This window comes from Mixophyes fleayi, chromosome 2 (assembly GCF_038048845.1).
Source record: "Mixophyes fleayi isolate aMixFle1 chromosome 2, aMixFle1.hap1, whole genome shotgun sequence".
NCBI lineage: Eukaryota > Metazoa > Chordata > Amphibia > Anura > Limnodynastidae > Mixophyes > Mixophyes fleayi.
In genome coordinates, this window is record NC_134403.1 from 290093213 (window position 1) to 290165301 (window position 72089).

General features: G+C 41.5%; 2 protein-coding genes across 7 annotated transcripts in view; one reads left to right on the forward strand and one right to left on the reverse strand.

Moving 5' to 3' along the window:
* BLZF1 (basic leucine zipper nuclear factor 1) overlaps nt 1-10700 on the forward strand; it is a 10999-nt gene extending 299 nt beyond the window's left edge. For both annotated transcript variants that reach the window (XM_075196364.1, XM_075196365.1), the window contains exons 2-7: nt 857-921; nt 1995-2422; nt 4147-4346; nt 4455-4583; nt 5637-5856; nt 10091-10700. In XM_075196364.1, coding sequence (XP_075052465.1) covers nt 915-921; nt 1995-2422; nt 4147-4346; nt 4455-4583; nt 5637-5856; nt 10091-10273 — 1167 coding nt within the window. In that variant the 5' untranslated portion in view covers nt 857-914 and the 3' untranslated portion in view covers nt 10274-10700. The remainder of the gene's footprint in view (nt 1-856; nt 922-1994; nt 2423-4146; nt 4347-4454; nt 4584-5636; nt 5857-10090) is intronic.
* Nucleotides 10701-24253: 13553 nt separating this feature from the next.
* Nucleotides 24254-40352, reverse strand: CCDC181 (coiled-coil domain containing 181). 5 transcript variants are annotated; one of them, XM_075196371.1, is made up of 6 exons: nt 40040-40176; nt 37628-37767; nt 36139-36981; nt 34561-34707; nt 32651-32802; nt 24254-24420 (listed from the first exon to the last, which is right to left on the reverse strand). In XM_075196371.1, exons 1-6 carry the CDS (start codon nt 40050-40052, stop codon nt 24345-24347), a joined length of 1371 nt encoding a protein of 456 aa, XP_075052472.1. In that variant the 5' UTR covers nt 40053-40176; the 3' UTR covers nt 24254-24344. The 5 variants fall into 5 exon arrangements, with proteins under 5 accessions (XP_075052472.1, XP_075052473.1, XP_075052470.1 ...); XM_075196372.1 differs by lacking the exons at nt 24254-24420; nt 40040-40176 and adding exons at nt 24707-25355; nt 40184-40352; XM_075196369.1 differs by lacking the exons at nt 24254-24420; nt 40040-40176 and adding exons at nt 24707-25355; nt 40199-40279.
* Between the last annotated feature and the right edge of the window lie 31737 nt (nt 40353-72089).

Sequence of the window (72089 nt, forward strand, 5' to 3'; positions counted from 1 at the left end):
CACACAGCCCAGATCACTTTATTCAGTGATTTCACTCAGAGTAAATAGCAATCTCCGTTTTATAGACAGCTGTTGGATCCTCTCTGTTTATTTTTAAGATATTTGTCATTGATGCTTATTTCGTGATCAACGTGCATTTATTTAATCATACAGTTTTGATATTTTAATCTGATGTTAAATTATAAATATATCTGGGTTTCTAGATTACTAGTGTTGAAAACCTTATGTTATAAAGCGTTTGAATAAACAACGATGATCATTTTATTAAGGGCTTCATCCTATGTTTGAGGTATCATTTTGGCGTCCTTTTGTTTGTTTTTTTGTAAAACGAAAATTTATATTTCATGTATAGTGCTATTGAGAAGGCAACTTCTGCTTATACTTCCATCAGGGTATTGTGTAGTGTCTGCCTTTGTGATGCAATAGATGTCTTCTGTCAAGTAGCAAGAATACAGGAATACTTTGAGGGTAATCGTGTAGTTTAGTGTCATAAATGATTTTAACACTGTGGGCACAGTGGTTAATGTCATCTTCATCTCCCTTGGTATTAGTCATTTATACAGCGAAACTGCAAGATTATCACTCTGTATCTCTAAAGGGTTAGTTTCATTACATATTTTTTTAAGTATTCTGGGATATTCATATAAATGTGGTTCTTTTAACTAAGGAGTTGACAGTATCGTCTCACAATCATGGACTGGGTACACTAACACACTAGCACTACATCTATATACATTTACACACTGCAACTTTAAGTATCAGGTGATTGCTTTAAAAATACATTCTTGAGGTTTTTGATTCAGTGGCAACAATGAATATAACTTGTAATATGTTATGTGAATCACATATATTACAGATATAAATCACACTTTACCTGAACCTGTTAATCAGACGTTACATCACTTGGAGACACCATGACAAGTGAGTATCACTGTTTGTTATGTTTAGTATACTCCTATAAGTGGGGATGTATTAAGTGTTTTGTCACAAGACATAGCAAAATGCCTGAAAAAAAAAATCTGCTTAATTTCTGGACATGCCTTAATATTACATCATCTGATAGGAGATGCCTGTCATCATCTGCTGACAACACAGACTACTGGGTTTCTCCAATTTGACCACAATATGTGGTGAAATTACAAACAGATTGTGTTGTATCAAAACTTATGCTTCAAAACTCACTGATGCCCCTTTGTTGCCCCACATGGATATAGATTAAATTAATGGCCCCTGACCACCATGTCCCCATCATGGCCTCCATATCTTTCTGACATCTGCACCATAACGAATCCCATTATGCCTAATGTTGACATTTGCTCCTTCTGTCTTTCATTATCCCCCTCCCTTAAGAATGTAAGCTCTCATAGACAGGGTTCTCTACCCTGTGTCTCTTGTCTGCCTATTCTCTATCCTTTTTTGCACCTAATACTATGCTGATTTCTTTTCTGTATGCCATACGATTTGTTCTGTTGTACTTATGTAAATTTATTATATTGTAACCTCCTTTGTACGGCACTGTAGAAGCCTTATAAATAAAACGAGAATAAATGTTGATAAAGCTTTCCTTTCACTCTTACCAGTCCAATTGTTAATTGGTCCTAGATTTATTATTTAATCGAAGTGACTCAAAACCAGAATTTCTTTACACAATAAGCAAATCATTGCCATAGCAATTCCTCTACATTTATATCACTGTTCTATGGTTTACATAGATTAGAAATCCATGTTTTTAGGATTTCTGTCTGTAGAAACAGGTGGGATAATTACTGACCCAGCCAAATAGATTAACTCAGCTGTACATGATTAAAGAAATCCTAAAAACATGAACTGGATATGGCCCTTGAGGACAGGTTTACCCACCCCTGGTTTACATTGTTTATATTTTGATATTATGCAAACTTTCCTTTGTTATTTGTTTATTTTTTTTAAAAAACAGCAATGCACATTTAAAATTCAGCTGTTGGCATTAACTAAATTCCTGTATTTTATTTTAGCAATGTCGACTTCTCCACCTTTACGTGGTACTGGTGATGGCATGGAAACAGAAGTGCATTTGAAATCAGTAGAAGTAACAACATCACACACCAAGGTGACTCACAGCCCAAGAAGGAAAACGACTCCAGTACTGTCCCTGAGTCCTGGTGTCCTTCAGTTGGGAAAAATTAACAGTGATAAATCGGTTGAAATTGAAGCGTTTAGGATCATCGTCCCTAAAGCTGCAATAACACACACAGTTCTTGCTAAGCAGGCTAAAACACAGGAGTTGAATGGACACAGTAAAGTAGATGCAGCTGATTGTGCAATTGAGCCATGGAAGCAACTCTCTGAAATGAAGAGCACTCTGGAAAAACTAAAGAATTCAGAGAAACGACTGTTGCAAGATAAGGAAGGTCTTTATAACCAGCTCAAAGTTCAAACAGAGGTAAGACCAATAAGGGTCTCATTTTTAATAGTGTGAAGGAGGACTGATGAGCACTCACACAGGGTGCATTCATAGTGGTTCAGAAATCTGTCTCATTTCTGTCTTCTCCTTTGTATGCAGTTTCAGGCCACCCTCCACACATCTGCTGAATTATTAGAAGTTGTTCCCAATGATTACAGCTCAAATGCATCATGTGTTTTCATATGGGGGTGCGGAGGGGCAACGTGTGTTGCCCGGGGATAGGGGTTAGGCTGGCAATGTGTGTTGATGTTGTATAGCACCAGCAAATTCCATAGCGCTTTACGATGTGTGTTGGGTGGGGGGGCAGGTTGGCAATGTGTGTTGAATTGGGTGGGGGGGGGGGGGGGGGCTGCGCAGGCCGCCAATGTGTGTTGATGAAAAGTGGTTGATCACAGGCCGTCAATGTGTTACAATACGGAACGCGTGTTGGTTGGGGAGGGTGCAGGCTGATAAAATGTGTAATGCATAATGTTGGGTGTTGGCCGGTTTTATAAGTGTTTACTAAAGATTGCTTGCTTCTAAGTTTATAGGAAATTTGTCCAGACAAGCACTCAGGAATGTCTGTTTCATTAGTGAGTTCACCATAAAAAAAAAGCCATCCAACACTGCTAATAATAGTTTTAGAAGGTCATTGTAAAACATATTGTGCTTCTATAAAATCAATAATGTTCAATTTACAATTTAATAACTTCTCCCATTTAACTATCCTAATCTTAGCAAGCAAATGTTGTTACTCAGAAACAATACAAAGCAATGTGCTACAAATTTTTCAAACACATGGGGTTGCTATTAGTGTGTGGTGATAAATATATGGCAGTAATTGGAACATAATTAGAGACAACCTTACTCTAGATCAAAAGAATAGTCATTTGTTAGCTTTAAGAGTTGTGCTTTACAAGCATCTGTGTTTGAGTAGGGTGATGGGGAAGGGCTTCTATAGGGATCAGTGCAGTTTTACCAAGCTTCGGAATTCATTATTATTTACTTTTGTTTGATTTGGAATGATTCTTCAGGATGTCTAATACTTGTAGGATTATGGTATTTAAGCTATGGATTAAAGTGGGATAGTACAATGTGTCTGAGTTTGATACTAGTGAAGAGTACACACACTGAACATATGCTTACTATGGTGACAGATAAGGAGAGAGCTTGTGTGTAAAGAAAAACAAACAAGAATTGTGTTTTCAGTCAATTACACCAGTCATATAGGAAATATGTGGAAGTACTGTTTATAGGTACCACAGACCATTGTGCTAGCTGAGCTAATGTGACAGGGCAGCAGAGATATATTCATTGTTGGCCTGGTACTCAATGGTCTGAACTAAATAGTATTTTTATCAAACATTTTGATAGAACAAGATTTTGGCATTCCAGGAGTATTTAAATTTCTCCAGTTGGAACAGTTCCCTGCACATCCATTGTTTTGTAATAAAACCCACTATTGATGCAAAAAGTACTACAAATAACCAACCAAAATGTTTTAATTGAAATGGGTATTTTGCTGAAATATTTAAATACACGTAGTAGAGACTCAATAAAACAAGTCTGGCCAAATGTCTGAGATGTTTCCTTTTAAAAGGTATCACCTTAGGAGCAGCTATTCTATAATTTGGCCACTATGGCTATTTAATACTTGTAGTATTGCTCATAATGTGTCAGTGTTGTTTCTTAAGGTCTCTTTAACAGTCTATCTGCCTTTTAAGGTTAATCGAGAGTTAAAGAAATTGCTGGTAGCATCTGTTGGTGATGACTTACAGTATCACTTTGAGCGCACAGCTCGAGAGAAGAACCAGCTTATATTAGAGAATGAGGCTCTGGCTCGGAACACAGCCCAACTCTCAGAACAGTTAGAGCGCATGTCCATTCAGTGTGATGTGTGGAGAAGCAAGTTCCTTGCCAGCCGGTAAGTCCGCACATAAATACGTTTTCTCCTCTGTCCTCTATCATTTGTTATGGTTTAACTTATGATGTTTGGTACAAAGACATTTGCATTACTCTTTTTCTATTTCAGAGTTATGGCAGATGAATTAACCAACATAAGGACAAATTTGCAACGACAAAACAGAGAGGCCCAAAGTGCACTTCAGGATTTGTTAAGTGAAAGGGAGCAGTTTCGTCAAGAAACATCTGAAACGCAAAAGTAAGACTTTCTGTAAAGGGAAAATGTGCACTACCTAGTCCTAGTAATGCTGATTAAACATCAACCCTTTCTACGTACAGCTTGATAATGTGTCCCTGCAACATGACGCCAGTTGGGAAGCCTATGTTTTTACAGATTCATTTCTCACCTTTTTGGATTTTTTTCTTAAAAATGCAAGTGGTGGGATTATCCATCGGCAATCTTTTCCAAAATAAGTAATCTGCACGCGTGGCAAAGTCTAGAAGTGTTAAACTCCAGAGCTGTGTTGTTCAGAATATCTTATCATTCTCTTCCAAAGCATTGATTAGATGTGTTAACTTATATTGCGTCAGAATACTTTGCAGCACTTAGTTTTCTATCAAACACAGTAATAAAACAAGACTAGTGGCTAGATTTACTAAGCTGCGGGTTTGAGAAAGTGGGGATGTTGCCTATAGCAACCAATCAGATTCTAGCTGTCATTTTGTAGAAGGTACTAAATAAATGAAAGCTAGAATCTGATTGGTTGCTATAGGCAACATCCCCACTTTTTCAAACCCGCAGCTTAGTAAATCTAGCCATTGGTATTACCAGATTAAGCGGTAAGAGGGCACTACTTACAATTCATATCCCGTTATCCTCCTAAATCTATGTGGGGACAGCTCCTTGTTTAGCATAAATGGTCTACTTGCATCATATTACATTCATTCCTGTATGGCAGGGGATGGGTTACCTTCAGTGAACTAACTAACTGGCTGGCAATGTTGGAAAGTGTAATGCTATAACTAGGGTGCTGCATGTATGTGTTGTGTTTTTGTTTTTCATTTAAGGAAAGAAACCTTTAATGATGCTTTTATATATTGTATAGCAAGCCATACAGATACATGTATCAAGTCATTATGTATTGGCCAAGTTAAGTTATGTTTTAGGCATCAAAAGAATGTGGTGCTGTGAAACCAGGACATAGAATTCTGGTTATGAAGACTGTGAATTAAAACTTTTTCTGTTAGGTAACCATAAACTATTGTATTCGTTTTAGAGTGTTGTTAAAGTGACTGTACTTTGTTCTTGCAGAGTGTTAGAGGAGCTTCTGGTCTCTCTGCAATGGGGAAGACAACAGACATATTACCCCACAGCTCAGCCGTATAACACTACAGAGCTGGTGGCAGCAATCCATAGACTGGCAGTGGCCGTGAAGTCTCACCTTATCGGAGATACCGGATCTGAATGCCCCAAACACACCTCACACACAACTGAATTTTGCAGCACTCCTGCAGAGAAAATGGCAGACATGGTAAATAGTTGTTACTGTTTTCTCTCTTGAGTTTCAGAAATGTTATATTTTTCTTTTGGTTCAAACATTTTTACTTATCTATATAATTGTAACTTATGCTGCATGAGTCACTGTGAAAATGATGTAAAGTCTTTTTGAGGGTTTATTTTTCTGAACATGTCATGTTTATAAAAACTTTTTGCTTTACTACTTTTAAATGGAAATCATTACTAAATTAACATTAATGTAATGTTACCTCCTATTTTTTTTACCTATCTGTGCAGTATTATTTTGTGAGGTACATCTTTATTCATGGTCCCAGGACATTAGGAGCAAAAAGTAGAGAGATCCTTTCTTGGATTCCTATTGATAAGCAGAACAAATAATAAACAGGTTAAATGTACAAAGGTAGACAGGAATAAAATATGTCCTATTGAGGATGACGATTGTACAGGTTCCTCAAATATATTCAGCCTGTAGGAGTCAGTAATAGAACCTATGATAAAATTAGAGTTTGGCAATCTCAAAAATTTCTGTACGATAACTGTATCAATAAATTTATCCCAGTAACAATACATAACACAATAAATATCCAATTGGTCTCTACAATAAAAAGAGCAATTTAGTATCCTTACAGTAGAGTGGGGGAGCCTTCCAGCGTCCCCTGCACAGTAAGTGGGGGGTGGCCTTCCAGCGTCTCCTGCACAGTAAGTGGGGGGTGGCCTTCCAGCGTCTCCTGCACAGTAAGTGGGGGGTGGCCTTCCAGCGTCCCCTGCACAGTAAGTGGGGGGTGGCCTTCCAGCGTCCCCTGCACAGTAAGTGGGGGGTTGCCTTCAAGCGTCCCCTGCACAGTAAGTGGGGTGTGGCCTTCCAGCGTCCCCTGCACAGTAAGTGGGGGGTGGCCTTCCAGCATCCCCTGCACAGTAAGTGGGGGGTGGCCTTCCAGCGTCCCCTGCACAGTAAGTGGGGGGTGGCCTTCCAGCGTCCCCTGCACAGTAAGTGGGGGGTGGCCTTCCAGCGTCCCCTGCACAGTAAGTGGGGGGTGGCCTTCCAGCGTCCCCTGCACAGTAAGTGGGGGGTGGCCTTCCAGCGTCCCCTGCACAGTAAGTGGGGGGTGGCCTTCCAGCGTCCCCTGCACAGTAAGTGGGGGGTGGCCTTCCAGCGTCCCCTGCACAGTAAGTGGGGGGTGGCCTTCCAGCGTCCCCTGCACAGTAAGTGGGGGGTGGCCTTCCAGCGTCCCCTGCACAGTAAGTGGGGGGTGGCCTTCCAGCGTCCCCTGCACAGTAAGTGGGGGTGGCCTTCCAGCGTCCCCTGCACAGTAAGTGGGGGTGGCCTTCCAGCGTCCCCTGCACAGTAAGTGGGGGGTGGCCTTCCAGCGTCCCCTGCACAGTAAGTGGGTGGGGGGGCCCTTCCAGCGTCCCCTGCACAGTAAGTGGGTGGGGGGGCCCTTCCAGCGTCCCCTGCACAGTAAGTGGGTGGGGGGGCCCTTCCAGCGTCCCCTGCACAGTAAGTGGGTGGGGGGGCCCTTCCAGCGTCCCCTGCACAGTAAGTGGGTGGGGGGGCCCTTCCAGCGTCCCCTGCACAGTAAGTGGGTGGGGGGGCCCTTCCAGCGTCCCCTGCACAGTAAGTGGGTGGGGGGGCCCTTCCAGCGTCCCCTGCACAGTAAGTGGGTGGGGGGGCCCTTCCAGCGTCCCCTGCACAGTAAGTGGGTGGGGGGGCCCTTCCAGCGTCCCCTGCACAGTAAGTGGGTGGGGGGGCCCTTCCAGCGTCCCCTGCACAGTAAGTGGGTGGGGGGGCCCTTCCAGCGTCCCCTGCACAGTAAGTGGGTGGGGGGGCCCTTCCAGCGTCCCCTGCACAGTAAGTGGGTGGGGGGGCCCTTCCAGCGTCCCCTGCACAGTAAGTGGGTGGGGGGGCCCTTCCAGCGTCCCCTGCACAGTAAGTGGGTGGGGGGGCCCTTCCAGCGTCCCCTGCACAGTAAGTGGGTGGGGGGGCCCTTCCAGCGTCCCCTGCACAGTAAGTGGGTGGGGGGGCCCTTCCAGCGTCCCCTGCACAGTAAGTGGGTGGGGGGGGCCCTTCCAGCGTCCCCTGCACAGTAAGTGGGTGGGGGGGGCCCTTCCAGCGTCCCCTGCACAGTAAGTGGGTGGGGGGGGCCCTTCCAGCGTCCCCTGCACAGTAAGTGGGTGGGGGGGGCCCTTCCAGCGTCCCCTGCACAGTAAGTGGGTGGGGGGGGCCCTTCCAGCGTCCCCTGCACAGTAAGTGGGTGGGGGGGGCCCTTCCAGCGTCCCCTGCACAGTAAGTGGGGGGTGGCCTTCCAGCGTCCCCTGCACAGTAAGTGGGGGGTGGCCTTCCAGCGTCCCCTGCACAGTAAGTGGGGGGTGGCCTTCCAGCGTCCCCTGCACAGTAAGTGGGGGGTGGCCTTCCAGCGAACCCTGCACAGAAAGGGTGAGTGGAGGGGGACCTTCCAGCCTCCTCTGCACAATGAACAGGTGGTCATAGTACTGTATCAATAAAGCATTTGTCTGCTGAAATTCAGACAAGCATTGTGCTTTGAGAGAGACTGACTTTAGGTCTTTATAACATACCTAGAATAAAGGTATAGTAGACTAGAATCTACTACTTAGGAAGCTGAAATTTCACAGCACAATAATGGCCTACAAGTAGCAAAAATGTCAACATCTAAAAATAAGTAACTTTTCTATGACATTCCCCAAGAAATAATATATATATATATATATATATATATATATAATATAGATAATATGTACAGCAATGTTCTAATGCCAGCTTTAAATCTAAAAGACACCATCCACATTGCTTTTTAACACTTATGAAATGACTATCCTAGTTATATGATTATTAACCAGTTGTGTTTAACATTGCCAATTGCCATGACCTGCTTACATACTAGTGTTCACAGAACTATACCAAATATACAATATTTACATTTTCAGGGACACTGCAACATTGAGCAGATTACTGTACATCTGTGATGTTATGGGACCATAAGACATTAACTAGCCAACAAAGACATTGTATTGTACAGTTATATTCTATACAGACAGAACACTGCACCTAACAGCCAATAGACGTGATACAATTCTATTGTACCCTACAGACCTAGGACACCATACATGCCTATGAGTCTGTTGGACAATAATAAAAATCAAGGCAACTGACAGGTACAGACATTTCTTGAGACTTGTCTTAAGAAACTGTGCTGTTACTAGAGATCAGAAACGGTTAGTATGGTTTATCTCTGTACAAATACCCACCAGATATGACATTGAGGAAACTCTCTGCCTAGTTTCCTCCATAGATAAGAAGGGACAATTGGGCCCACAGACTCTCCATCCTTATGTGAGCTTCAGACACTGCTCACTGATCCTGCCCTCAGCAGTCATCAACCCCAAAAATCCTTGAGTTCTACTACTCGCCCAGAGACTGCAGTGTTACTCTGTACAGTCCACTTAGCAGTAAGTAGCAATGTGGGGGACACATCTGCCACAGTATGTCATGTCTCTGCTCACGTACTACTGATCTGAGCAGAGAAAACAGTCCTTGAGGTGTCTATCAACTGTACATTACCGCTTATATGCCAGCCAAAACAGGGGAGAGTAATCTGCCCCTCTCAAGTGGTGCTGGACTGTGACTCCATTCTTCACAGGGTAACAAAGCACTGTTGTGGAGAAGGGGAGTGACACCTGCAATAGTACGGTAATCGAAAGTCTTACCACCTTCGGGTCCTTTTCTATTACTGCAGTATTACTCTGCAGACAGTATATTGCACATCCATAATTAGATGGCAATGAAGTCTTAAGACATCAAAGTCAGACTCCATTTTGTTTTTGAAGTTCGGTTATACAATGCAGATAAGTCTGCCTGTTTAGCAGCACAATTGTCATAAAGGGAAATTTATGCCCTACTAAGTAGATAGATAAGACCAATGGAGCAATATTGTATTGGTAGCCAAATTATAATTACAACTGATAGAATGCTTACTTAAAATACTGTGTTTGAATAACATTAGTTAAACGTAAACATTTTTATTAAAAATACATAAACTGTGGTAATTTTCTTTAATTTTGTCATCATGTTAGTCCAAGTTTACACTTTCTATAGTCCCCAGAGAGTTGTCTACTTACCTGTCGAAGAAGACTTAACACTTCTTTTTTGTTGTGCCTATTGCCTTCTCCTAACATGCTACATGTAGTGAGAAACATTACTAGAAATCTTACAGTCTCGTGTCACGTTTCAGGTGCTGAAAGCTCAGGTTCCTATTGCCTGTACTGAGACCTTGGGAGATATTTCCTTCTCGGAGTCCTCATCTTCCTTCTTAGCTGCAAAGAAAAGTATTGGACGTTTTCACCCGTACACCAGATATGAGAACATCACTTTCAATTGCTGCAATCAATGCCATGGAGAACTGATAGCCCTATAAGAAGACTGGTTTTACCTTGCCCCTTTGTGATATCAGTATTTGCTATGGTGTAATTCATGTCAAAGAGCAATAATTTTTATCCTCAAATACGGATTCATGAATTACCAGTATTTGTGTTCCTCTGTTTCTTTTGGCACCTAACCTCCTACAGTATAACCTTTTTTTAAAAGGAACATTTATAGAAGAACTTTCAAGTTAAATACTTTTGGCATCCAAAGTGTTTGCTATAATATTGACAATTTAAGAAATTATTTCAAGTTATATAAGACCATTCCCAAAGGCAATCTTTATAAAGCTGCTGTGGTGTAATATTTGACAACTTTTTTTTATCATTCTGATTTGACGGACTGTTACAGTATTTTTAGAGATCACTGTATTAATTTAAATTGACACATTTTGTAATAAAAGAAAAAAAAAATGAACTTCAGACTAGCTACTGATTGGTATAAGGTAAATGGAAATGTTTTGATCCACTAAACATAAAATATTTAAAGCTAAAATGACCACAACATTAGTTATGTGAATACCAGAGTGGCTTAATAAGGGTACAGGGTCACCATTCCGTGTTTTGCTCTTCTAGATTTCTATTGGTGATCTCTCTATAGACTCCATACTGTAGGCAAAACGGCATGTATAAAACTGACATAGAAGGTACACAAAATACACTATATGGACATAAGTATTCGGACACTTGACCATTACACCAACAGCTTCCACTTTTCTTGAAAGGCTTTTCCACAAGATGTTGGAATGTTTCTGTGGAAATTTGTGCCCATTCATTCTGTAGAGCATTTATGAGATCAGGCACTGATGTTGGACGAGAAGACCTGGCTCGCAATCTCTGTTCTAGTTCATCCTAAAGGTGTTCGATGGGGTTGAGGTCAGGGCTCTGTGCGGGCCAGTCAAGTTCTTCCACACGAAACCATTTTTTTGTAGTCCTTGCTTTGTACACTGGGGCACAGTCATGTTGGAATAGAATAGGGCTTCACCAAACTGTTGTCACAAAGTTGGAAGCATAGCATTGTCCAAAATGACTTGGTATGCTGAAGCATTAAGATTGCCCTTCACTGGAGATAAGGGGCCTAGCCCAAACCATGATAAACGGCCCCATACCATTATCCGTATGCCACCAAAATTACAGTTGGCATAATGTCAGGCAGCTAATGTTCTCCTGGAATCTGCTAAACCAGTCTCGCCCATCTGACTGCCAAACAGAGCAGCGTTATTCCTCACTCCACAGAACACGTTTCCATAGTCCAGTGTCTGCTTTACACCACTCCATCCGACGTTTGGTGATGTGAGGCTTGCATGCAGCTGCTCAGCCATGGAAACCCGTTCCATCAAGCTCCCGTCAAACAGTTTTTGTGCTTACATTAATGCCAATGAAAGTTCGGAACTCTTTAGCTGTGGAATCACAGAGCGTTGGTGAACCATGCGTCTTGGCATTCGTTAAACCCACTCTGATTTTACGCTTCGTGGGTGAGTTTCTGTTGTTCCTAAACACTTCCACTTTCTAATAATATCACTTACAGTTAACTGTAGATTATCCAGCAGGGATGAAATTTCACAAACCGTCTTCTTGCAAAGGTGGCATCCCATCACAGTACCCTGTTTGAAGGCACTAAGCTCTTAAGAATGACCCATGCAGCACAGTGGCCTAGTGGTTAGCACTTCTGCCTCACAGCACTGGGGTCATGAGTTCGATTCCCGACCATGGCCTTATCTGTGTGGAGTTTGTATGTTCTCCCTGTGTTTGCGTGGGTGCTCCGGTTTTCTCCCACACTCCAAAAACATACTAATAGGTTAATTAGCTGCTATCAAATTGACCCTAGTCTCTCTCTGTGTCTATGTTAGGGAAGTTAGACTGTAAGCTCCAATGGGGCAGGGACTGATGTGAATGAGTTCTCTGTACAGCGCTGCAGAATTAGTGGCGCTATATAAATAACTGATGATGATGATGATGTTGTACCATAAATGTTTACACATGGAGACTGCATTGCTAGGTGCTTGATTTTATACACCTCTGGCAACGGGTCTGATTGAAACACCTCAATTCAATAATTAACAGGTGTGGCCAAATACTTTTGTTTATATAGTGTATATGCAGACCTGAAAACAGTCACTGGTCATACTCATGAGAGCTTACAATCCAATGGAAAAGGCACAGCTGAGACAAGAGGACCGTTTGTGTTTATTGTGTAAATTATGGTTTATCAATATTTATATAGCGTCAGCAAATTCTGTAGTGCTTTACAGTTTGGAACAAGAACAGTAATAAAACAATACTGGGTAATACAGACTGTTCTGGTGGCCAGGTCTAAGGGGATTGGGCACACTGAACATTGGAGAGGGCTGCATTTCTGGGAAGAATGGAGAGGGTCCTAGTTAGAGATGAGCGGGCTCGGATATCTGAAATCCGAGCCCACCCGAACGTTGCCGATCCGAGCCGGATCCGAGACAGATCCGGGTATTCCCGCCAATTGCAAAACTGAAACCGAGGCTCTGAGTCATAATCCCGCTGTCAGATCTCGGGATACTCGTATTCTATATATTCCCCGCTAGCCGCCGCCATCTTCACTCGGGCATTGATCAGGGTAAAGGGAGGTTGTGTTAGGTGGTCCTCTGTCCTGCTATATCTCGTGCTGTGCTGTGCTCAGTCCAGTGGTGCTGTGTCCTGTGCTCTGTCCTTCTAAGGGCATTGTTATTTCCCCATTATTCCCAAGTTATAAAAAAAAAAAAAAATAGTAATTATAAAAAAAAATATCCAAAAACAATCCTGCAGTAAAAAAGTCCATTGGTACTGCTATATTACAAAGTTCACTGATTCTGCAGTATAAGTCCATTGGTACTGCTATATTACAAAGTTAACTGATTCAGCAGTATAAGTCCAGTTGGACTAAAAACAATATTGTGAGGTGTTCAGAATAGACTGGGAATTAGTGGAAATGATTGTTATTGAATGTTATTGAGGTTAATAATAGCGTAGGAGTGAAAATAAACCCAAAAAATTGATTTTAACACTTTTTTTGTTTTTTTTCAAAATAAATCCGAATCCAAAACCTTAAATCCGAACCAAAACCTTTCGTTAGGTGTTTTGCGAAACAAATCCGAACCCAAAACCTCAAGCAAATCCGAATACAAAACACGAGACACCAAAAGTGGCCAGTGCACATCCCTAATGTTAACCCACTATAAGTTGGTGTTTGAAGTGGGATCAAGCCAGGTTCTGCATGAAAACTTCGTAGCCAGCATGGAGTCGGTAATGCAGCAGTTCTTGGCACAATCAAGGAGGAGGATTGGAAATCTAAGAGATGGAGTAGAAGCAGCTCCCACTCACCCTTTAATGGTTCCTATAATTCCTAAAATGAGGTCTGGCAATGATGTAGGTCTTTTCCTGACCTTTGAGACAGTGGCTACCACTCAGATTTGGTCCAAACACTGTTGGTCTATACGAGTTTACTTCTGCTATCAGGGGAGGCAAAAGCAGCCTATGCAGCACTCAGGTGATGCTAGTGATTATGGAAAAATGAAAGCAACCATCTGTGACCGGATTGTTCTTAATCCAGAGGCCTTCCAAAAGCTGTTCCGGACAGAGCACTGTGATCTATCCACTTGGCACAAAAATTGGCTGACTTTGCAATCAAGTGGCTTCTCTTAGAACTTCAAACGTTCAACCAGCTGGTTAATAAAGTCCAGGACCAAGATAATGCCCCAATCCCTTGTACAAAAAAACAATTGCGCTTCTTTTTAGGACTGGTGGGCTACTACAGTAGATTTGGTCTCCAGTTCTTTACACTGGCGGCCTCTTTAATAGACATTCTGAAAAATTCAGCTTTATTTATTACTATCTAGCGGATCCTTTGTGATGGAACTATTTTGCAGTTTCTGGACTATACGAAACAATTTGTGCTACAGATGGATGCCTTGAAAATAAACACACTTACCTTCAATCCGACGCTGGACATCTCCGATGAAATCACCATGCTGACAGCAGCTGATTCTGATTGAACAAGTGTTCGGCACTGCAGGCTGACGTCATCGCAACATCTGTCAATAGAAATTTAAAGCAGCAATTTCTACTGACAGACGTCGCAATGACGTCAGCCTGCAGTGCCGAACACTTGGTCAATCGGAATCATCTGCTGTCATCATGGTGATTTCATCGGAGATGTCCAGCGCCGGGTTGAAGGTAAGTCTGTTTATTTTCAAGTTTTCATAATTTCGGGGTTTTTTTTGTATGTCGGAATAGTGGTAATCGGAAAAATGATTACCACCAAATATGAAATATAAGATCATGGTGAAAGTAGGGGTAAGTAGTATATAAACATATGTAATAAAAACATACATGAAAACTGTAAAAAAAATTAAGAAAATTAAATGAAGAATTAAACTTAATAAAACTAAAAAATACACCGTAGAAAAAAATGCAATAGATAAATATATCAAATGAATATAAATAAATATGAATACACAAAGTGCTTTAATGACACCTACTGTAAATACTCTGAGGGATTAATTTGATCTCTAATGAAGTGTTGCTGCTATAGTGTCTTGAAAAAAGTTCCAAAGTGAATCATCACTTACAAGAGCCATTTTGTCGTATCCAGACTGTTGTCCTAAGCTTATGAGAGATATGGTTTTCTACTGTAAATATTTCAAAAGGTAGAAGCCGGACAGGTTTGTAACGTCTCTTGCTACTGGAACGCAAGAGCACTTTCTTCTACGTTTGTCTGAGATGATCAGAAATCAGGCAAGTTTGCAGAATGAATATAGAGGCTCTAATGTGCAAATGTCAATGTCAAACATTCAATCTCCTGCCAAATCCTGCCGCTTCCACTTACGCAACATTGCTCGCCTTCGGCCCTTCCTCTCCCAGGATGCCACCAAATGTTTCATCCACTCTCTGATCATCTCTCATTTGGAATACTGTAAACTTTTCCCTACTGGCCTCCCCCACTCGCATCTCGCTCCTCTTCGATCTATACTCAGTGCCGCTGCTAGACTTATCTTCCTTTCTCATAGATTTAAATACCGCACCAAGATAAATCATTAATCCCTGATTAATTAGAATAAACTGAAACCAGCATGCCTAATTCTTCTATATACAGGGAGGTGCACCCACACATATATTGAGTTCCAAGACAAAGCAAAAAAGAAAGCAATGTGTATATATAGGCACTCAATGATAGAAACAGGTTGTGTTATTAAATATAATGTGCATTACGCTTTATTGGTATACATAAAAAATGGGAAATATCTTATCCCCATATTAATCAAAAACAGCGAAATATTTAAAGAGGTAAAATTGGAAAATTCTATGCGATAATTAATTAATTCTGTTAAAAATGGTAGAATTACCACCTCGCTGCTCGCCTCGCTGCTCATTAATATAAACATTAATATTTGTATTAATCAACATTACATCCTATAATAAAATGATTCACGTGCTGTGTGTGTGTGTGTGTTTTAACAATAAGGAATATGTGAGTTCTGATATCCATATACATATGGTTGGTCTCAGAGTTGAAATAATATTCAGCCCTTATTTCTTTATATTGAGCAGTTTGATCGATAATAAATTTCGTACAGCCCTATGTATCAAAGTTTTAATACTCTAACATTATGACTTGTTTGATGGTAGCAGACCTATGATTTAATGTTGTTATTATAGGTTAGGTCTCAGCCACCTCCATATTCCGGGTAGATATTCACCTTAAGCTGTCCCAACAATTATTCAAAGCCGCAGGTGTTAATTTCAAGCCTATTCCAGTAACTACAGAGTGCAGCTGTCAAGGACCATTATATAAGGATTGAAGTTAGAGACTGAATAACGTTAAACTTTAAGAGACACTCACACGCGCCCACTACATTCATTCATTCTTTATTCTAGAGACTCTCCCAAAAAAGCCGATATAATAGTCAGCTAATTAGAGGGTAAGTATAATAGCTAATGAGTCAGCGAACGTGGCTTCTCGCCAACGCGCGTTTCGCTGATTTTCTCATAGATAAATCTTCATCCAAGAGCAGGACATTCCAGTGTTTCTGAAAAATTCCTATAATATCCTGCCACTTTGCACAAAAAGTGCCCACTATCCGTACTTTAGTCTCTCAACTCAGACTTTGGTTGAGGATAAATGAGTGATTCTCTGCTTTTTTTGTTTACAACCATTTCAGCATTTTTTATGACTTTTTTGTTGTAACCTTTGTCTTAATCGATCTTTAATTTCTTTGGCTCTCTTCAGATAGGTCTCATCCTCAGAGCAATTACTTTGCATACGTAACAGTTCATCTTTTGGAATTCCCTTAACGACAGGTGGGAAATGTGAGCTTATAATGTTATCTTCCTTTCTCGCCTCTTCACATCTGTCTACCCCTCTACCAAGCCCTACATTGGCCCCCCTCCCCTACAGAATACTTTTTAAGCTCCTCACCCTCACCTACAAGGCCCTTGCCACCTCCACTGCTCCCTACATCTCCAACCTCATCTCTATTCACAACCCATTGTGATTGGCCAATGATCATCACTGCTCCTCCCCTCTGATAACCTCATCTCACTCACGTATTCAAAACTTCTCCCACACAGCCCCCCTCCATTGGAATGTTCTCCCTCATTCTATCAGAACATCCCCCACTCTGTGCAGCTTCAAACGGGCATTAAAAACCCACCTATTCTTAAAAGCCTATCAGTCATCCGCTTAAGTACCCACCTTGTTGATTACCTCTCCCTCTGATCCCTTCACTCCTTGTGACCCTGTCCTCGTTTCACCCCTTGTGTCTTTGGTATGTCTACCCTTCTCTTTAGATTGTAAGCTCTTTTGAGCAGGGCCCTCTCTGCTCCTGTTTCCATCACGTTTAACTTTGCTCTCTAGCTACTCTGCCCACCTCCTTGTTGGGCCTTCTGCCCACTGACACCACTCTTGCCTTTCTCTGCACCTTTTTAGTGGCTCTTAACCTGTAAGCTGCACCCATACTCTTGCGCACAGGTTTCCAGCTGGTGCTGAATATCCCTCACCATTTCTTATTAGCTGTGCTTTGAGTAACCTGAGTTAGACTGTTAATTGTTTATTGTACCATACTGTTCTACCTTGTACTGTCCTACTGTTTGTAACCTGTGCGGCGCTGCAGACATTTTGTGGCACTCTATAAATAAAAATGAATAATAATATCAATAATGATAGTGTGTAGCATAAAGGTTGAGAGTTTGTCTATCCAAAGCATTTCATCTTACCTTAGAAATTGGTCAGTTTTGGGGTCTCCGACCCAGCGTTATAGAGGCCATTGGCCAATATCGGCTGCAATATCTTTGTGAGATGGTCTAATTTACCATGTACAAATATATTCAAGACTGGTCTAATAAGCCAAGAGCTATAGAAAGGGTTTTTTCATGGTAAGGGTGGTGAATATCAAAGCTTTGAGTTGGTTATGAGGATTTGTTACTTGGATCTAAAAATGGATTGAATGTCACTCTTACTTAAATGGTATCTGTAGCTATAATTAGCAGAAGGTTGAACGATCCAGTGTTTTAATCTGATTAAAAAGAGGATTTATATACTCACGTTAAATCTGTTTCTCCGATTCCGTCTGGGGGACACTGCTTACCATAGGTTGTGGAGGGGAGCACGGGAGTTGGCACCTAGCTAGTTAATCTTTAGCACTGCTGACAGACCCCTCCCCTCTACAATCCCCCCGCCTCTTCCTCCTCAGTTAATTCAAAAAGCCCCAAGGAAATAGGTCAATCAACCAAGAGCATACAGAGGAAAGGCAGAAGGGAGGGATCGCAGTGTCCCCCAGACGGAATCAGAGAAACGGATTTAACGTGAGTATATAAATCCTCTTTTCTCTTTGATCCAGTCTGGGGGACACTGCTAACCATGGGGACATTCTAAAGCAGCCCCCTAAGGGTGGGACCGCTCTGAAAGCCCCGCTCGTAGAGCACTACGAGCGAAATTTGCATCCGCGGAAGCGAATACATTAAATTGATAGAATTTTGTAAATGTGTGGACAGAAGACCAGGTGGCTGCCCTGCAAAGCTGGTTAGCAAAAGCCCCATTTCTTGCTGCCCATGACGCCCCTACCGATCTGGTGGAATGGGCCATAAGTCTCTCTGGCACAGGCAGGTTAGCTCTTATGTAAGCCTGCTTAATAGTTGCCGTAATCCATCTTGCAATGGACTGTTTAGAGGCTGGCCAGCCTCTTTTGTTAGAATCATATAGGACAAACAGAGAATCAGTTCGCATAATTTGAGATGTTCTTTTGACATAAATACGGAGAGCCCTAACCACATCTAACTTTTCCATAAATTGCCGATCAGACTGAGAAGTTGATGAAAAAACCGGAACTACAATTTCCTGGTTCAAATGAAAGGAGGACACCACTTTTGGAACAAAAGATGGGAGTGTTCTCAAAACCACTCTGTCCTTGTGAAAAACCAGATATGGTTCCCGGCAAGACAGAGCTCCCAATTCCGACACCCTACGTGCCGATGCAATTGCCAAAAGAAAAACAACCTTCCAGGTCAGACACCTAAAGTCTGCCTCAAGTAAAGGCTCAAAGGGAGGCCCTTTAAGCATGTCCAGTACCAGGTTAAGATCCCATGGTGCTGTCGGCGAAACATAGGGAGGTTGAATATGTAAGACTCCCTGAAGAAAAGTCCTGATATCTGGCAAATCCGCTAATTTCAGTTGAAAAAAAACAACCCAAAAAAAACAACTGAAAGTGCCGATACCTGAACCTTTAGGGAACCTAAACGAAGCCCTGCCTCCAGCCCATCTTGAAGAAAAGCCAATAAGCGAGGGAGACGAAGGGAAGACGTGTGACGTGTCCTATTTTCGCACCATCTGATATAGGCTCGCCAAATCCTGTGATAGATGCGAGCTGAAACTGGCTTGCGAGCTAGCATCATAGTGTTCACCACACTGGAGGAAAAACCCCTAGACCTCCAGAGGCTGGCTTCAACAGCCATGCCGTTAAACTGAGCTGAGGTAAATTCTGGTGACGAAAGGGACCTTGAAGAAGAAGGTCGTCTCGAGACGGAAGACGAAATCCTTGTCCAACCGCCATTGAGATTATGTCCGTGTACCACACTCGGCGTGCCCACGAGGGAGCTATTAGAATTATCGGCTGACCGCCTTGCCTTACTCGTCTGAGCACTCGAGGAAGCATGGGAATCGGCGGAAACAGGTATCCCAACCTGAATTTCCATGACATCGTCATTACGTCCACTGCCACCGCTAAGGGGTCTCTTGCCCTTGCGCAAAACCTGGGAACTTTTCTTGTGTCTGGAGGCCATGAGATCTATGTCTGGAAGACCCCATCTCTGAACCAGAACCTGAAAAACTTCCGGATGGAGTGACCACTCCCCCGGCACCATTTGGTTTCGACTTAGGTAGTCGGCCTCCCAATTTTTTATTTACGGAATGAATACAGCTGAGATTGCTGGAACGTACTGTTCTGCCCAAACAAAAATCTGAGCTGCAATTTTCATTGCGGCTGCACTCCTGGTTCCTCCCTGCCTGTTGACATATGCTACAGCCGTGGCATTGTCAGACTGAACTCTGACAGGGTGGCCCCGAAGGAGGGACTGTGCCCCCCGAAGGGCTAAAAGAATTGCCTTCAACTCCAACACGTTTATTGACAAGGCTGATTCCTGAACAGACCAAAGACCCTGGAGCCGGAGGTGCAGAATTACCGCCCCCCCAACCTCTCAGGCTGGCATCTGATTCAGCCACCACTGGAGCGATTCTCTCACCCCCGGAGACAGCGAGATCCTCTGGAGATCCAAGCGTAGGTGGGACCCTGACCATTTGCGTAACAGATCCCATTGGAAGCTTCTGGAATGAGCCCGACCGAAAGGGATCGTTTCAAAGGAGGCCACCATCTTCCCAAACAGCCGCATGCACAAATGAATTGAGGGCTTGGGAGAGGACAAGACCAGAGTTGTTGTAGCCCGGATTGAACTGATCTTCTCCGTAGGCAGGAACACCTTCTGCCGACTGGTATCCATGATAAGCCCCAGGAAGACCATGCGTTGACACAGGACCAACTTGGATTTCTTTAAGTTTATCAGCTACCCATGGCTCTCGAGAATCGCTATGGTGAGTGATAAGTGTTGACGTAAGCAAATCTCTGAGGAGGATTTGATGAGTAGATTGTCTAAATAAGGGATGACCTGAAGTCCCTGTAGGTGAAGATACGCTGCCATCACCGACATGATCTTCATGAAGACCCTTGGAGCTGTGGAGAGGCCAAAAGGAAGAGCCCGGAACTGATAGTGGGAGTTCCCTACTGTGAACCTCAGGAGGGACTGATGATTGCTCCAAATAGGAATGTGGAGGTATGCATCTTTTATGTCTATGGATGCCATAAACTGATTCTTCTCTAGGCCGTTTATCACCGACCTTAGGGACTCCATTCGAAATTTGTCCACTCGTAAGTGCACATTGTGGCTCTTTAGGTTTAGAATGGGTCGAAATGACTCGTCCGGCTTCTTGACCATAAAAAGATTTGAATAAAAACCTTTTCTTTTCTGGTTGTCTGGGACCCTGCAGATAACTTTTTGTGAAAGAAGAGAGGCGACACAGGCCTGCATTGCCTGTCTTCTTTGGGGATCTCGGGGTAGAGAGGTTACAAAGAAACGCTGCGGTATTGGTCCCATCAGGTCTATCATGTACCCTCTTGAAATAATGCCCAGAATCCAAGGTTCTTGGGATGACGCTGCCCACTGTTCCTGAAAAAGAGACAGACGTCCCTCCACCAGTGCCACCTCCTGGGGAATAGGGGGCAGTCAGGACGCAGGCTTCTCCTGAGTCTTGGAGGCCTGGCACCTAGCTGCAAACGAGGACCTGCCTCTGACAGACGAGCCTCAGGAATTCGGTTGTCTACCCTTAAATGACTGCCCTCTGGGCAAGGATGTACCCCGAAAGGACTGACGAAAGGAACTAAACCGTGAGGTCCGACTTCTACCAGAGAAAACCGGCAAAGAGGTGCTCTTGCCCCCCGTTGCCTGGGAAATCATGTTATCTAACTCCGGGCCGAACAGACTTGCTGCCGAAAAAGGAATGAATTCCATAGATTTCTTTGACTCAGAATCCCCTTCCCAGGATTTCAGCCATAATGTTCTTCTAGCTGAAACAGACGCAGCCTGAATAGAGGACACAGAAGCTGAGCTCTGAGCCACCTCATAAATATACCCTGACACCTCCTTTAAATGTAATGCCAGGGTAATTAACTCTGGGTCCTGTAAGGACTGTGCCAGTTGCTCTGCCCATGCTTCCATGGCTTTGGCAACCCAAGCTGAAGCAAACGTGGGTCTAAAGGAAGAACCTGCTGCTACAAATATAGATTTTAACTGGGATTCCACTCTGCGGTCAGTGGTATCTTGCAGAGTTGCTGAGCCCGGGGCCGGAAGAGAGTATGACGGGCCAAACAGGCTACAGGAGTATCTACTTTCGGAATTTCCTCCCAGCGAGCCACGTCCTCTTCCTGTAACGGATAATGGGAAGAGAACCTCTTTAGAACAGAAAACTTTTTAATCAGGCTGTTTCCAGGCTCCCTCAGCAATATCTCTGAGTGCTGTAGAAGGGGGAAAACGAATAACCTTCCTTTTGGCCTTTTTAAAGAGACTTCTGTCTCTAGGACTAGGATCCTCCATTTCTGGGAGGTCCAACGCTTGCCTCCCGGCTAAAACCAAATCGTCAATAAATTGATATTTAGTGACTTCTTCCTGTTCCGAGGATGGAACCTAGTCAGAATCCATATTTGATTTTGTTTCCTCTTCTGAAAGTCCCTCTGAATCAGAAAGGGCCATGAAAGGATTAGCGGATCTGAGGCGCTTTCTTTTAGCTGGGGGCAGGTTTGGGGATTCAAGTAACTGGTTAAGTTTATCCAAACCCTTAATAAATGCTGAGGACCATGCCGGTTCTGTAGGTACAAGCGGATGGTCCATAAGCAAAGAGGAAGGTCCTGCTATAGCCGTTTCTGTAGAAACGGTGGCAGCAGGGAGCCCCACAGGGGTAATAGCATTATTAGTCACAGACGCTGTCACACTAGACCACAATTGATTAGATTGGGAGACCATCTGTGCCAAAGAGGAAACCGACTGTGTCCGGGAAGCTACCCAGGCCGGTTCCTCCGTCAGTGGGGCTGGGTTTGCGCAGAGGGGACCTCTCCTTCACAGGCTGAGCAGAGCGCCAACGGGTCTTTCTGCCCATTAGGTAATTTAACTTTACATCTAGAACATGTAAAATATTTTTCCATAGGGCCTTTTCCCTTTTCTGTCATTTTAAAAAGGAAAAGCACACCAAACACACTTAGATAAGAGAGATATTTTGAGAGAGACTATTGTGTAATAAAAGCTGTACTTGTATGTGTGTAACAATGAAAAGATATATGTGCAAGCAATAAGATTTTAACAATCCTACTAGCCTCCCTCCTGTAACTACATAAACAGTCAGTAAATGGTTAAAGAAAGGGTTTTTGATACTTAGCCAAAAGGGCCACTCAGGGGAGTCCAACAGCAGTGTCCTGGTGTCTGCTCCCTTGGAGATAAGTTCCTTCCCGGGCTTCTGTTTGGCGCCAGAGTCCGGACTGTACCATCTGTGCTGAGAGCAGGGGAGCTCTTGTAATAGTTCCCCCTCTGCAGCTTTCTGTCTCTCCTTTTATTTTTTTTAAAAAGGAACTTTATCGATGTATCTGGCAGAGTTATGGAGGCCTCTTAGAGGTCTCCTGCAGCGTTAGTACCCCGATGCCCCCTCCTATTCACCTGAGGGGGGATCTTGGTATGGCCCCGTTTTCCTCCTCCTTCTTTCTGTACCTCCGCGATCCGTAGAAACAAATCATGGCCGCCGGCGAGGTGATGCGATAGGCGGCGCTCTATGCCTAATGGCAGCGCCGGTTATCGTGGAGCCTCTTAGAGTGACAGCGGTCTGGTGAGACCGCTTGTCACTCTATCCTGTGACCGTTAATGCTCTGCCATTGAGAGCAGTCTGCTCTCTCTGACAGAGTCCTGTCACCGCTGCCCAGTTTCTGTGAGTGTGTTCTCTATATGTAGAACACACTCCCAGCTCTGCCCTAAACTAACTGAACTGTAAAAATTAAAGAAAAAATTAAAGTTATATATAAAAATAAATCAAATAAATGACTAGCTATTTCTAATAAGCCCAACACCTTTGGGCACCTAGAAAAAACTGAGGAGGAAGAGGCAGGGAAATTGTAGAGGGGAGGGGTTTGTCAGCAGTGCTAAAGATTAACTAGCTAGGTGCCAACTCCCATGCTCCCCTCCACAACCTATGGTAAGCAGTGTCCCCCAGACTGGATGAAAGAGAAATAGCATTTTATTCACTTTCAATTGATATACGATATTATCTAGTGTCGTCAGCATTGACACTAAAAAGTTACCTTTATTTAAAAGACCACTAAACCTAATATACAAATTGTCTTGTATAAAATAGTCACTGATCACATTCCTCTATATATGAAAAAGTCCAGATACCTTGACAATACTTTAAATATTTCACATTTGCAGCACAGCCGAAGGACACTATTGTTCTCTGTTATCAGGCACTTCTGCAAAGGGAATATAAGAGAGGCTGGGGTACTTATTAACTCTAGAGACGCCTCTGTAACTCACCTGCAGCTTGCTGCTTCCACTTTTTCATTTCTCAGAGCAGGAGATTTTTCAGGAACCTTCTTGAATACCCTAACCTGTATTTTCTAACACTAACATCACAAAGGGTATTTTTAAGGGGACTTTCAGTTGAAAAGTGGTGTTTTTATGGTGCTAAATACAAAACACATTGACAAGCGACATTTCTTTGTATTGGTTATGAGACATGCGTTCTCCTCTTGTGACTTTTGTGTTTGATTAATGTGCACCAATTGCTGTACATTTCTGAAATACACTTTTCAAAAAAATTAGGGTATCATACAAGGAGACTCCATTATCACATTGTACTGTACGATAGTGAACCATTACAACACCAGAACAAACTACAGCTTTTATTTAATGAAGCTTTCAAGCCTCAAATATATTGTCTGTTTTCATGTTTTTTCTTTTTTTTTTATCACAAAGTCTTCACACTGACTTGCAAAAAAACATAAATAGTAAGCACACGTGCAGCTTCGTCAGAATGCTGTAAAAACTAGATGATCTGAAATAAAAAACAAACAAACAAAAAAAACACAAAATGAAAATTAAACTATACTAAACATAGGCTATAAAATATTATTAGCAATATATTTGTTTTAGATGCTTTTTTTTTTATATTGGCAATAATGCAGAATGAAAAACCTTAAAAGTAGAATGTATTTATGTTAGTTGTTTTCTGTTTTTTTTTCTAGACTTGAGTTCTATAGGTAAAAGACCAAACTGTGTGAAATTAGTCTCCTAATATTATAACACACAGCCACTTATGGACCCTACATGTGATAATGTAATAATGACCCATGGTCATGTGCCAAAATTACCTGTGCAGCTTAGGCCATATAGTGGCACTGATATTATTGCACTGTATGGACAAATGCAGTCTGTGTATCTTTAAATAACAATAAACTCACATAATTTTTTTTTAAATATAATACAATAACTCATCAACTTTTAAAATTTGAATTTCTACTTGTAGTCTGAAAATTAAGATAACATTGCCGTTTTTGTTAAGATAAAGTAGGATGTTAGATGTCATTAAAGCTGCTTAAGAACAAGTCATTTTTCTGGCTACAACATAACTTGTGAATCTTACTCGATTAGCCAGTATAGCACAGTGTTCATTGTTATTTTCATCAGTTGTGAGTCACAGAAAAAAATATAATATTATAAAAGAAAAAACGGAAGAGTATAGCTTTTTTTTTGTAAATCATTTTGATGTCATTTATATACGTATTAAGCATTGTTGCTGTCTGACGATGACAACTATTTAAAGACAATTTATTTTAACGGTCCATGTAGCAGAATGGCTTGGATTCCGATATATTGTACAGCAAATTGTGTATTTGCTTCCTTCTTCTTGCTTCTAGCAAAAGTTTTCTAGCTCTCTCCATAGCAGCTTGATGTTCGGCACGTTTTTGTTTTCTCTTCAGTGTTAACCACCTACAAAAAGATTGTCAAACGTATAGTAACATGGTATCGTTTCTGTAGGTCCCACAACACAAAGCAATTTGATTGTTATTGTGATGCTGACTGGAAGGAGGTGTACTGCACCCAAAAACACACAGAGCAAGGCGGATGAAACATTTCTTTTTCTTTTTTTTCCAAAACTTTTTATTTTTAACAAACATGAATCATAATATTAACATTACATTTTAATTTTAAGGAACGTGTCTTTGAATGCATGTGTGTATTGCCCAACGGGGACTGGAATCTGATAAAATATAGGAAGTGAATGTATGAACTTAGGGGTTCAATAAATCAAGCTGCGAGTTTCCAGTGGGTTTGAAAAGTGGAGGTGTTGCCTGTAGCAACCAATTAGATTCTAGCTATCATTTGTAGAATGTACTAAATAAATGATAACTAGAATCTGATTGGTTGCTATAGGCAACACCTCCGCTTTTCAATCCCGCTGGAAACTCGCAGCTTGATACATTTACCCTATAGAGTTGCGTTTGACACAACAATCTTAATGATTTATTGAATTCTGAATTATTTTGATAGAAGCCCACTACTCTGTTGTGCTAGAGGACCCTGCAGATCTGCCAGCTGCTCTTCCATGTCTGTGGTGCTGGACTATAATTTCACAGTCTGAGGAGCAGAAGTTGTCTTCCCCACCTCCCAACTGGTAACTTAAGAAGCAGCACGGGTGTCACTTCCGAGGTGCCACCTATTGCACCCACAGAGCTTCCAACCACCCCTGACAATAAGCTACTCTGAACCTAGTCAAACATACATTGAAAATGGGCACAACCCGACAAGAAGGATTGAAGTATAAATGCAAGAGATGCTTAATTCTCAATTAAACACACATGATTGTAGCCATGTAAAATGTACTGTACCCAGAAAACAAATAAGTTCAATATATATATATATATATATATATATATATATATATATATATATATATATATATATATATATATATATATATATATATAGATTTGCTGACTTACATCACTTTTTTTTTAATACTTTTTTAACTCAAAAAATGAAAATGTATTTTAAATCTCTATGTATATGGTGTTGAGTATATTGTAAAGTGGTCAGTACCAGGTTGTATATTGTGAGAGTAAAAAATTCCAGCGATGCTCATTTTTTTTAAATATGCTTTATGTAAACAGGTAATATGTCATTGTGAATAATTTATTTAAGTAAAGTGAGGTGTTCTACCATTTCAGGAAAGAAGAAACAGTAACGTTCACCCTATTCTACTAGGCTGAACAGTAATAAAAAAGAGGATTTATGTACTTACGTTAAATCCGTTTCTCTGATTCCGTCTGGGGGACACTGCTTTACCATGGGTTGTGGAGAGGAGCTGGGAGTTGGCACCTAACTAGTTAACTTTAGTGCTGCTGATAGACCCCTCCCCTCTACAATCCCCCTGCCTCTTCCTGTACAATCCAGTTAGTTTTAAAAAGCCCCAGGAGAAAAAAGGGCAGTCAAACAAGAGCACACAGAAGAATAACAGAAGGGAGGGATCGCAGTGTCCCCCAGACGGAATCAGAGAAACGGATTTAACGTAAGTACATAAATCCTCTTTTCTCTTTCATCCAGTCTGGGGGACACTGCTTTACCATGGGGACGTTCTAAAGCAGCCCCTAAAGGGTGGGACTACTCTGAAAATCCCGCTCGTAAAGCATTACGAGCGAAATCTGCATCTGCTGATGCAAACACATTAAATTGATAAAATTTAGTAAACGTATGGACAGAGGACCAAGTGGCTGCCCTGCAAAGCTGGTCCGCAGAAACACCATTCCTTGCTGCCCAAGACGCCCCAACCGATCTGGTGGAATGGGCTGTGATTCTCTCCGGCACAGGACGGCTAGCCTTTATATAAGCTTGTCTGATGGTAGACGTAATCCATCTTGCAATGGACTGTTTTGAGGCTGGCCAGCCTCTCTTATTAGCGTCATAAAGGACAAATAGAGAGTCTGTACGTCTAATCTGGGAAGTTCTCTTAACATAAATGCGGAGAGCCCTAACCACATCTAACTTTTCCATCGATTGCTGATCCGTATGGGAAGAAGATGAGAAAACCAGGAACTACGATTTCCTGGTTGAGATGAAAAGCCGACACTACTTTTGGTACGAAAGAAGGGAGAGTTCTTAACACCGCTCTGTCCTCGTGGAAAAACAAATATGGTTCCCTACAGGACAGAGCTCCTAATTCGGAAACTCCAAGAGCAGAAGCGATAGCCAAAAGAAAGAGGACCTTCCAGGTCAACCACTTTAAGTCTGCCTTACTCAAAGGTTCAAAGGGGGGGCCCTTGAGCATCTCTAGGACCATGTTGAGATCCCATGGAGCAGTAGGAGGGACATAGGGAGGTTGGATATGTAAGACTCCCTGGAAAAAAGTCCTAATGTCTGGCAATTCGGCTAATTTCTTATGAAAAAATACAGAAAGTGCCGAAACCTGGACCTTTAGGGAACCTAGCCTAAGGCCTGCTTCCAGGCCATTTTGAATGAAGGCTAATAGACAGGAAAGCTGAAAAGAGGACGAGTGTAACATCCTATTTTCGCACCATCTAATGTAGGCCTTCCAAATCCGGTGATAGATTCGAGAAGAAACAGGCTTCCTGGCTCGCATCAGAGTCTGAATTACACTGGGCGAAAAACCTCTAGCCTTCCAGAGGCTGGCTTCAACAGCCATGCCGTTAAATTGAGCTGAGGTACATTCTGGAAATGGAATGGACCTTGCAGAAGCAGGTCGATTCGATACGGAAGGCGGAACCCCGGCCCTTCCGCCATAGATATGATGTCTGCGTACCACACTCGGCGCGGCCAAGAGGGAGCGACTAGAATTACTGGCAGAAGGCCCTGCCGAACTCGTCTGAGTACTCGAGGAAGCATGGGAATTGGGGGAAACAGGTATCCCAACCTGAATTCCCATGACATCGTCAAAACGTTCACTGCCGCCGCTAAGGGATCCCTTGACCTTGCGCAAAACTTGTGGACCTTCCGGTTGTGTCTGGAGGCCATGAGGTCTATGTCCGGAAGACCCCACCTGAGAACCAGAGACTGGAAGACATCCGGGTGTAGAGACCACTCCCCCGGCATCAGCTGGTTTCGACTTAAATAGTCCGCCTCCCAGTTTTATATTCCTGGAATGAAAACCGCCGATATTGCTGGGACATATTGCTCTGCCCAAACAAATATTTGGGCTGCAATCTCCATAGCCGCTGCACTCCTGGTTCCTCCTTGTCTGTTGACATATGCCACGGCCGTGGCATTGTCGGACTGAATTCTGACCGGTTGGCCCTGAAGAAAAGACTGGGCTCCCCGGAGAGCCAAGAGAATGGCCTTCAATTCCAAAACATTTATCGGTAGAGTTGATTCCTGAGGCGACAAAATTCCCTGGAGTCGGAGGTGAAGGATTACCGCCCCCCAACCCTTCAGGCTGGCGTCTGTCGTGGCTATGATCCATGACCATTGTGCGAAGGATTTTCCCACGCTCATGTTGTGCGGACACATCCACCACTGAAGAGATTCTCTCGCTTTCTGAGATAGAGAGATCTTTTGACTTTTCAGGTGTAGGTGTGACCCTGACCACTTCGATAGCAGATCCCATTGGAAACATCGAGAATGGGCTCGTCCGAAGGGAATGGTCTCGAAAGAGGCCACCATCTTTCCGAGTAGCCTCATGCACAAGTGCATTGAGGGGCTGGGGTAAGACAAAACCTGGGAGGTTACCGACTGAATAGAGGAGATTTTCTCTGCTGGGAGAAACACTCTTTGCCTCCTGGTGTCCATGATGAGTCCCAGGAATACCATGCGCTGACACGGGATCAACTGGGATTTCTTTGAATTTATTAGCCAACCGTGGCCCTCGAGAACTGCCTGGGTGAGGGACAGGTGATAACGCAGGCAACCTTCTGAGGAAGCCTTGACGAGTAGGTCGTCCAAGTAAGGAACGACCTGAACTCCCTGCAGGTGAAGACATGCTGCCATAACTGACATAATCTTCGTGAAGACCCTTGGCGCAGTTGAGAGGCCAAAGGGGAGGGCCCGAAACTGATAGTGAGCAGATCCTACCGAGAATCTGAGGAGAGACTGGTGGTGGATCCAGATGGGAATGTGGAGATAAGCGTCCTTTATATCTATGGACGCCATGAACTGATTTATCTCTAGGCCGTTTATTACTGACCTCAGAGATTCCATCCGAAATTTGTCCACCCTTAAGTGAACATTGAGGCCCTTTAAGTTTAGGATGGGCCGAAAGGAGCCGTCCGGCTTCTTGACTAGGAACAGGTTTGAATAAAAACCCCTTCCTTTCTGCCCATCTGGCACTCTGCACATGACCTGCTGGAGTAAAAAAGAAGCAACACAATCCTGTATAGCCCGTCTTTTTAAAAGATCCTGAGGTAGCGGGGTCTGGAAGAAACGCTGTGGAGCCGGGCCCAATAGGTCTATTCTGTACCCCTCTGAAATGATTTTCCGAATCCAAGGATCTTGGGAAGACGCTGTCCACTGTTTCTGAAACAGGGACAGACGTCCTCCCACTGGCGCCCCCTGTAGAACAGGTTGGTTGTCAGGACGCAGGCTTTTCCTGGGTCTTAGCGGCCTGGCGCTTGGAAGTAAACGAGGATCTTCCCCTAGAGGAGGAGCCTCGGGAATTAGATTGCCTTCCTCTGAAGGACTGACCCCTTTGGAAGGAGGTCCCTCGAAAGGGCTGTCGAAAGGAGCTATTCCTCTGAGCGCGGCTTCCGTTAGCGTATACTGGCAAAGAAGTGCTTTTGCCCCCCCGTAGCCTGGGAAATGAGGGTATCCAATTCCGGGCCGAATAAGCCCGCTGCAGAAAAGGGGATGGTTTCAACGGACCGCTTTGACTCTGCATCACCTTCCCAGGATTTCAGCCATAGTGTTCTCCTTGCTGAAATGGAGGCCGCCTGAATGGCAGAGGAAACCGCCGCTGAATTCTGGGCCGCCTCATAGAGATACCCCGAAGCTTCCTTTAAATGCAAAGCAAGGGGAAGGAGCTCGGAGTCCTGTAAAGCTTGTGCCAGCTGGTCTGCCCATGCTTCCATGGCTTTTGCTACCCAGGCTGAAGCAAATGCGGGTCTAAAGCCAGAACCCGCAGCCGCAAATATTGATTTGAGCTGGGATTCTACCTTACGGTCATTGGCGTCTGGAAGAGACGCTGAACCCGGGGCTGGGAGTAGAGTATGTTTAGCCAGGCGAGCAATAGGAATGTCTACCTTGGGAATACTCTCCCAGCGAGTCGCCTCTTCCTCCAGAAGAGGATACAAAGAGGTGAACCTTTTGGGAATGAAAAACCTTTTCTCAGGTTGTTTCCAAGCCCCTTCAGCAATCTCTCTGAGTTTTGCAGAAGGAGGGAAACGGTTGTTTTTTCTTTTGGCCTTTTTAAACAGACTTCTGTCCCTGGGGGAAACCTCCTCCGGCTCTGGGAAGTCCAGCGCCTGTCTAACCGCTAAAACCAAATCATTAACAAATTGGTTTCTAGGGTACACTCCTGCTCTGAGGAATGACTATGGTCAGCATCCGAATAGATTTCCCCTTCTTCCTCAGACTCTTCCTCCGAATCTGAAAGGACCACAAGGGGATTTACCTCTCTAAGCCTCCTTCTCTTAGCAGGCGGGGCATTAGAGGAATCTAGCAACTGGTTAAGCTTGTTTAATCCCTTAAAAAAGGCTGTAGACCACGCCGGGTCTGTATTAGCAGGGGCTGGGTCAGCCTGTGATGTGGAAGTTCCCGGCAAACTCGATCCACTAAGAAAGCCTGGGGGACTGACTACGTATTAGTATTGCTAGGCACCGAAGTTGCCACAGTTGATAGCAACTGATTTGATTGAAAAACCATTTGTGCTAGGGAGGTAACCGACTGTGTTAGGGAGGTTACCCAGGCCGGTTCCTCAGACGAAGGGGCTGTAATCTGCTGGCTTTGCACAGAGGGGGCCCCTGCTTCGCATGCAGCGCAGAGCGCCAAAGGGTCCTTCTGCCCACACGGTAATTTAACATGACATTTAAAACAAGTGAAATATTTTGCCATAGGGCCCTTTCCCTTATCTGTCATTTTATATAAAGGAAGGCACACCAATCACGCAAAATCAATCTAGCTGAATATACAGATAGAGATAAAGGAAGAGAGAGAGAGAGAGAGAGAGAGAGTAAAATATTAAAAGAACAGAGTAAATTACAAGTAATCAACTAATGTCTTTGAAAAAGTTGTACTTGAATATTTTAAACACCATAAATATTTTAGGCTAGCAGGAGACTATAATGTAAACATGCTAAGCCAGTAATAAAACAACAAATATGTGTTTAAATAAGCTTGTACTTAGCCCAAGGGCCACCAAGACAGGGAGAAGTCCAACAGCAGTCTGTGCTCTCTTTCAGCTCTGTTCCTGTTCCCGGGCTTCTGCTTTGGCGCCAGAACCCTGGGACAGTCCATCTCTCTCTTTCTCTGTAGGAAGGGGGGGGAACTCTATGTTTTAGCTCCCCCCTCTTCCCTGATGCCGATGTTCCTGCTTGAAAATCCATAGGAAAAAACGGCTTTTGGTGGCAGATTTGTGGAGACCTCTATTAGTTCCTCTTCCCAGGACAGAGGTCTCCGCAGCGGTACTTTCCGACGCCCCCCTCCTATGTCTGAGGGGGGAATCTTGGTTTAGCCCCCTTCTCCTCGGCGCTGCTGCCGAAATCCAAGATGGCCGCCGCCATTTTCATTATCTGATAACCGGCGCTCTATGCCTGTAATGGCAGCGCCGGTTAACGGGGAGGCTATGGGAGTGCAGCGGTCCATGAGACCGCTTGTCACTCCCTTCAATCAGGCACTTTGTACTTCAGTCCCTGTCAGTGAGAACCGCTGGCTCTCTGCTGACAGGGGAATGCCTGCGCTGCCAAGCTGTGAGTGTGTTCTCTATATTAGAACACACTCCAGCGCTGCCACCTGAAAAAAAGTAAAAAGCAAAAGAAAAAAATAAAATTTCTTAACATTAAACTAAGCACTAATCAAAAAGGCTGCCCAACTCCAGGGCACCTAAAAAAAACCTGGATTGTACAGGAAGAGGCAGGGGGATTGTAGAGGGGAGGGGTCTATCAGCAGCACTAAAGTTAACTAGTTAGGTGCCAACTCCCAGCTCCCCTCCACAACCCATGGTAAAGCAGTGTCCCCCAGACTGGATGAAAGAGAAAAAGTGACTTGTCTATCACAAGGACCACACTTTACCACATGTTCATTGCCTTATACACGTCCCTGTATGTGCACTGACTAGTACTTACTGTGCAAAAGCGTTTTCTCTCTCTTGTTTGTCAAAGAGAAGAGTATTACACTCCTGTTTTCTCAGTTCCTCCATCTTCTTTTCTGTCATGTGCTCCTTATGTTTTCTCTGTAGCCAACAAGCAAAAGCTTTTTGTGGCTCTCTCTCCTCACCCTATCAAAGCAACACAGAAATATATTTTTGAAATAACACATTGGTACACAGTACTACCTTACTATGGTCACCTCTTATGGTTTACCACTTCCATCACGTCAAACATGGTTGTAACTGTCATATTAGATGTTATGTGGTTGATGAAACAATCTTGAAGCCCTTTCTGAGTTATTGTAAATGGGAGCACCTTGTGTGTATGTTTGTGGAGACGCTGTTTATTGGCAAACAAATGGACATCATTACGCATGCACCAATGTGTGAAATGTGGTCATGTGTGTGATGACATCATTATGCACACAGCTGCACTGCATGCTGGTAATGCTGACACCTTTAAAAGCCTGAGCCCAGCGATCACACTATCTCTCTGCTCACTTACTCACTGCCAGAAGGATCTCACTCCTCACTCCCACCAGAGATACTAAAGCAACTATATACAAAATATACATATGCTCTGTCTTACTACAGCACATATAAAACAGACACACAAGTCAGAGCAACCCTGAGACAAAGATCTGACCTGATGGACTGGTCCAATCAAAGAGTAAACACAAGATTAAGAGCGTACAGCAAACAGTTGTGTAGTAATTCAGGGAAGTATATTTATATTAGTCTATTGAGATATAGTGATGTATACTGTCCTCTATCAGCAGCTATTTATATAGCGCCACTAATTCTGCAGTGCTGTACAGAGAACGCACTCACATCAGTCCCTGCTCCACTGGAGCTTACAGTCTAAATTCCCTAACATACTGTACATACACAGAGAGAGACTATGATCAATTTGTTAGCAACCATTTAACCTACCAGTATGGTGTGGAGTGTGGGAGGAAACTGGAGCACCCGGAGGAAAACCTACACAAACATGGGGAGAACATACAAACTCCACACAGATAAGGCCATGGTTGGGAATTGAACTCATGACCCCAGTGCTGTGAGGCAGAAGTGCTGACCACTAAGCCACCGTGCTGCTCTATATAATCAGTCTCCATAATTGCTGAAGAGGAAAATCATAAACTTCATAAATCAACAAAAATGCAGTTTGGGTCTACTAGGAACTGTAGTGCTTCATTTAAAGACCTCTTTCCAAGTTTCTCTTGCCTCCCTTCTTTTCCTCTTTACTTGCATCCCCTACTTTATCTTCCATCCCTATCTCTGGCTCCCTTTATCTTTTATTCTTGGTCCATTCCAATCCTTTTTCCTAAGGGTTTTGCCTATTACCCTTGGCTCCTACAAGATTTAGTTTTTACTTTCCCTTTCTCTCTCCAGGTATTACTTCACTTTTTAATGCAAGATAATTTATGTTAATCAGATTGGCTCATATGCTGCAATTGTGCAGGTAATTGGTTTTGTGTTATGCTATAAACACCATATCCACAAAGCATCTAAGTTGTTCTGACTTGTACCCAGATGCTGACAACTATATGGATATGTCAAGATTAGTTATGAAATACTATATATACATAGTAAATGCTAAATAGGCTCTATTATATCTGTTAAAACATAAATACACTTACACATTTTTTATAAGTAGTCATAAGAACATTGTATGTTTTATTCTTTACAGAGAGCTGCATTTCTCTGCATGTCCATTTACTAACATTAGTGAAAGCTGCTGCATCCTGATTCCTCAGCTAAAACAAAATATCAGCTTCAAATTAAACAGTGCCCCTAGTGGCCAGACTATAGATTGAAAATAGTATAACCAGTTTGTCATTAACAACCAATGTGTAAATAATGCTGATGAGATGGACAACTTACAAGCGTGCTGGTTTCCTCTAGCCCCTTTGCCAGCTTGATTCTCTTTTCTTGGATAAGTTGTTCATTTTTCTTTTGTAACCAAATTTTAAATGCCAGCTCATTTTCTCTCTTTTTCTGTTCTTCTTCCTCTTTTTTACGCTCTTCTTCCTTTTTGCAGGACATATTAGTTATGACCACATTGTACATTTTTTAATACATATTTACAGCTACACTTCTAGGAATGGATCAAACAAATTTAAAATGTGTCAGGCACACCTAACATGTGTTATCTGGTCTCCTACTAGACTCCTTACCAAAATAACGAAGGACTAATAATACACTTATCAACAGCTCTATTCAATTCCCTTATATCTAGGTTACGTTCATTTAAAAAAGGGAGACTCATTAAACTAACAAGGATCTCCAGTGGCTAAAAAAAATAATAACAATACAGTTGGTAGCAAGAAACGAACTATGACAAAAAGACAAATCACCATACTGTTCCTCCTGCGGGAACTGTATGAGACGCTGCATGGGTGACATTGGGAACAGAGGGAAGTATCTTTCCTCCCCTGTACTTCCCCTTCTCCCTTTGTGTCACTGTCAGCTTTAGATCATGCAGAGAGCAGGAGTTCATGTACTGGGGAGGGAAATATATATGTATTACCCCTGAAATACAAAATGCTAATTGAATGCAAAGATCTATGTAATAAATACAGTGTAACCTGGAGTAGACGGAGATTTGAGGAGGCCAATTGCATTATTCGAAAAGCAGAAAAGTAATTACCATCTTGCAACTGAGTAAGAGCTATAAAGTCCCATCCTTTTACTTGACTACTCTGCAGCATAGAATGCCAGCAATAAGGAGCTATATCTAGCTAAATAGGTATTTTTGAATCCAGTCAATGATGCTATCGCCAAACAATTTAAAAGGAATCATTTAAAAGATATGGGGTATTACTAAATATTCCTAAATACATGACAGACTGTTGCACACTTAGGCCTGGATCACGGAGCTCGGATCACGGCGGTGGGGGGGTCACGGGGGAATGGAGGCCCCCTTAGCCCAGGGGCCTCCATTCCCTTAATCCGGCACTGTATGGCATATGAAATTTGAAGAGTTACAATATACCATTTTTTATTTTATGTTTAGTGGTACTTACAGATGTTTAGTGGTAGTTACAGATGTTTAGTGGTAGTTACAGATGTTTAGTGGTGCTTACAGCCATACAGCCCAGATTTGGTGGTCTAAAGCCTTCCCAATAAAGATACTTGGCCAGTCAATTGCTGCTATTGCAATCTCATGACCACCAAACTCCCTTATGTTAATAGCAAAATATTTTTTCAAGCTTTTATTTATTACATATTTACAAGTTTACAAGAATGAATGCTGAAAATGCAATTTTGCATTTGCAATTAGCATAAATAATCTACATAGTATTTAGACTTATGTGGTCAAATTAGTAATGTGGATGATGCTTTTTATCATTAGTGGGCTTCATGACCTCACTCAGAAAAATAAAAATATATAAGCTGATATCGTCAAAAGGTGTTAGCATATTATCTATTATGTGGATTGGATATTTACAAGTTTCTTACCTCTTTCTTAAGTTTATCTTGCCTCTCTTGAATCTTTCTGAGTAGCTCTTTTTGCTCAGCAGAAAGGCTGAACGTTGTGCTTCCAGTTGATAAACTTGCAGACTGCACTCTGCGCTGTGGCTTTCCTTTCTGTACAGATCTCATTGCGTTGTTAGCAGAGCTGGGTCGGACTTTAGATTCAGTGGGAGGATGAGGGATAAAGCTATTCACATTATTATCACTGGAAATGTTCTTCTCATCTGCACTGTCCACATTAGCCAAAGGCCCAAACTGATTTGACGGAGTTGGAGATTTTGACATGTCTTTATTTTTATTTATAGGCGGCAGAGAACATTGGTTCTCAATGTCTTTTAAATTGACGAGTTCAAACTTTCCATCTTTCTCGATTAATACTTTTCCATCCTTGGGCTCTTTATCAGTGCCAGCACTTTTATCAGGATTCTCCCTGATGTTTCTTGGAACATCAGAAATATGTAATTGTGAAATACTGTCTAAAACATCTTCTTCTTCTTCACTTCTATGACCTTCAGGAAATTCCATTGGTGGAACTTCCAGATCTACCAAACTGTCCTTGAATTTGAGCTTTCTTTGCCGATTTTCATCTATGGTTTCCATTTCCAATTTCTTGTTAGCTTCTTCGATCTTCTCTGTAATATATCGTTTTGCTTCTTCATCCTCAGTGTTATCTTCCTCATACTCAGAGACAGCGTCCAGTGTGAACTCTGTATCATCATGAACAATCTCTTTGTCACTATTTGGGGACGGGTCACTCTCATCCTTTTCTTTTACTAAAGGTGGTGAGTCAGGATTCAAATCACTGAGCTGTTCCTTAACATTTTGATTCTTAAAAAACAAACAAAAAAAAACAAACACACAATATTCACATAACAAAGATTTTATTACAGTCATCTTAAAATTAAAATGTATGATGTTTACAACCTGGACTAACTTGTAAATATTTTTTTTTTTTTTAATAATGCTCAGTAAATTGCATGACCAAAGGCCATTGTGCATTATTAATGGGTTATTCCCACCAACGTGCGATATGTCATTAAACACTGTCTCAATCCACCTGGAAGAAATGTTAAGGGTTAAAGGAGAGGGATGTCTTGGGGAATAGAACGCTGGATGACCACATTTATGTGGGCTGGACCTGTTGCTAGCCAATGGATTGCTGCATCATTAACATATCATACTTTAGTGTTAATACCTGTGGGAGTTTTATCTAAGTAAGAAAATTACGTTAACCGAAACATGGTTTATTCAAAAGATAAGAAACACATTTTTGGTCTTGGAAACAAAGAAAGCCATTTTCCTAATTTTGACCTCTGTGTGGAGATGCTATTTATTTGTGCGGAAAACATGTCTGTTTACATACAAGGCAATTAAAATAGCAGCTATTTTTGTAAGAAAAAAGTAGTAGCTAAATATTAAACAATGTTGCCATGTCTATAAATAAATTAAAGCAAAATAAATGTTTATGGCCAACCTCGGACCCGGAATCCTTCTCGGAGTCTTCATTTATTAACCAGTCGAGGTCTTTCTCAAAGTCATCTTCATAATCTGGTGCTCCATCAGAATCAGAGTCATCTTTCTTGCTCATTTTTTTAGAAATGTTATTGTGTTCTCCTAACAAATAAATAATATATATTAGAATATGACACAACTGTGAATTTGTGTAGAACAGGCTGTCCTCTAAAAGTAAGCATATGTGCAAGAAGAGCACTTATTAGGGAGGTCACCAAGAGTTGTATGGCAACTTTGATAGAGTTAGATTCTTCCATGGCTGAGACTGGACAAACTATCCTTGAGATAACTATAGACAAATCTGCACTTTATTTGAGATTGGCATAAAGAAAACCATTGTTTAAGAAAGTTCACATGAAATCTCGCCTACAGTGTGCTAGAAAGCATGTGAGAGACCCACATACCAAGTTAAGAATCATTTTATGGACTGACAAGACCAAGATTGAACTTTCTGGACAGATATGTCTGAATTGCTGGTTTAATCACAAAATTAAGAAATGTTAAGGGTTGAAGGGCCTCAGTTGTTTATCGCAAATTTATCACCGCGCATCGTGTCATTGAAAACTATCCCTATTGTGAAGAATGGTGGCGGGAACATAAAGCTATGGGGATGCTTCTGCTTCAGGGGCTGAAAAACTGTCCAAAATAGAGGCCTAAATAGATGGAATATGATACAGACAAATGTTGGAGGAAAGCCTGCTGTATTTTGCAAGAGATCTTGGAAGAATATTTATATTCGAGCTGGACAATGATCTAAATAAGATCGTAATAACGGTAGTAGTTTTTTACGCGCCGGGACTTCCAGAGAATTGAATATGCCCCCATGACTTCAGAAAGTAGCATCAAGGCTTTTGTGTAGAAGTTCATGGGGGGAGCAAAACACAGTGTTAGTGAATTGCTATATAGTGATGGAAAACATTCAGGTGTGCTTTTAGTAAGTTGTAGGTTCGACCTGCTATCAGATCTCGACACTTATCACAGTAATTTTTTTTTACTAAAGAAGTGACATCAGAGTGATAAAGGCAAAGAGCAGCGATGACCCGGCAGTGTTCAGGGCTCTGCAGCAAGAATGGTGAAAAACCATAATGAAGAAAGACTCTTACGAACCTAAAAGCAATGCTACACTGTCCAGCTGCTGAAGATTTACTGATTTAAAATACATGTAAAAAATATTATCTCATTCCTAACCCAGGTTTTCATAAATGTTTTTGTTTGTATTAAACAAGGTGTAACCTTTCTTTTCTTGTCCTAGTTAATATAAACCATAATCTATCTAAAAGATATTTACTTCCTTTCAAATGTACCTAATCAAATAGTTACTTTCCCTGTCCCAAATTAAACTGAGGCTGCTAGGATAAATAAAACAGTTTACAAACAGTGCAGTGATAAGGAGATGGTTGCTTACTTTGTTACTATGGATACAATTATGGGTCAGAATTACTGCAAAAAATACATTAGCCAAGGCATGCATACATAATTTGGATCATGAACTTTAACACATTAAAAAACAAAGTTAATTCAATGTTATCACTCTTTCTTTTTACTATGATGTTAAATGTGTATTTGAATGTTAAATGATCAATTATGTATTTTGATCCTTTTTCTGCATATTTGAGAATTTACCATTGGGTAATCCCAAAATATCTTTACCATTAATTGACTGGAGGCACTGCTTTATTAATATATATGGAGAATATTCTATTCTACCTTGAGAAACAAACATGAGAGATTTATGCAGATACAACAAGAAAGACAGGACAATATTGTGCAGCAGTCTGTGTAATAAAATTGTACTTGCAATAATCTGGTAGTGATGCTGCCTTCTCTGTTACTGCATTTGTGTGCCAGATTTGCAGAAATGTAGCTAAGAGACTATAGTAAGCATACAGTACTTCATAATAGACATCACTGACTCCAGTACATATTACACTGTGTCAAAGACTAACTAGTATGATAATGTTTGGTATAGGTGCAGATCACATATTAGGGAGGAGAGCAAAAGAGCAGAGAAACTTCCAACACTGTAAGCAAAAAATGAACAGCTGGTCTGAGAAATGCAAACAATTCTAAGGCACTTAGGTAATACAAAACTATCTGTTAAGGCAAGACCTGTGTGATTAATTATAATTTCTAGTTATATAGCATTATATCATCTTTGTGATTTGCAGAAGAGGTACAATAACTATTAGTTATCACAAAATACACAGAATATCTAAAAGATTGTCTTTAGTTTTATTGGTTTGTATTTATTTATTTATTATCCCTAGATTAGAAAACTACAATACTTAATATAATGTAATATTTCTTTTGCGCAGTCTATCCACACTCCTAATTTACAGTAATATAGGCGCTGACAGCTGGTACTCACACTCACCCCACAGTCCCATTCCCCGGAGCGGGGGCTGAGCAGACAGCACTGATCTCCCTGGTCACCAGGAGGCTCAGTAGACATTAATGACAGCTGCTATGGTAACGGTGTAAGCTGCCACTTACCCCGCCCCCTGCCCTCAATCCTCACCTGAGATGGCTGTACCTGGAGGTCTGTCTGGAACATATGTCAGAGGGGTCCCGGAGGAGCGACCTCTTAGGACATCCGCCTCCCGGCGACCGTTACTGCTGCCTCGCGCAGCCCGGAGACTCCGCAAAGCTGTCTCGTCACCATGGACACCAGGGCACGTGACGTCACTGACGGTCTCGCGAGAGCCTGTCATGAGAAACAATCTGTGTCTGTGAGGTCAGATGTGAGGATCCTGTGGTCCTCACTCTTCCTGTGCTCATGGTAATATACAGTATTATTTATAATACTGTATATATATATATATATATATATATATATATATATATATATATATATATAGGTATATATATATATATCTATACATATATATATATATATATATATATATATATATATATATATATATATGATATAGATATAGATACACATACATATATATATATATATATATATATATATATATATATATATATATATATATATATATGTATGTCATGTGTGTAAGCAGACTCGGGAAACCAACAGAATATAGATTTCTGTAAAATAATCATAACCATATTCATAATTGCAGGCCTGTCGCTCAAATTTGTTCTGTTATTGTTTGTGAACAAAGATGGGATATATGCCATACTTACTAACTTTCTGCTCTTCAAATCCGGGAGCCTGCGGAGGAGGTGGGCGTAACGGAGGGCGGGGCTCCAAAATGCACATCATTTGACAGCAGGGGCGTGGCCAAACACAGCGATTCACCGGGAATCGCGGCGTTTGGGACTTAGTTCTGCCCACTTCACTAGGAAGTGGGTAGAATTAGGCAGATGCGGGAGATTGCCACACTCGTTCGGAAGACTCGCAAAATGTGGGAGTCTCCCGGACATTCCGGGAGAGTTGGCAAGTATGATATATGCTGAAATCAGCACTGCCCTGGTTATGCCTAAATTTCTTATGACTAAATTCTATAAAATGGAAATGTAATAAAATTCAGCACTGCTGAAAATGCTTTACTACTGGATACTAAGACAGTTTTGGGCAAACTTCCCTGCAACTCCAAAAGATCAGCAAATTACTTTGTTATTTTGCTTTAAACAATAAATAAGTAAATTAGGATTAACCACAAAACATACATATAGGGCCTGATTCTTTTGGGCACGCAAAATTAACTTATTGTTTTTTTAAAACAAGTAATTCTGGGATAAGCGCATTCGTATTGACATTGTAAGCTTGCGAGCAGGGCATTTTCACCTCTTTGTCTGTTTTACCCAGTTTGTTTATTAGTTTACTGTGTTTGTCCCCAATTGTAAAGCGCTACGGAATATGTTGGCGCTATATAAATAAATGATGATTCGTATTTAACTAGAAGCGGATCTGAAGAAATTCGCTTGCCGAATACTGCTATTGGTATGCTCTGCATACACGGCACTTGCTGTATTGAGAGTGACACAACACACTGCAGAATATGTAAAATACATACGTGCAATATAGCGGTGGTAGTCATATTTCCTATGACGAAAATGCTGACAGCAATAACAGTGACAGTAAAATGCCAACACATAAAATAATGACATATAAAAAATGCCTAATGTTAGAAACAGTGAATAAATCCCAAAACAAGAAATACCTATATGTAAGAAATGCCGACACAATAGAATGCTGATAATGTGATTGCTGACTAATAATGCAGACAATCACACTGCCAACATTAAAGGGGCAATGTGAGTGGGTTCGGGCAGGGCTGCCAAGAGGAATTCAGGGCCCCGGTACAACAAAATTTTTCTTGGGTATGGTCACATAATTGGGGGCGTGGCAAAGCGCATTTGGGGCGTGGCTAGCACAATAAAATCACTAAGTCCTGAATTTCCCGGAGCGTGACATTTGTCCAAGCACTCCTGACTTTCAGGACATCTAGCACCCTTGTGTAGTATAGGAAGAATGCAGTGTGTACAGAAAGAGTTCAGTCTTGGCCTGCGCCCACTGGGCTCACCAAACATTGGCATTGTTCCTACTAGAATCACAACATTTCACATACTATGCTGCTCTGTCCTACCTGTTCTTCTCACTTTTACCACATGTGGCTGCTGGTTTCTTTAGTTGCGGCTTGTCTGGATCCTGGAATGTTGGAGGACCTATTTGGAAAAAAAATGGCTACATTTAGAAAATTACAGCCAGTCCCACCGTTAAATCAATAACATCCATGATTAATAATTAGGCCTTCCTCCAGCCCCAACATTAAAATAGTATTCCCATTATCCTGCAAACAAAATAGCAGCCATTAATTAGCCACCATCTACCTCACACACTACATTGCGCAAAGCTGCGTGCCATCACACACACATTACTGTGCCCCTTTATAATCACCATGCTATGCCCCCTGGTCACACTGCGCCCTCCATGCTGCCTTTGCCCCTTTCTTTAACCCCCTGTGCCATGATGCTTGTCCCTCTTTTCTTTAACCCCCTGTGCCATGCTGCTTGTCCCTCTTTTCTTTAACCCCCTGTGCCATGCTGCTTTTGTCCCTCTTTTCTTTAACCCCCAGTGCCATGCTGTTTGTCCCTCTTTTCTTTAACCCACTGTTCCATGCTGCTTGTCCCTCTTTTCTTTAACCCCCTGTGCCATGCTGCTTGTCCCTCTTTTCTTTAACCCCCTGTGCCATGCTGCTTTTGTTCCTCCTTTCTTTAACCCCCTGTGCCATGCTGCTTGTCCCTCTTTTCTTTAACCCCCTGTGCATTTCTCCTTCCTTTCTTTAACCCTGTGCCATGCTGCTTGTCCCTCTTTTTTTTAACCCCCTGTGCCATGCTGCTTGTCCCTCTTTTCTTTAACCCCCTGTGCCTCTGAGTTTCTCCTTCCTTTCTTTAACCCCGTGCCATGCTGCTTGTCCCTTGTTTTTTAACCCCTCTGTGCCATGCTGCTTGTCCCTCTTTTCTTTAACCCCCTGTGCCATGCTGCTTGTCCCTCTTTTCTTTAACCCCCTGTGCCATGCGGCTATTGTCCCTCCTTTCTTTAACCCCCCTGTGCCTCTCTGCATTTCTCCTTCCTTCTTTAACCCCCTGTGCCATGCTGCTTGTCTTGTCCCTCTTTTCTTTAAACCCTCTGTGCCATGCTGCTTGTCCCTCGTTTTTTAACCCCTCTGTGTCATGCTGCCCCCCCTGTTTTTTACCCCCCCCCCTGTTTTCCTCCCTTCATTTACCTTTTCTTCTCTCTTCTTTCTTGTCCTCTCTGCTGCTCTGTGCTCCATTGCTCCAGACTGACTGAATGCTGGGCGTGACATGATGATGTCACACCCGGCATTCAGTCAGTCTGGAGCAATGGAGCACAGAGCAGCAGAGAGGAGGGAAGCCGGCACCGCAATCACGTGAGTATGTTTTTTGTTTTTTTTTAACTACCCTGCTCCCCCCACCATCGACCGAGACCCCCCCTTCCCCCCCCACTGGAAAAAAAAAGAAAAAAAATTAGTTTTGAAAAAAAAAATCGTCGGCGCAAGGGCCCGGGTCGGGCCCCCTGAGATGCCCGGGTAATTAGTACCCCCCCTCTCAGTGGCCCTGGGTTCGGGGGGTTCCCGACTGTATAATGTAAAAAAACAGAACCCCCCTCAAAAAAACCCGTGGGGTCCGCCTCTATAAAAATTATTAACCCTAGCACAGCAGTAGGCACTGCTGGTTACGGCGAAAGTGGGGGAAAAAAATGCATGGCGTCCTCTCGATTTCACCGTAACCAGCACTAGGCAAACCAACAGGAGTAGGTGGCACTATAGCAGATGGACATTCGTCAGGGGTTCCCCTGCCATAATGACAATCAACCCCAGGCTGTTCAGCACTGGGCTGAATTCCCTAGGGAGTGGGGTCTGGAAAAAAAATGGGTGGCCAGCCCCCTCTAGGAATACCCAGCCAGTGCTGAAAGCACTAGGGCTCTTCCTACAACCTTGGGGTGGTGGTTGTAGGGTAATAAGGCGAAAAAAGGTGTGAGAAAGTAAGAAAACACCACTTTAGTTTGTGAAACTATAAGTCCCAGCCAGCCCAGACTGCCATTAACAGTCTGGGCATGCTGGTGATTGTAGAAATACAAATGCCAGCACGAGTTTGTATGTTCTCCCCGTGTGTGCGTGGGTTTCCTCCGGGTGCTCCGGTTTTCTCCCACACTCCAAAAACATACTTGTAGGTTGATTGGCTGCTATCAAATTGACCTTAATCTCTATGTCTGTGTGTGTGTGTATTAGGAAATTAAGACTGTAAGCTCCAATGTGGCAGGGACTGATGTGAGTGAGCTCTCTGTACAGCGCTGCAGGATTAGTGGCGCTATATAAATAAATGGTGATGATGATGATACCCATGGCAGCCAGGGCATGCTTGCACTTGGAGAACCACAAGTGCCAGCATACCCTGACACCCATGGCTTGCTGTGACCTGTAGTACCACAAAGTAAAATGTTAAAACACAAAACCCTCTATAATACAACATTATTTTATAAAAAAAAAAACAGAAACCCTGACATAACTTCTATGGGGACGAATTTTCACATAATCACAAGTTAATGCAACTGGACATATAGCCCTTTTGAGGTTAGCATACAACCTGACCCATTTCTTCTGTGAAGAAAAATCACAGAAGAAATACAATATAAATGTTACTTTCTCTGGAGCCTAGCAAATACAATGGTTCTTTTAGTTTGGAAACACTAATAAGCAAGTAATAAGTGCAAGTCACATAGAAACACTAAAAATTCAAAATGGAAACATATTTCACTTAACAAATATTCCCTTGATGAAATAGATAGAAACATGCTTTTTTCCCCTCCATTTTGGTTTCATTCCTCCACTCTACATGTTTTCTCTGCTTTATTTGCAGGCAGATGGGTTCCCTGACCCCCTCCCCCCTCGTTTAGCTGAGCGATGACTAGTCCACCCCCAGGATATTACAGACATTAGTGTCTCTGCCCATACACCCACACTTTTTTCTACTCACTGGGCTATGTTCATTCACTATAGTCTGGCGCGAGCACTGAGCCACCTGCCTGTCAGCTTCATTTCTCTCCATGTATAACACACCACTTGTATCAGCGCCATCTAGTGACCCACGCTCACCAAACAGTCAGGTCTCCTATGCTTCTTATTCCCTCCATATGTTCCTATGCTCCAGTTGCTCCCCCTCTGCCACCTCTGACCCCCTCACATGTCGCTACCTGTTTGTCCACTGCCCATGTTGTGCCCCTCCCCTGCATCCCAGATTCCTGCCATTTTGTCACAACCTGCATGTGCTAATATTCCAGTTGTTCCCTCTCTGCACCTCTGGCTCCTCATACCCTGTTTGACGTCATTGCACTCCATCATGCCCTTCATGTTGTCCCTACTGTCATTTTTCCCCAGCCCCCTCTACTTTCTCCATCTTGTCATGCTCCCTTTCAATTTTTGTTCCAACAGTCAGGTTGCCAGGTTAGCTATCCCGCCCTTCCCTCATGGCCAAACCTTTTCTATCCTCGCCTTACAAGACCTGACATCTTTCATCTCCCTTGGTTACCCTTTTCATGCCAGTTGCCCACCACACATGCTGTTTGCCCACCGCGTTACATCTACTTCAGCCCCATCTTTCGCTTCCTCCATTATGCATGTTTCCCTTTCCCTTCCCATTACCCACAATGCCCAGGTTGCCCCTTCACCTCTCATCACCAGCTTTGTTTCCTATGTTGCCCTATTATTCCTGCTTTCTCCCTGCATGATTTTGCCCACTCCGCCACATCTGCCCCAGCCCAACATCTCATTCCCCCTACCCTGCATGTTTTACCCTACCCACCCATTGCCCACAATCCTGCCCAGGTTGCCCCTTCAAACCTCAATCCCACCCAGTTGCCCCTATGTGTTCCCTCCACTCTGGATAGGGTATTCATACAACAGTTTTTACAATGTTCCAGCCCCCACGTTTAAATTGGATGAAGGATTGCAGTATGGAGAGCATGGGTTATGTATGAGGTTATGTTAATTGGTTTGGTGGATTGCAATCTTTGTCCAATCTGATCCATCTTCAAAAATGAGAGATGTATTCAGCTACAGAACATCATCCCTGACGCATCTTTAATAAAACTGGCTCGTCAAAAGCACTTCGATTTGGATTATCAAATATCTGAATTATTGCATTCATGAAATTAGAAATATTTTGTAATATTGGACTTTTTGCTTCTAACAAAGGAGAAGCCCATGCCAGAGCATCATCTTTCAACAACAATAAAAGAGTATAAAGGTATCTTTTGTCCATCTGTCAGAAAATAAGTAGGATGTAAGTCAAAATACATATTGCATTGATTAGTAAAACCTCTTTATTTTTTTACTATCATCTGAAAAGCAAGTTGGTGAAAATGGGAGAGTAGGTTGATATACGGTAGCTGAAGGTACTACAGCAGGAAGCCGAGTCTGTAGTTCTGCAATAACTCCATTTTGGAAAGTTATTTGATCTTTAAGTTTTGATCTTGAACCGCAAGTCGGTTACCTTTTGGTTATTTGTAAACTGGGTCTCAAACCCTTGAAATTTAGCATGAAGTTCCTGTAGCTGTCGTGAGGTAGAATGCATTTGTATGCTCAGAAAGCATCTATTTTAGATTGAAACACAATACAGAAGCAAAGGCTTCAGCCAGAAAATGTCTTTTATAGACCCAAACGGAATGAGATCCAAGATGGAATCTTCATGAAATAGTCCTGGCCATTTTGGATAAGAGCTACTTTAAGTGCAAGTTCATAACAGAGATCCAAGATGGAATCTTCATGAAATAGTCTTGGTCATCTTGGATAAGGGCTATTCTAAGGGCAAGTTCACAAAACCAGACCTGAGAAGTATTTGAATATCATACAGTATATATACATGATTCAGCTGCCCACCCTTACCAGGGTATTCCAGATGCGGTTTCTGTACTGACTCGACCTCCTTTGGTAAATTGTAGGAAGGCTCCTAGTGTGAGCAGCATGGTTTCTAGTGTCTTTATTGCTCAGTTAAGTGGGTAGGTAACCCACTAAGTGCCAGGTCTGAGGAGTCCAAGAGGCGGATCAGCAGCTTTATCATAGGGAAAGGAGTTATGCAAAGAGTCTGACAGAAATTATTGGCAACTCGTTTGGCTAGAAGTTTGTTGTTGTTTTCGGCTCCTTTTATAGAGAGCAGGCCTGAAAGGCACATGAATATCATAAAGTATATGAACATGATCTTGTGTCTCTGGTCATGGGATTGATCCACACCAAATTGGTCTATAAGTCTTGCTCCCTTACCCTGACCAGCGTATTTTAAGAAGCGGTTTCTATAATGCCTCCGCCTCCTTTGCTGACTTGTAGGGAGGCTACTGGTGTGAGGAGCATGGTTTCCTCTATTGCTGGGTTGAGCAAGCAGGTTGCTCCCCAGGTGACAGGTAGAAGGAGTCAAAGGTTCGGGTCAGCAACTGCATTAAAGGGTGAAGAGGTGTAGGTGAGGAGGCCAACAAAAGTTATGCCAACTGGTTGGATGGTTGGTTGGTGTTTTTGGCCTGTTATTTAGAGAGGAAGCCTGAGAAGCACATGAGTATCATTAAAGTGTAAGTTACATGATTTCAAGCATGTACATGAAGTAACTGAGAAAGCATAACGACAGTGTGGCCAATTAATGTGATCGGTTACTTTGTGTATGTGCAGGATGTCCACCACTAAGCTCTGGACAAGTTGCCTAGCAGCAATAGTAGCATCCTCTCCTTCCACGCAGCCGGCAACTCATTTATTCAGGCAATTGTTATGTAAATACCAATTAGCATCTCCTCAGCTCTCAGTCTGACAGCATCAGTTGTGCAGTCATTGTTGCACTCATGCAGCTAATCATCCTGCAATCTCATTGGTACTGCTGGCTTTATAAACCCTTCCTGTTACCATATCAATGCTGGTGATAGTTCCTGTTTGACCTATTTTGCCTTGTATCCTGATCTGTTCTGATCTCTACCTGCACTAACCCCTGGCTTGTTTAAAGGAATTGCTGTCTTCGCTTGCTCCTGACCATAGCTTGTTAAACGGCTCTGCATTTATATATATATCTCTATCTGCCCTGACCCCTGTCTTGTTAAAGGAACTGCAGTCCTTTCCTGCTCCTGATCTTGACTTGTCTATTTACCTTCGTGTAACGACCTGCATCCTGCAGCTCCTGTCTGCATGTACTTTGTTGGACCTTTTGTATATATTATATCCTGCCTGTAGTACCACTGTCCATCAAAGGGGCCACTGTGGTACTTAGACTGCTCTTACCTGCCTCGTTATTGCTGGAAGCTTAAACACCTGCTTCTGGCCTATATAAGCCTGCCTGTACCAAGCAACTTTTGCCAGATCATCAGGTCACTCAACCTGATGGGAAGCAATCCTTTGACTCCTGTTCCTGGTTATTCTTACCTGTGTGCATGACCTTGTGGTTTTGCTGTTCATTCCACTGCAGACACAGCTCATCATCTATCTGGTTCCTGAGGTATACACCTGTTTGGATCTCTGTGCTTCTCAGTGTAACCTGTACAGCTTACTTCCACCGTTACCTGCTGTCTGCTCTCAAGTGTTTCAGCATTACCTGGCTTCTGAGTCTCACCACCTCTTCCAGAGGTATCCAACCCTGCAACTCGCAGGCTACTCATCTCACCACCTTTCTAGAGGTATCTAACCCTGCAACCTGCAGACTACTGGTCTCATCACCTCTCCAGAGGTATCCAACCCTGCAACTTGCAGGCTACTCGTCTCACCACCTCTTCCAGAGGTATCCAACCCTGCAACCCGCAGGCTACTCATCTCACCACCTTTCCAGAGGTATCCAGCCCAGCAACCAGCAGGCTACTCATCTCACCACCTTTCCAGAGGTATCCAGCCCAGCAACCAGCAGGCTACTCATCTCACCACCTTTCCAGAGGTATCAAACCCTGCTACCTGTAGGCTACTCATCTCACCACCTTCATAGAGGTATCTAACCCTGCAACCCACAAGCTACTATTTTCACCACCTCTCCAGAGGGTGAGCGAGTTGGTAGCACCTACTAATTTTTGTCTTGGCTTTGGACTGCTGGGGCACAATCAGAGTTTGGTTTGTAAACCCACGAATCATAAACAGTTCAGCTTGGTAGGCTGATGGTTTAATTTGGCTAAGAGAGAGAGCGGAGAGGTTTGCCTGATATTTCAGGCTCAAAATTATTTTTAATTGATCTTTAAGTACAGGCCTTCTCTGGCTAATTCATAGGTATTGAGATTCTTTAATGAATTGGATACGCTGTACAGAATTCTCAGCACAATTGCTTGCAGGACGATGTACTCACAATCGGATCAAAAATTACCATCAACAAACTGGATAAGCTGGAAGAAGTTCAGCCTTGTCATATGTAGTGAGCTAAACTGAAGTAATGGGAATGGCAAACACAAAGGGAGACGCTGATGAGCTGTAGTGCAGTACAGTACCGACACTTTAGTGGGATGCACAGCTACAACCATGGCGTGAAAACAGGTCAGGCACTTACGTTTCCTTAATACCATTGATCTCCAAAGTTCAGCAGGTGTAGATAACTTGTCACAGCAAATACAGGAGTAGTACAGTGCTAGATAGCAGAAAGTGGAACCTGACATACCCAATACAGGAAAGGAGCACAGCAATAGTTCAATGATAGATTGCAGCAGTTGGAATCAGACATAACCAGTGCAGTAATGGAGAACAGCAATAGTTCAGTGATAGATTGCAGCAGGTGGAATCAGACATATCCAATGCAGTAATGCAGAACAGCAATAGTTCAGTGATAGATTGCAGCTGGTGGAATCAGACATAGCCAATGCAGTAATGGAGAACAGCAATAGTTCAATAAGTATAGGCTTTAGCCTTAGGTGGTACACAGAGGTACATGCCGTCACAGCAGCATCTACTAGCAAGATGTCCAAGTACACACAGCTAACAGGCAAAAAATGAATTGTAGTTAAATAGTGCATTGTCAGAATGGCAGGCAGCTAGCAGCAATAGCCAATACAAAGCAGGATCAGGATATAGGTTACAGGATTGATGGAAACTGGTCTGAGAGACTCAATCATCTGGCAAGGGATGCTTGCACCCACTGAATGTTATAAGCACATACATTCCCTTCAACACCTGCACATCATCTATATTCACCAAGCCATGATCAGAATAACACTTGCTGTGTTTCTTTACACCGAAAACAGCTTCCAATCTGGAAAAGTTCTGAGAATTATAATTCCTAACAAATTTTTAGCATTGCACTTTCTTTATAGCAAACGTTACTCTAGGCCAGGGGTTTTTACCCCAAAATATATTTAGATACGCCGACGTTCCCCTCTTGATTTGAAATTAAGGAAATTATATATTATTAATTATTGGAATTCAAAATGTTATTGAATCTATTCAAAATTTCTTTGAAAGCTTCAACTTCAAAACTTCAGGTTTTGGAGAAATCATGTTGCTTCATTTTTGATACAAGAGCATCAATATTGGGGCTGTCGAAGTTGTATAATTGGATGAACAAAAGTATATTGGTTAATATTGTTTTATTGGTCGATTGCACTCAGTATGCCACGCTACACGTGGAATACGGCGATCGCAAGGTAAAATACGCACGTACACACTCGCTTTACAACATTTAGTTATTTATATAATTCATATTCATATTGGTTCCGTTACACAGTAATTTATGAGCAGATAGTATTTAGTTTATTATTAGTTTATATAATATGAATTTATGTACACTTCAGTGTTATTTAAGGTTCAGGTTATTGGAAAGGTGTCATGTCTAGTATCATATTAAACCCCTATTCATCAGCAGCTGTCCGGTTCATTCGGCGAAGAGATAGCACATTGCATACTCAAGTTATTGTTGTTAGGGAATAAACCTTTAATATGATACTGACTGTAAAATGCTAATGGACTGGTTGTAATTGGAGTTTTGGCGGGAAGAACAGAGCTCATCCCCTGGAGAGATGACCCCCACCTTTGGATTCCTTAGATTGAACCAGTCTATGACCTGTTTACCCTGGACCCATCTGAAGTCTGGACCTATAGAAGCAAGCCACGTCATCTCTTTTGTTCACACTGTAACACTGAATGTATATATAATCATAGATGCACCCCCACTAGCTTCAGTCTACTCTGACCACAGTATTCTAAACAGATTTACTGTGCACTGGGTCCCGTGGGAGCGCAGCGAGCGCATGCGATAGCAGCGGTATGTATTTATCTTTTGGTATTGGCTGTACTGTACTGTATCATAATATAATAATGTATTGAACTGTTAACTATTTACATCTGCTAAAATAAATCACTTTGTGCGTTGGAAACACAATACAATCACCTATGCAATGCTTATTTGAAAACAATAGAATTACTTTAATAGGGCATTTTGATGTCAGGGCAATTTGGATACAGTCTTTAACGTCCAATCGATTTCTCTGCTTTGTTTTTATGTTCTTTAGAGTGGAAAATCCTTGTTCGCAAAGGTAGGTTCTTGCAAAAGGCAGCCACTTTCTGACTGCCTCCTCATGTGCAATTTTGAATGCCTTTGCAGCTGTTGACATCCAAAAATATGACAGATCTGCTTTGTTTTCAAATGCAATACGTGCTTCATTATTGCATAGAAGCTCAAGAAGTGCCTCTGTCAACCCTTGAGGCTCTTCTGGTACAACAGCAATTGCACATTTAAAGGGGTCTACAATCCAACTGACAGCATGTGAATCGGCAGCATTACCTCCAGGAATTTCATTTTTTACCCCATTTAGGGTAATTTACCCCTGTTCCCTGACCACTGATCTAGGCTGCTGGGCTTCAGATGAAACAGAGGCTAAAACAGTTTGTGACACCATTTCAATAATGTATTAAAATACATACTAATAGATGTTAGTGAGAACAAGTACATACTCAACTTGGACTGAAATATCATTGCTTCAAAACGTATCAGGGTTTAGGTATTAACATGGTGCAATGTGAACAAATGTGCTGTACCCCATAGCAACTACTCAGATTGAAGTATTGATTTTATTTCTAAATGAGAACAAACATCTGGTTATGTCTTTCGATTCATCTGTGTATGACGCACCATGCAAGCAAATAAGCACCATTAAGTTATATTCATAGTTTATCTTTTCAAAAACAGATTGATTTTCTATTATAAGTGATTGCGCCTAAATAAAAATGCTTCCTTAAGCAATAATTTATGCAATCCAAAGTACATAAAAGCAATTGCTATATTGAAACTATACCATTACTAAGAGCCTAGCAGATCACAGGATTTGTTTTGCAAAATGGAAAATGAGTGATGTCATGCAATATTCTGCAATATGTCCCACTCTAGGATTTAAATTGATTTTTATGCCTTTCCTATTAAGCCTATTAAGAACATTACTGGGAGTTCCGTGGCACAGGTTTTGCAACTAGAAATTAACATTTTAACTGCTCCAGTACTATGCTACCACCAAAACTATCCAAACCATTCATGGAATAATGGGAGCAGAAGTGATGATATTTATATTATCTTAAAAGACTTAGAACTCTTTTCTATGCAGCTAATTTCAACACTACAACCCTTGCCGTCCTGTGTGCTGTCCCACTTACTAGTTAAAAATGCCTCTGATGTTTGTATATCTACAAGTTAACCCGTGCATGATACTCATGCATTCTAGTCAAATCAAGCTACTTAAGGTGTTAAAAAGGTTCTTGTAATGCATTTGGGCCTAGCCCAGGCCTCCTCAGGGGAAGAGCGTTACTTCCCGACGCAAGCGCCCTTTTTTAACGTGGTTTTGTCCACATGTCACCACCTCATCATTTTTCTCCATCACCTCATCCTTCATCTTTATCACCACATCCTTCATCAAGCTACTTAAGGTGTTAAAAACTCCCCACTGTCACCCCCGGCAACCACCAACCACTCCCAACTGTCACTTCTCCTTCAAGAAATATATAGGTCAGTGTATAACTCTACCCAGCAGGTGGCGCTGCAGCTTGGTTTTTTTTTTTTCACACACGCCAATAGGCATTTATATAGTAAATAATTCATTCAATAAATACATTGTGACTTTGGGGTCTGTTTGCTATTTAAGTAGAGTACACTGCCATAAGCATAATGTTGCAGTACATAATGTTGTATTGCATTGTATTTAATATGCCGGTGCTGCTCTGGGAGCCCCGACAAAGACCCGCTTATTTTACAAAATATATTAACTAGTCACCGGCAGCCTAATACGGCCAGTGAATGCTAAATGTGAAATGCACTTGTGTGGTTAAAGTCTGCGAATACTTATATGGACCTGACCCGGCGGGGGAACATGCAAAGCCATTTTGGTTTCTGGAATAAATGGTAGAAGTTTCTATGTGAGATAACTGGAGTTTATAATGTGAGAGTGTATGATTTTAGTTCATGCATAATGAATGGAAATAGTATGTAATATAAATGGTATTTGAGGTTATATTGTTGTGAAATGTACATGGAAGAGTGAAATGTGTTTTGTTGAATGCTTAAAATGGAGCCCAGAGCCTAAGGGTGGCCTCCACCCTACAGATTCCCCCTCAACACGCCCTACAGCTTCCCCCTCCACACACATTCACAATGTCAGAGGTCATCACACACACCCTTCTCAATAGGCACTGATTTATACTACGCCCTCCCAACACACAGTACAAGCTTAAAACTGCACATTGATACCACACATTAGCTGAGAAACACACACACACACACACACACACACACACACACACACACACACACACACACACTAACTTGTATATTTATAAGACAGACAATGAATGTAATGTATTGCATGACCATATATGAAATATCACCCATGTTAATAGAGCAAACGAAACCTGTTGAGCTTGTATAATAGACCCTGTTTACTGTTTTATAATATATATATCAGTTTTACAATTAGAATGTTAATTAAGAATACAAAACGTTGAAGCTTTTATGTGTTTCCTTTCCAGATAACCTCTCCTTTTCTAGCACCTATTGCTACTTCTAAATTGATTGAGCAACTTCCATTTTGTGTATCATTTATATTTGGCATAACAAATAGTAGAGTAATTACAGCAATGAATGTGAGACAAAGGCAACATTTAGCTGAACAATATAAGAATGAAGTAAAACAAACCATAATGTAAAAGGTGAGTGATATGTGGAAACAAAAATATATTTCAATACAATTAGGACATGTTCCTGGCACCTGCATTCTCTTTTAAATAGTCTATATTCAAAACCAATTAGCTCCACTCCACATTGCACTTTGCTGTTCTGTTTATATACTATCAAGAGTCTGCTAACTTCCAGATATATTAATACTGTGCTCAACTTCAAGACTATTACTCATTTTTACCACTGAGATCACAAAGGCACACATACACAAAGCTGCAAGTGACCTTCTGACTACAGGCCTGGGATAAATCCACAATTATTGGAAAAAGACTTGACATAACATATTCCACACAAAAACGTACAGTGAGTTTCAAATTATGCAAAGGTTGTTTCAAACTTCTACAAATAGCAAATGAATAAAGACTATATGAAGAGTAAAATACACTTCTGCCTCACAGCACTGGGGTCATGAGTTCAATTCCCGTCCATGGCCTTATCTGTGTGGAGTTTATATGTTCTCCCTGTGTTTGCATGGGTTTCCTCTGGGTGCTCCGGTTTTCTCCCACACTCCAAAAACATACAAGTAGGTTAATTGGCTGCTATCAAAAATTGACCCTAGTCTCTCTCTCTCTCTGTCTGTGTGTGTATGTTAAGGAATTTAGACTGTAAGCTCCAGTGGGGCAGGGACAGATGTGAATGAGTTCTCTGCACAGCGCTGCGGAATCAGTGGCGCTATATAAATAAATGGTGATAATGATGATGATGATTATAGTAAAGACACTGCAGACAATGAGAGAATTAAACAAGTCAAAAGTTATGTGCATGGTTATATGATATATTTGTATCTATTTACACATGTTACCAATATGACTCAGCATATGGCACCTTGTACAAGATATGGTACAGGTTATGGCAGCTCCTAGCTTTTGGAGCTGGGTCCTATATTTTGGACAAGTTGCAGAGGTCTGCTCATACTGTAAGTAGCTTTGAGGTCAACCCTACGAGATGATCACTGGAACTAAACCTGGAAGCTGCTGTGCTGGCAATTATGTTCAGTGTACTCCAGTGGTGCTCCCAATGGCTTATTGCCTATTACATTCTTCTTCGTGATAGAGAGGCCATTCATTTCAGACTTCAATATATACAGATGGTTTATTATGATAAAAAGGAGAAGCAAATTGAAAGCCTATTTATATCAGATGCTGACCCTTTGAATATTATAGTAGTGTAGAATGGAAGTAGATGCCAGGTCTGTAAAGACTTGTATCCCCCTGTAACAAGGTATTATTGCAGCGTATCCCTGGTGGCACATAGAATGACATTTGTCATTGCTGGATAATGTTAGTTGAGGTAAACATTTCTGGATTGCACTTTGTTGCATAGTTAACCAAAGGTTTAGTGAACCATATATATGCATAGCCTCATGTGATTTGTCAAGGTGAAAAGTGATGTAAATAGCCAAGTTGCATATGTATTAAAATCAGCTGCAGAACCAAGTAATCCTTTTAGGGAGTGGTAATCCCATTGTGACCCATTTTCCTCAACACATCTATGCAGTCCTCATGCTACTTAAGGTAGGAAAGCTCTACAGACAAGGCATCAGTGAAGTTGTCAGATGTTTGCTCCACTGAGTGGGTACAATACACCAGCTCAGCCATTTGTTTTCCAAAGTCTAATGCAGTCGCTACCAGCTCAGACCAGAATGTTAGCAGGATGGAGTCAAACACAATTGGTCATTTGGCTGCTGTGACTGTCGACTAGAGAATTTTCCCCCTGTTGGTGTGGTGGGAAGATTTAGTGAAGAACTAGTTTCGGGATGGCGGCCCTCGGCATATATGCAGGAGCTTATCCCCCCTAAGTCTCTGCCTTTTTCTGGCTCCTCTCTTCATCATCATTCCATGGGAGATGCATCTTCCATTAATGGAGCATGCATTTCTTCCTGTAATTAACCATTTTTATGAATGAGATAAAAACACCTTACAAAAATGAGCATCATAGCTTTTGTGCATTATAAGCTTTAAAAGGTATCTAGTTACATTAAACATGTTCCCTCCTTTTTACTTTTACAACCCTTACATAGTGGTCTTTTTTGAACTCTACACCAGACTGTATAGCAAAGAATTTGATGGGTCTGCAGACCTATGTTTCCATGTAGACATTCTACTTCGTTAATTATACTGTCACGCTATACATGCTAGCACATTATAGTGCTTTTAACTTAACTGGCAAACCAATCTAAGTGAAAATATTAGCAAATTGTCTATTGGATAATCATCAAGAGTGAAGTTACTAATCCATAACATGGCAGTGGGACATGCACTTTCTTAGATTTGATTGCCTGAAATTTTCCCACTGTTCCTTCACTCAGGTATTGAATATGACCTCAGTATGCCACAATATATAACCACTACTCCGAAGTGTGCTTTTCTTATCCCATTCCTTCCTTCTTCTGGCTTCATTTTACATTGTTGCACACATGCTATATTAAAAAGTATATTTTAACACATTCACTGCTAGGAAGAATGGAACTCGCCCTGCCCATATACTTCTAAATTGGTAAGGAAGATTTCCAGTTGTCCATAGTACACATGTGGTGCAAACAAGTAAAAATCATTCATGACGGCATTGTGCTGATGTGTGATGATGTTACAGAGCTCAGCCGCTGAAAAAAATCTGTAGCACCTACAGTCTCAGGGGAACCATCATTTGAAAGAGCGGAGACTACTTTTTCAAACGATTTGGCCACTAAGAAGTTTTTGTGGCCATTAAGAAGTCCAGGGATAGGGGTGTTATAATGCCCCGTTCTCTCCCATCCTGGCTTCATTACCCTCAATTGATGTGGTAGGTTGTGTATTTTTATCCGTTCACATTAAACAGTGCCAAAATAGGCTCAGTTCAGGGCTGAGTCAGTTGGATATTTACTAACATAGGTGTGAAAGTGCTGAAGTGTAGTGACCAGTAGCTACCAATTAGCAACTAATTGTGATCAGTCTAATGCAAGTATAACTAAAAAGTTCTGATTGGTTGCTGTGAGTTATGGCCAGGACCGGATTAACCCAAGGTCTAACTGGGCTACAGCCCAGGGGCCTTGGGCATCCAGGGGGCCCTTGACAGTGCTCAGCGGCATTATTGATCGGTACAGGGGCGGGGGCGCTCCTGGCCTGATCAACCGGCCCCGCCCACCCCCACCGCAAGTGCTTACCTCTTTCTGTTCTGTCACTGTAGTCCTTCCGCGGTGCTCAGTAATCTCCTTACTGAGGAGATCTCGTGAGTCTCACTCTCATGACATCTCCTCAGTAAGGAGCTTACAGCGTGCCGCGTAAGGACTGCAGTGACAGAACAGAAAAAGGTAAGCACTTGGGGTGGGCGGCGGCTCACAGGCGGGGCCTCACGGGGGAATGGAGGCCTCCTTAGCCCAAGGGCCTCCATTCCTTTAACCCGGCCCTGGTTATGGCACCGTGCACAGGGTCAGACTGTTCCACTAGGGTACTGGGGAAGCCTTGCCGGTTAGGGATTTCTCCTTGAAAATTTGCATGCACTAAGAGGCAGATTTATCAAACCACAAACAGCCCTATTGTTATTGTGAACAAGGTAGGATTGCAATATTTACAAGTTATGCCTTTACAATTATTAACACATTATGGCAATAACCATGTCCTCTGTAGGCTGACCATGCCCACTCTAATGTTGGTCATGCCTCTCTGGTGACTGACCATACCCCCCTGGCAGCTGACCATGCCCCTTCAGAGGCATGGCAACACACCCACTACTTCAGGGCACCTACCATTGCATTCCTTCCGTGGGCCCTTCATGCTCCAGTCTGGTACTACACATTTGCATCTTTGTTATTGAGAAATTTCTTGCTAATATAGATGACCTAACATAGGTAAGATCATTGTCAAAATGTGTATAAAAGATTTACTACTTACTATTCATTTAAGCTCCATTTGCTATATTCAAAAGAAACATAATGTTCTGTACCAAAGCCTATTCTACTTCTTACTATTGCAGACACAGTTGTTTGATCTCATGGGCTTTAATATTAAACAAAAGAAAAAAATCATCTTCCATGTATTTTGGTTACTAGGTAACCAATTGTTCCTGGCAAATATGAAGCAGTAGAACACAAATTGAGCTAAAATAAAATGTAAACATTGAGCAGCAGTCTGGCATTGTACTGATTTAATGTGGCTTAACAAATGGTACACTAACCCTTACACAAGATCTAGAAGGAGCACTTAACAGACCTGTCAACCTTTTGACAGTTTATTACTGCCAACTTTAAAAATGTTTATGGGTAGATGGGCTTTTGTTCTCCACATTTTTATGTTGTTACAAAATTTGTCAAAATTTGAAAGTAAAACCTTAATATATCAGAAAAGTGGGTAGTACATTCCAAACAAGTGGCTTACAAACCTCATACAATTTCATTATCTTTTGTGTGATAACTGGGTATATAGAATTGTAGTGTCAACAAAAGGATCCTTACTTTTTCTTATTTTTGGGTGAAAATCTAATTTATTTTTACCAGTAAGTAAATATATTGGCAGTTAGCAACCATGGCCCGAAAAAACATAATAAAAATGATGAAGACGTCCTCTTTCTGAGTGAACCACGTCACCATCTCCTTTGGCACAGAATTGCTAGGAACCACATTGTGCTCTGAACTTGCACTGCAGAAGGAATGGTCTTTCCAGTTAACTTTAACACACTGAATTAAAGCTTTTTAATACAGCTGAAAACAAGCACCTTTGAGAAGACTGGACAGACATAGTGAGATATATATATATATATATATATATATATATATATATATATATATATATATATACATACATACATACATACACATACATATACACACACATACATACTGTATATATACGTACACACACGCGCGCACACACACACGCGCGCACACACACTGTAACAGAAACGCTGGCAAAATCATTGATGGATTGTATGTAAGTCACAGGTTTCTGACCTATGTGTTCTGAACTCCAGAGAACATTGCTGGCATTGGAAAGACAGTTTTCCAAAACCTTTGGGCTCAACCTAAGAGCCAGATCAAGAGATGAATGGAGAGAGAGGGAGAGCCTCCATTCATTAGACCCATTTTAGGTCTTCTGTCCTGCTAGTCAAAGAGCAGGCTAATTAATAGTTGTACCTGCAAGGTGTAATTTAAAAGGGTTTAATTTTGCTCAGTTATTCTTTCTCATTACATGGGGAAAGAGGCTGGTATCCTCTATAAAGGGGGAAAACTACTACTGGATGTTTTTGTTGTTGTTGTTTTGTGCACCATGCCGACAGCATTTTATGTTGTGTAAATGTGCCTATTTTTCTGTGATGGGCATTGGACCATTACTCATTCCACGTATACATTGTCTACATTTTGTTTCTGATCTGAATAAATCTGATGTTCAAATGCTCCCTTAAAACTAGAGATGGGCGGGTCCGGTTCTCCGAGAACCGAACCCACCCGAACTTTGGGTATCTGAGTACCGAGCTGAGCAGCTCGGTACTCTCCCGCCCGTTCCGAATCCAAATCGAGGCCGAACGTCATCGTGACGTCGTCGGATCTCGGGGCTCGGTTCTCGCGATACTTCAACTTTATAAATACACGCCTCCACAGCAATCCATCGCCATTTGACAGAGGGAGAGAGCAGGGTGTAGTCATAGGCTGATTAGAGCAGGGACAGAGAATACAATATTATTCTTGCAATTGCTCTAACCAAAATCGCTAGTGCAGAGAGGAGGATAGAGGTTTATTATTTTTTCTTAATATTTGGCACTCCCCAGCGCTTTTGGGGTGTCCCCCATAATTGTGCATAAATATTTCTGGCTGTCAAAAGTCATATCTGTCAGCAGTATCTACCAAATAATTTTTAGCACTCCTCAGTGCTTTTGGGGTGTCCTCCCTAATTGTGCATTAATATTTCTGGCTGTCAAAAGTCATATCTGTCAGCAGTATCTACTAAATAATTTTTATCACTCCTCAGTGCTTTTGGGGTGTCCTCCCTAATTGTGCATTAATATTTCTGGCTGTCAAAAGTCAAATCTGTCATGCAAAGGATGGTGGAGGGCCTATCAGGGATTAAACTGTATTTTTCATAATTTTCACTAATAATGTTTGGGTGTAATATACACCCAAAGACGAGTGCTCAATTGCTAAGAGTCATTAATGGAGAGGAAGACAAGCAGGCTTGTCTGTAGAATTTGCAGGCAAATTGTGCTGCGTTATATAGGTAACACCCAAAGAGAAGAGCTCCATTGCTCCATTGCTAATTGTAATTGCTGAAATAGAAATAATAGGGCTGACAGTCTTGGTCTAAATCTGCAGTTACATTTTATTGTACCATAGCTCACTGCGAAACTGGAGAGGTGGCAGGGTTTAGTGATAATCTTCCTCCAACAATACTAATTCATCCCAATATCATAGAAGTCTGTGTAGTATGATGTAATTGCTGATAATGGCCTTCCAAAGGGAATGACTAGTTGATTTTAGGGCAGAGCTGTCACGATTTTTGGGCAATTCTTTTACAGCACAGTAAATATCAAAATGTTGAGCGGACTCATCTACATCACCACTGGGTGTCTTGGGAAAGCAATTTCTTTTACAACAAGCAGTTACCAGAGAAACTGAAGGAGAAGATGTCCCAACAAGATGTTGATAAGTCTGGGATCCTTGCAAAGAAAATTAAGTATTTCATCTACAATTAAAATATAGTTAGCACATTTACTTTGTTTTATTGCACACTATAATTTTATGTAGCACCTTTTCAAAATCTATTATTAAGGCAATCACTTGACTCAAGCTAACCGTGTCTGCACTTTCTTCACAGGTAACTACTTCGCTGGGCTAAAGTATATTCCCCTCAAATGCTAGTCTTCTTGCAGCTGCTGCATGCTCCTACATGCTGTTGCAGAAACCAGAAATTGACCCTAAATGTTTATGGACACAAACAGCATCTCCTGCATGTCATTTTTCAAAAGTTCTGTAACACCAAGTTGATAGTGTGTGCAAAACAGGAAATGTGATGGAATTCAACCCCGCTGTAATGCTGGACCAATATTGGGGTCGTAATCAGAAATGACATATCCTCAGGAGACTCCAAGCAAGATTAGCCATCTTTCAAAGACATCCCTTAGTTTTTGGAACAGTTTGTCAGCTGTATGCCTCTTAGTGAAGCTGCTGATACACAGAATAGCCTACTTCTCAAAAATGTGATGAACCTGGGTACATGCTGCTGCTGTCCATGCTGGGGAAGGCGAAAGACCAACCCAGTGGGCTTTCACAGTCATATAATCTTTTGTTTGCCCAGTTACGCTTGTACACATATCTGTGGTTAAGTGTACAGTGGGTAGAATACCATTTTGTCACCCAATAATGACATTTTTAGGAACTTTCCGGTACAGGAGAGAATAAGCTTTTCTAGTAAAATGGTATAGTGATGACATTTGCTAACAGGGACATAACACCTCAATTAAATGTCTTAAACCAACTGTATTAATAGTGGACATTGGACACAGATCTAACACTAGCATAGTACCCAGGGCGTCTGTGATCCGCTTTGCGACTGGGTGACAGGTTTCATTCTTGCTTCCTCTTGCAGAGGATTGTTTAACTGCCAATTGTTGGGGGGGAAGATTGCAGGTGCTGGGATGTAGATGAGAGAAGGGAGGTAGATTATGCTGGATTGCTTGTTGTTAATTTTTTTTTAACCGAAGTTTCTCATTTTCCCAACAGTTTTCCAATAACTCGCTGAAAAATGACGAAACATGGATGAGGATCCCAGATGGTTAAGGTCCCTACCTCTACTGAGTGTGGCTTTCAAAATGCTACAAATGGATAGACAACTCTTGCCAGGATTCGTGTAAAAATAATTCCACACTTAAGAGGTGGATTTTTGGTCTTATGCCCAGGCATGACAATGGCCTTTTTGTTATCACTGGCAAGAACTGCAGCAATTTTTCTTTTCAAGTGTATGAAAATCATATTGTGACATAGGAGGTGTTCAAAATTGAATAAAAAATGACTGGAAATTAGTGTTACTGAGGTTAATAATAATGTAGCTACAAAATAATACCTAAATTATGTTATTTTAGCACCAATAAATGTAATTTTTATAACAAATTGCAAAATAAAACCAAACAAAACCAAAACCAAAACCAAAACACGCAATGGCGGTTTTGCAAAACCAAAACCAAAACACGACGGTAATCCAGATCCAAAACCGAATCCAAAACCAAAACACGGGGGTCAGTGACCATCTCTACTTAAAACCCACCTGTTCAGGTTAACCTTCCCTTCCTCTGCCTAACCCTACCCTGCTTCATCCCTCTTCTCCCTCACTCTAGCTAACCTTTTTATACTTCGCTCCCTCTTTCTTACTCACTGCTCCTCTCCCCTCAGTGTTCTCGGCCCTCATCCCCTCTTGTCACTCTGTGTCTGTCAGTCTCCCCCTCACCTTTAGATTATAAGCTCCCTTGAGCAGGGCCCTCTTTCCTCGTGTCCTCTTCCTTTTGTTTTCCTTCGCCCTTAGCCGTCCGCCTCTTCTCTCCATTTTATCACTTGGCTCTACTCTCCATCTCTGCCCTGATCCTAGGTGTTGCCCACTCTACTGGGCACAAGCGCATCTCTTTATTCACTCCCCCACCTCTCTCCTTCCCTTCCTGTCTGTACATTGGAATTCACTTTTACCTCTTTGCCCTATGCACTTCTCTCTGCTAACTTGGTACTTATTTATACATATTGCTTTTTGTTTATGTTTATTACTCATTGCTTTTACTGCACTTTGTTTTGTACTACCTTGTTTGCTATGTATTGTTACCCTGTACTGTTATCCCATGCTCTATGTACGGCGCTGCAGACCCTTTGTGGCGCCTCATAAATAAACGATAATGATAACAATAATGATAATGATGATAATAATGTTTATGCTGCTGATACCTTACCATGGGCCAAAGAATGACTATATGACTGGTGGAGACTAAAACGAAGGTAAGCAACATTCAACAGCACTCCCCATAAATTTACATTCATCATATGTATTTAATGCATACATAATATATGTTTTTCAGAGACAATTTGAAAGACATTTTTTAATCTCAGACTAAGAATTAAGTTAATTCTGTTGCCTTTTTTATTATTGTCAATAAATATTTGGATTTGTGTTCTTTTTTTTCCTGATCCGTATAAATCTGTTGTTTATATTGCAATTATTTTATGTTAACAAATATAAAATACTTGTGAGTAAAAATATAGCATATAGAGCTTAAAGTAAAATTATGTTGTTTCTCCGTCATTCCCATATCAATTTGCAAATAACCCTTCACGGCATCCACTTACTATGTATACATATGGAATACTGTCTAATTATTTTTGGGAATTTTGCGTTCCTAATAAAGAACTGAAAGAACTTCTGGCAGCTATTTGGGGACGTATTGATTTCTAATTAGATGCTGGGTGTGTGGTTTTAGCTTGATAATGACTCAATCATTTTTGAATATCCACTTTTGACTGAATGTAGCTTTTAATTAACAGAGAGACTTTTTAAAACAAAACTCTTATTGATGCTTAAATATCTATAATTATTTGTTTTGCAGAAAAGTATCTATTGTGGATCTACAGATGAAATAAAAAATGAAAGCTGATTTATTGATATATAAATCAATAGTTTGTATTTTTTATAGTTATACATGAAGTAAAGTATATATTCACATTTATGTCTGTTGCAGTTATTTCGATTTTAAGCCTAGATGTTATGCTAGCGCTGTTTTTAATTAAGGTAAAATAAGGAGTTTGCAGTCTCCTATTACAGCTGCTGTTCACAACATCAGACTAATTAGCTGAGCACCAGATGGAAATATACTCTGTATTTTGTAGCCAGAGCATGAAAATGTTAACACTAGCACAGACTCCAGTATGTCCATGTGTAGGTGAGTTTGAAGTTGGAGGGGCTAGGCCAAAACTTAGCCTATTCAAGTATCCACATACTTGCAACAGCAGTTCTGTTAAATGCACGTTGCGGCAGCTAATTCAAAACATTGTCATATAATGCTTAATTAGAGGTTAGTAGTTCCATCATTTTCCAGACAAGACACTTATATCATTGCTTATTGTTTCCTACACCAGGAATAAATGCAGGATTTTTGGAGGGTGCTTTCCACATCAGAGTGGGCATGACCAGCATGCAAGGGGTGTGACTATCATTTTAGATAGTGCTAGGCTACTCTCAAACCTCTTTCCAGCAGACCGCATTGTACATGCAGAGAAGAAACCCTAGATGGGCCAACGTCACTGTGGATCAGGTACCCAACCACTAGAGACAGCATGCAGAGCCCATCTATCTCAACACCCTCTTGCTTAGAGATATATCTGGTTACAAAAACTCAAGTATTAACCTTATCATTAAACTTTCACGTGGTTCACCTGTAACTGAAACTTGGGTTAATTTAACAGATAATGTCATCAAAAAACATCAGTAATCATGACATTCCACCACATTTTATTTGAAATGCAATCAACATTTGTGATGAAAATCCTTTCTTTCGTAAGCATATGAGCTGCATTTTGCTCTCACTGATTGACTTTCTCTCAACAAGTTCTTGATTGAAATGATGTCTAATAGCAATATGTTTAGACCTACTATGATGCTTGTTACTAGCTGACAAATCAGTGGCCCCTTTGTTGTTACATTTCATGTTGATGGTCTCGACTGTACTTGAAAGATGAAGTTTACACAAAGTCTCTTTAATCCATAGTTCTTCTAGTTCTGAAGAGTCGGATTTTGAAAATTTTAGTTTTAATGAACTTGTGCCTTTTATGTATCTCAGGATTCTCTTAACAGCTGTCTTATGCTGATTCCTGAGGTTTAATGCAAATTAACTCACTTGGCTCACTACATGTGTGATGTCAGGACAAGTTCCAACACTTGCATACATTAAATTTCCAATTGCATTCTAATAGGGGATTTCTTTCAACTCCTCTACTTCACTTGTTGGTGACATATTTTTGTTCAATTTTGTACTTTTATCAACAGGAGTATTTACTGGTTTAGCATCTATGTAACTTTGTTGGCTTATGGTGACAGTACCAGTATCCAGTTTTTTTCATTATAATGCTCTAGAGCAGGGGTAGGCAACCTGCGGCTCTCCAGGTGTTGTGAAACTACAAATCCCAGCATGCCTTGCCATCTATCTGCTGGTTATCTACTGGCAAAGCATGCTGGGACTTGTAGTTTCACAACACCTGGAGAGCCGCAGGTTGCCTACCCCTGCTCTAGAGGCTCCAGATAGATTTCCTCAACTAATTCCCTTATTTAAGAAAGTAGAGTCAAAATCTAATTGGTAGAGCAACAAAATCATGCAATGTAGATATGGCAATAACTAAACAAAGTGTACTGTACATGAAAAAACAGTCAGTATTTAACTTATGTGCAAAACAGAATACTAATTTGCACCCCTTGCATTGTAACATGGTTTTGTCCAGGAGACTTAAATAAGAAGTTTCTTAAGTTAAGATCCTTAATGAATCAGGCCCTCTAAGATGACTGACATTAGGCTTCCTTTCAGACCATGGTTAAATTGATGTCTTACCCTTTACTGTGACAGTGGGTGCATAGTTTTTTAAATAAACTGTTTTGTACTGCTTCAGTCCAAAACTTCTTTTCTAGTCCAGCATCACTTAATTCATGATCTTTCTAATATCGTACGATTTGCATGCTCGCTCACACCATTTTGTTCAGGTGGGTGCAACAGTTAACTGATGTTGAAATTTAGAAAGTCAACAAGGTTCTTATTCATGTTTTCACCTCCGTTATCAGATTTCAACATTTTTAGTATATGACCCATTCTGCTGACTTTGGGAAGTGATGTTGGGTTTGTTTATCAATATTATTTACAGCTATTCCTGTTACCATTCAATTTAGAAGTTTCTGCATATTATCATTCCCAAGATGCTCTAAACGCTTGTGCCACTGTTCCATAGTCTGACTTATATCAGAAGTAGTCATCGCATAACACTCTCAGTATCTCAGACATACAGTCGCTGGCAATGGGTAGCTGTCTCTATTAAAGTCCCTCTTTTATTTTGCACAGTGCATTTGCCTTCTGCAAATTTTACTTTATAACCTTTGTTTTCTAAGACACTTGGGGCAATCAGATTAGATCCTAAATCTGGTACGAATAAAACTTCTTTAATGTTTGTAATCACAGTTCTACTTTTTATGTTTAGGTGGACTGTAATTGTTCCAACTTTTGTTGCTGTTAGGATTTTGTCTCTGATCCTTCCGATTGTGATGGAATCACACTCGCACAACGAAGTAAACCAGTGCTTGCTACAAGTGAAGTGTATGGTGGCTCCTGAATCAATGTACCAACAATATTTTCCGTGACTGTCTACCACATTCAGACTCGTTTTTATCATGGTTGCTTTTCGCGCCTCTGTATTTTCAGTCTGCACTCCGAGCCCTTATGTCCTATTTTGTGACAAATAAAGCACTTTGGTCTTTTAGATTTAATGTCCTTAGTGACCAAAGTAGTTGTTTCAGTTTTAGTGTCCACAGGTATCTGCTCCTAGAATTGTAGCTGTTTCACCCTTACGATTTCTATAGTTAAGTTGGTAGTTCATGCCTCCAATGACAACACAGGGAAATCAAATTCCACTTGGACTGCAACGGTTTTTAACTGCTGTGAGATAGATAACATCTTATCGATGTATTCATTCGTGTCTTTACAGTCACTTAACTTGGTTCAGTACAAAATACACCCCAGGTTTATTCTTCTCATGAAATTCTTATCTTCATAAGCTATCTGCAGGGCAACCCACATGTCTTTTGATGGCACTTTACCTTATTGAATAGACGTGTTCTACAGCAAAGCCAATGGTTCCAATGGCCCTATCCAGATCATCGTCGAGATTTGGGTCACTTGTGATCTCCACAATTTCTCATGTTTTTACTGCATCTCCATAACAAATTTCCATGTGGATTAATTCTCAGAGCCCCTCAATTTTACGAAGCCCATGCTTGCACCTGAAGTATACTTTTCTACCTATCTGAAGTTGGATCTCCTGTTCACTTGTAGACCTGGGCCCATAACGTGTTGACAGATGCCTATTAGATTGTAACAGGTGTCAGCAGATGTGAGTAAGGAAGTTGTCTCTTAACCAGAATATTGGCTTACTGAATAAATGATACAAGTTTATATGTATAGCAAACAAGGTTATGTAATCAGGATAATAGACAAGGAGTTAAGTGTTGCATGTCCGTGCAGTACTACGACACTCATACGCAGTGAAGAACAAGCATTGCGCATGCGCAGTAGACATATTGGCAGACCGCATTGCGCATGCGCAGTAGACAATCCCAGAAGGGCCGGACAGCACCCATCTATATAACCAATTTTTAATTTTATCTTGACACAACTAAAATCCTTTATCTTAGGCACAATTCCTTAAAGGAAATAAAAGTTTACTTAAAGAACTGGAGAGAGGATCTATATCAGTGTTGAAAAAAGTAATCACTTTCTTGATGCATTTGGATGCTCTAAGCCTGTATAGAGAAGCTATATGCTATTTAACTCAAATGTCTTTATTTTTTTAGAGCTATACTTTCCTTGAAACTTACAACACGTTAATATATTCAGCAGATTTACATCAGAGCAAACCTGTCTATACTTGATTCAAGTTGTTTATACCAGACATAACAAACAAACTACTAAGAGAAACAAACACCAATGAGGCAAAAGAAAAGTACAGGCCATTAAACACTACAATCCCAGGCAATATAAAAGTAGAAGTAAAAACCAATGTGTCACTACTGGTTTATTGCGCATTCCACTTGCACTAATACCCTTAAGACAGCTACATAGTTATCACAAATCTGTCCCAACAGATGAGTTTATCATGCAGATCTACATGTATTGCGTATGTCTTGTACAGGTGACATTAAAAGCCAAATCTTATCTACAAAACTGATCTCTAAACTGTTGTAGTAAGTTTCTATGACAAGATGAGGCTTGTTTGACAAAGTAAATCACTTTCTGTCGAAAGCTAAGTAAACACCAACATTCTGTAGCAATTCATGTCAATATGCAAGTTACAAAGCAAATAAAACGACAATATGTTGAGCTACACAAAGGATTGATGCACAGAACAATAAACAAAGCTTATCTTTATTACAGGATAACTAGCAATCACGGTCATCTGTAGCAGTTTAAAGGGAAATAACATAATATAAAATAAGGACAAATAGCTCCATAAAAATGTGTCATTAAAGTACATGATTAGAAAATGTGCCACAAATCAGAATAAGTAATATACATATTTCAAAGGTCGCAAATAATCTTTTACTTCAGATACATTTCTGTTTTTTGTTTAGATTCTTTAGCCTACATTACCCCAATTATAATGATGAATAAAAAAATAAAACTACTACCTGACTTTGCTGGAATCAACCCCCATAATAAATAAATCTTAAAGGAAGCGTTATAACCCATGATCACTGCTCGTATGGAATCGTGAATGGAACATGACAGTGTTGCCCACATTCGCCATTTATCTTGGCCTTAGTAGTTGAACCATTGGCCTGTACACTGCGGCATTACTCTGATATAGCGGGCATCCGAGTGGGCTCCCAGGAACACAAAATCACCCTATATGCTCATGATATCCTTTGTTTGATCTTGAAGATTCCATTTACTTTCCCTAATGTATTTGAAGAAATCCATCAATTTGACCTGCTCTCCAATTATAAAATGAACGCAGATAAGATAGAAATGTTGGATTTTTACTTATCGATGAGTTCCAAAAATCTTCTCAAGCCTAATTTGTTTGTTAATTAGCAGATGAGTAAAATAAAATATTAGGTTGGGCAGCACGGTGGCTAAGTGGTTAGCACTTCTGCCGTACAGCATTGGGGCGATGAGTTCAATTCCCGACCATAACCTGTGAGGAGTTTGTATGTTCTCCGTGTTTGTGTGGGTTTCCTCCCACACTACAAAAACATACTTGTAGGTTAATTGGCTGCTAACAAATCGACCCTAGTCTGTGTCTGTGTGTGTATGTTAGGGAATTTAGATTATAAGCCCCAATGGGGCAGGGACTGATGTGAGTGAGTTCTCTGTACAGCGCTGCGGAATCAGTGGCGCTATATAAATAAATGGTCATGATGATGATAGATGTCTATATCACAAAACTCTTTGCATAAGACTAACTAGCCCCCTCTGCTGGTCACTATTTTTTTTATTTGCATTTTTCAAACACTAAACACATAGTCGATATTCAATATATATGATTTTCAAATAGCAATATAAATCATAAATAACGAATGTATGTATTAGATAATCAAGTAATAATACAAAAAGGAGCTAATAGGAGATACAAATTTGAATTATGGTGGAGTTGTTTCCATCATGGGAACATCTACTTGTTATCAAACGTAGCATAACCAGAATCAAAATCAAAATCAATGCATCAGGCAATGTTCATACCACTTTTCTACAATACTTATACAACATTTTGTACATTGCAAATTTGAATTATACTGCGTATTAGATATTAGCAGAGGGGGAGGAGGTGAAGGAAAGAGGGTGGGTAGATAATATCATGTATTTTGTGCTGTTCAAGATAACACATTACGTCAGCTTGTATATGAAGGACCAAAGAAAATAGCCAGCAAGCTTCATTAATTATTCGAGCCCAAGCGTCTATACAAGGACCATTTGGTAGATTCAAATAGTTTGAGAATATTATCCTGTGGGGATTTTTTGGCAATGACTCCACATAGGGACCCCATTTAGAATAAAACTTAAGTACTCCCTTCTCAACAACTGGGAAGGTTGCACATCTATCAAAGAAGATGAGTTTTAGTAACTCCAGTTGTACATCTCTTAGGAATGGGGGAGCAGAGGACACCCAGTTGTGTAGAATTGCTTTTTTTGCCACTGCCAATACCACTGTTAGACTTGGTATAATATTAACAGAAGGCAAACTGTCATTCCAAGTGTCAAAATTATGAAATAACATTGAAATGGTGTTTCCCCGCAATGTAACAGAGTTTAGGACATACTTGCCAACTCTCTCGGAATGTCCGGGAGACTCTCGCATTTTTACTCCCGGGCGAGTGTGGCAATCTCCCGCATCTGGATAATTCTGCCCACTTCCTAGTGAAGTGGGCAGAATTAAGTCCCAAGCGCCGCGATTCCCGGTGAATCGCTGTCAAATGACGTGTTTTGCGTCATCACGTCATGGGGGCGGGTCCAAAATTATGTGCATTTTGGAGCCCCGCCCCCGTTAAGGCCCACCTCCTCCGCAGGCTCCCTTTTTTGAAGATCAGAAAGTTGGTAAGTAGGGTTTAGGAAGGGTAATATTTTGTTCCAGAAACGAGATATTTTTCTGCATTCCCAAAAGTTATGATAAAATGTGGTTGGGCTTTGTTTGCATTTTGGGCCTCCCTTCTCCGATATGAAAAGCCTTCTCTGTGATTGTGGTATATGAGCTCTGTGTAACACTTATGAACCTCCTGCAGTTTCGCTGAGGTTAAACTTTTTTTTAAAGTTTTGTCTTGATACTTTAGTATAATGTCTGGATTTGTTAACGAGGGAATATCTTGACTCCAATTTTGAAGTGTGTGTTTCCAGAGTCTATTATTATCACAAATAAGAGGTCCTGATATAAGTATCAAATTCTACATTTGTTTGTTCTGAGGAAATGCAACTCTCTAATTTGTCTGAATCTGCCCATCTGGTCTTATTATGATGAAATGATGAACTTGTAAATACATATAGAATTGTTTGTTATTTAATAAATGCTTCTGAGACAGTTGCTGACATGAGTGTAGAGATCTTCCAGGATCAAACACATCCCTGATAGAGGAGAACCCTTTATCTCTCCATTCCAAAAAATGTTTGTTGGATATTCCTGGTTCAAAAGTGGGATTACCCCATATGGTATTATATTTAGAAATATTGGGAGTTCTATTTAATTTATTATTAATCACGCGCCATACACGGTATGTGTCCCAGAATAAAATATTATTTGTTACCTGAGGGGGAGAAGTTGTGGGGGTGTATGTATCGGAGCTGCTATAGTGTAAGGGGCAAATAATTCATCTTCTAGGTCTAAATTAACAAAAAAGGGTTGTTGCAATAACCAGCCGGAGGCATATCTGAACAGAGCGGAACGGGAAAAGTTCACCGTATCTGGAACCCAACACCACCTCGTTGTCTATCAAGATACAATTTGGCTTTAGCAGTTCTGGGTTTACCACGTTTCCAGAGAAATTTAGAGAACATTTTAGTACAATGTACGGCATCTGTGATGGTTAGCCTAATAGGGAGTATTTGTAGAGTATAAGTGAGCTTAGGGAACAATACAGTTTTGATGACTGCATTTCTGTCCAACATAGAAAGGTTTAGGTCCATCCAAGAGCTCAATTTGGCTGAAATAGTGTCACTCACCTGACCTCTGGTTCCTCTAGGCCAAGATCCAGTTCACTCATTGCTCTGCTGGCGCCCGTGCAGCACCGCGGCCGTCCACCATCTTAGCTATGCTTCTGCGCATGTGCAGACCGGAGGATTGTTTAAAACCTTTTCTCTCTCCTCATTGGTCCACCAATTGCCTCTCCCTATTTAAGGCACCTTCGACCTACTTCCCTTGCCTGTTCTTGGTCCTCACTCTGCCAAGGTAACCAAGGGGTTCTCACCTCCAGGATCGTGACTCCTGTCTGCCGCAGTACGTATCCACGTTACCTGCTATTGTATCTGTTGTCTGGATAACCATATCTCCACATCAGTGGTAATACTTACCAGCCACAATACACCTCCAGCGTTATCTGCTA

Coding starts and splice junctions, on each gene's coding strand:
- CCDC181 (XM_075196368.1), bottom strand. Junction 34,708..36,138: donor AAGATAAACTTAAGAAAGAG/GTAAGAAACTTG, acceptor TCCTGCAAAAAG/GAAGAAGAGCGTAAAAAAGA. Junction 25,356..32,650: donor AGAGAAAACGCTTTTGCACA/GTAAGTACTAGT, acceptor ATCTTTTTGTAG/GTGGTTAACACTGAAGAGAA.